The sequence below is a fragment of the Dermacentor silvarum genome, chromosome 10 (assembly GCF_013339745.2).
Source record: "Dermacentor silvarum isolate Dsil-2018 chromosome 10, BIME_Dsil_1.4, whole genome shotgun sequence".
Taxonomy (NCBI): Eukaryota; Metazoa; Arthropoda; class Arachnida; order Ixodida; family Ixodidae; genus Dermacentor; species Dermacentor silvarum.
The window spans coordinates 63001408-63073496 of record NC_051163.1 but is presented as its reverse complement, the minus strand read 5'-3'; the positions used below and the strand labels follow the sequence as shown (position 1 = coordinate 63073496).

At 44.7% G+C, this 72089-nt stretch overlaps 2 protein-coding genes and 2 non-coding genes across 5 annotated transcripts in view; 3 read left to right on the top strand and 1 right to left on the bottom strand.

The window, feature by feature from the left end:
- Positions 1 to 3931, top strand: part of LOC119465843 (uncharacterized) — a 20885-nt gene extending 16954 nt beyond the window's left edge. For both annotated transcript variants that reach the window (XM_049657648.1, XM_049657647.1), the window contains 2 exons: positions 1555 to 1713; positions 3655 to 3931. In XM_049657648.1, the coding sequence (XP_049513605.1) occupies positions 1555 to 1680 (126 nt within the window). In that variant the 3' untranslated portion in view covers positions 1681 to 1713; positions 3655 to 3931. The remainder of the gene's footprint in view (positions 1 to 1554; positions 1714 to 3654) is intronic.
- Positions 3932 to 24858: 20927 nt separating this feature from the next.
- LOC119465842 (uncharacterized) lies at positions 24859 to 52822 on the bottom strand. Its single transcript, XM_037726314.2, has 2 exons — positions 52546 to 52822; positions 24859 to 26963 (listed from the first exon to the last, which is right to left on the bottom strand). Exon 2 carries the CDS (start codon positions 26729 to 26731, stop codon positions 25241 to 25243), a length of 1491 nt encoding a protein of 496 aa, XP_037582242.1. The 5' UTR covers positions 26732 to 26963; positions 52546 to 52822; the 3' UTR covers positions 24859 to 25240.
- A 3268-nt stretch (positions 52823 to 56090) lies between these two features.
- On the top strand, positions 56091 to 56193 carry LOC119432051 (U6 spliceosomal RNA). The gene has a single exon (XR_005188124.1). It is a non-coding gene; the product is annotated as a U6 spliceosomal RNA (small nuclear RNA).
- A 1779-nt stretch (positions 56194 to 57972) lies between these two features.
- LOC119432050 (U6 spliceosomal RNA) lies at positions 57973 to 58075 on the top strand. The gene has a single exon (XR_005188123.1). It is a non-coding gene; the product is annotated as a U6 spliceosomal RNA (small nuclear RNA).
- Positions 58076 to 72089: the final 14014 nt, after the last annotated feature.

Sequence of the window (72089 nt, the reverse complement as noted above, 5' to 3'; positions counted from 1 at the left end):
TTTTGTACGTCAAATTGGTCATTGGCACACAGACTAAGTGCAAATTAAAATAAAGCACTCCTCTCTTGTTTATGCTCGTGAAGTTAAAATGAGAAAAATGCGTCCATACAAAAAATGAGAAAAATGAGTCCATACAAAAGAAGCGTTGTAATAGCAACATAACAAAGAGCCCACTTGCACTGAAGAAAAAAGTCTTGTGTTGCGGTTGTGCCACAAACAAGTGCACTGAGTTGTATTTGTGTAGCAAACAATACCAAATGCAATGTGCTTTCTTCTTCTGGGCGGAGAGTGTCGACATCGTGAGTCGGCACAACTCTCACGTGACGATGATTTGACTATTAAATTAGCATGGCGAGCCCATCTGCATACAGAAAAAGTGAGCCTGATTCTATTATTTATTTACAACATGGAACAGGCATGTCACCCAGCATTTAAGCTTCACAAGCCAGTTTTCAGATTTATTCATGATTTCGTTTATCACACTTGGCGAATACGCTGCTTTCTAGGCGTGATTGCTGGCTTCGACAATATTGATGAGCGGACAGATAAAAGGCAAGTGAATAAGCTGCACCGCGTACTCCAATGGGACTATAGCTTTCCAAGTAAATTATCACGATTCGGGTTATCGAATGTTTTGCTGTATGCAATCGATAAATATACACACCTCACTGTTAGTCGATTGTGACCGAACATACAGGGTTACAAAGATTGTATTAGGGTCTGTCTGCCGTGTAGTAATGCTTTTGAAGTTTGGTGTTTATTCTGGTAAAATGCATGTGCAAAGGTGGGTATAATACTGTACAGAAGAAACATTGTAGGGGGACCTACTTTAATATTCCTCCGGCGCTTTAAGTCCCATTGGTAAGCTCTGTAAAGCAAATGTAAGTTGGGGCCGACAGAAGGAAACTTACTATAGAATAAGTCTATAAACAGCGGCAAAGTGCATGTCTGCCTGTCGTTTCGATAATTGGACCTATCTTTATCAGACATGCGACACCTATCGAAACGTCGGCCAGCCTGTCTGAGGAACTTCACCCCGGTTTATAGAAAAAGTTATAAAAACAGGTGTAAAGTGCCTCGGACAGGCTGACCGACGTTTTGGCAGGTGGACTACTATAGGTACACCTATTGAAACCTGGGCCAGTTTATCTGAAGCACTTTACCCCTGTTTATGCAACCTTTATCCCCCTGCGTAATTCAAGTAAGGAAGTGCGCGTGAAGCGCATTCAACGTTTGCTTAATACTTGAACTATAGCGAGTTTGAAATCGCTTTGCGTGCCCTCAAATAATCTTGTCTCGGAATTGCCCCTTGTTAAGCCCCTGTGGATCACTTCAAGCCACCCTCCTGTGAACGTTTGCCTTGTTTGGTGCCTTTGCAGTCTTTTTTCGATCTGTCTAGTTTATGGCGTGAGTACTGGACAACACTTGCTTTTTTGTGTGTGGGGGGGGCTTCAGACTCCTCGGTCCGTCTTCTGCAGCTCAGACACTTGTAAAATCTTAACGCGTTGGACCAGCATTTTGACAATGCGTGTTTCGTTCTTTCCCGTGCCGCAGCGGCAAGCCTACCTGGCCTGCGCCGACGACCCGGGCATGCTCTGGCACTGCCTGCCGTCGCTGTCGTCAGCACCGACCTACGCCGGAAGCTCCACCTGGCTAACCTGGTGCTCGCGGCTGTGTTAGTGGCCTTCTGCTTGACACACACACAATTGTCACGTGAGTTGGCTCGAGGGCCTTTTCGACCACCCGAGGTGCTTGAACATTGTCAAATTCTACCATCTTCTCGAGTTCCCTCGCGTTTCCGTTTCGAACCAGTCAAAGCGGGCGTATTATCAGTCTTCTGAGCCAATGGGAGCTCTCAAGATGGCGGATTTCACAAGTTGGCGGAATCTTGAGTGTCCAGCACAACTCGTAAGCGTAAAGAAACAATTCCGTATGGCATTTTACCATAGCGCTATCGCTACCGCTTACTGCAGCTGCACGTGCGCTGTAGGTGGCGCATGTGCAGCTGGTATGTAAGCAACATGCAGCTCGTGCAGGCGCACGTGCAGCTGGTGTATAGGCAACGGTAGCTCGATATCTGAAGTACTCTCATTTCATGTTTCAAGTAGTACGCCAGTCCTATGGTCAACGCTACTGCCTCCTTTATTTTTGTATCTCTGCCCGTCTAACGTAGTTCATGGAAATTGGTTGTCAGATCCGCATTATTTGCGCGTGAATAGTACTGAAAACAACACTACCGGAAAGCGCACGAAAAGCTTCAGTAAGAAAAAATATATAGATGGCTTGCACTGACGTCATTGTAACCGCCATGATGGTGCACCGACACGATGATAAGCTGGGTCCGTAACGTCACGTGAAAGCTTTCAATAAGATGGACTGAAGTGCTCGTAGTCGCCATGTTGGTGCCCCAAAACGGTGATAAGGTGGGTGCGTGACGTCACGTGAAAGCTATCAATATGCATATCCAACGCACATTTTGGAATCCATGGAAAGCGAAGCTGTCGCGAAAGCGGTTAATTAAATGCTATAAAAGCTCGATGCGATGCGCGCACTTCTCCTTATTGCAATCCTATTCAACGTGTAATCTCGTGCAACGTTTACGCACCGCACAGTTCGCAATATCAATGTCATGCAATGTTTGTTTAGGGCGACCATAAGCTACGCCCAGATGCATCAGTTAACGCCAATGGACGCGGCGACTGCGACGCATTTATGTGGCGAGGACGATCGTAAGCGATGTTTGTCGAGAAAAGAACGGTGAGGAGAGCTGTGTGCAGGGAGAAGAACGACGGCAAAAGGCAGTGGTAAGGTTGACTATTAAATGTGTAAGCATTTCTATGCCTGCCCAACGAGGGAACCCGCCCGTCTGTCACGCAAGACGAATCGCTATGAAGAGTATAATGTATAAAATTTATGTAGAATCTCCTCGGAGTTATCCGAATGATGCGTAAGCATTTGGTAGTAACGACGTGGTGTTGAGTGCTCACAATGAACACTGCTGGTGATCCTAGCACTGCTCAGTGGCCGCGGTCGCCTTGGCGTCATTACGTGAACTGAACAGGCTAGCAATCCACTGCATGGTGGCGGCGCCATGCAGGTGCGCTGATGACGGTCCGATACGAAGCCACGGCTACTCCAGTTCTGGCTTACTAAAGGTGTGCCTAATGCGTGCCTGATTGCACACGTCACGTGGTCAGACAAGCTCGTGCCACTGTTCCGCGAAGTTGCCGCGAAGTCAGCGCTGCTTGTAAACGTTAATGCTGCTTAGATCGTACGCGTAACACGCATAGAATAAAGCGCGAGCACTTAAAAGAATATAAATGTAATTTTAAACAATACGTGTGGTGTACTTAGCAGCCGACTTGCGCATACACAGTAATCTGCGGTCACGTGATGGGTCATCAACGCTAGTGCCAAAGTTTCACCGCAGAGCGTCGCGACATACCGTTTTTCGCTTTTCTTTGCGACTTTCCGTGCCGATTTAAAATTACTGTTACTATTTAAGCCACAAGCAGCATGTTCGAGTATGTCACCATAAATCATGGTCTTTTCACTTCCACTAAAATCTCGTGACACGTTTCTGGTGGCACGTTGTCGCCTTTTGAGTGATTTCCGCGGTCTTCAGTGCTCATTCTAATGTGGCCATGCAGGCAGGCAGCCTCGTTGAGGACGCGGTACGATGGATCGACTCTCGTCATAAGTGACTGTGGTTCTTGCGGCATAGGTATTCATTCTTCATGGCCCCACTACATCATCACATGGTGAGGGTTCGTATTTGCACAAACGCGCGATTCCTGCCAACGTTTCAGAGGCATCTGTGGCGAATGTCGAGCGTTGCAAATCCGTGATACTAGATTTGAAAGAGGCGCTTATTTTCTGGTGCCAGGTACATGAAATTTTAAAACAAAACTGGATGTACATTGCCTTCGTACAGTTTGACGAAGAAAAAAACAAGCGCGAACGAGGTCGCATACCACCAGGTCGCAAAGTTAGTTCTTGAATGTTAGACATCGTCATACACGTATTCAAGGGTGACCCGTAAGTTTCCGTGAGCAGAACATACGAAAAGGTTATTTCCAATCGCAACTGCCCACAGCATCCATCGTGTCACGGATACTCTGCCTCGTCTTAGTGTGTCGATTGCAGCAAGCAGATTTTTAAGGTCATATACCGTGCACGTGTCACCTGATTAACATTGCGCGCACGGGCAGAAATTAGGAAGAAAGAAGTTTAACGAGGAATATTTAAACCGCTGTACCTTCTGACGGGAATTTCCCAAACGAGGTTCCCATAGGCATTCTCTCCTTATTTCTTAAGGATTACAAAGTATCACGTGGTGCTGGTGATACCCAAGCGAACACCAAGTGACGAGTGACGAATTCAATGAAAGAAACTGTGTTAGCCATTGAAAAAAAGAAAAATCGGACGGGCAACCCAAACGAAAACCTGAAGTACCATATTACATAGGATTCTTTATTTTTCCTTCCTTTTTTCCTTTGTCAATAGTTCGCACGAAGCCATGCCTCCGTTATGGCTAGTGTAGGTCACTTGTTTCGATGAGTGATAAGGAATGATGGAATCAAACAATCCTCTAATTGGTGCCCCGAGACAGCAATTCGCGACTCCTTCGCTACCTAGCGACCACGCCGAGAACCAGCCGATCCAGGTTCAGGCTTGAAGTGAAACAGGATCTCCTATCACGGCATGACCCTGAATGCATCATAATTGTAAAATCGTCGTGATGCCTCGGCACACAAGCACTAAACAGAAAAAAACATGTCGAAATAATTTAGCTGCGTGCCATTATGCCTGTCATCACTGTGGAAAGACGGTGATGTATCATTTCATCGTTTCCCGAAAGAAGCAGATGGCATGTATCGTAGCGCGACATGTATAATAAACGTGCGCATTGGGCAAAAGTGACTGACACTATGTTGGTTTGTTCCGAACATTTCACTCGGGACTTCGTCTTTCTTCCTGGTTACCAATGTTGTCTTTATATATTTTAAATGTCATGCGGGCGTTTCAAATCGCGGAGTTGACTTTCGTTTAGGCAGACGCGTTAGTAAATGAGTGACGTACGCTTAAGATTCATTTGGTTTTGTTAGTTTCGTTTTCTGCCCCAGCTTTAGTGTTACCAGCTTTAAGCAGCAGGGATATTCTCGTTAATCTACTTTTGTCCCGCAAGCATGGTAGCAGGATTGATAACTAGCTCGGATGATCTGAAGTTGATGATGACACATGTTATATGGCGTGAGGTAACATGTCGTTTTGATAGCATGCTCTAGTTTAGCGCTGTAAGCAGAAGATGCTGTGTTTTTTCTCATTCGTCGCGGTGACTTCTCAGTTCATTTGCTCGCAATAAATTTAAAAGCAAGTGAAAACAGCGCTCGTTCAAGCTCTGGAGCATTCGAACTGCGCACAGCGCTGCTAGTTTGCTTTCCGGCACTGTGCTTGCAGCCAAATTCCATTGCAAACGGTTTAATTCGTTTGAGTCATGCATTTACATTAATACGACCGATTTTTACTCAAAAGAAAACTTTCGCTAAATTTTGGAAACCTGTTTGAAGAAACGCCACTTGATTGGGCCGATTGGTTGTTCACTTCTCACGTTTCACCGGGGTTTTCGTTTGTCTGCTGTGTTCCCAAGCCCGGGCTCTACCTCAAACACTGCGTACTGCGAGCTCGTACAAGTGCCAGTCGTATGACGTAAACGACCTTAATTATTCCAAGGATCAGCTAACTAAAGGGAAAGATGCACTCCAACTCGGAAACTAAACTTTTTTTGTTACGATACACACTGACCAGGTAACTTTGCAGTATTTAGCTTCGTTCTATCACTGCCCAATGTGCGTATTTAGCTCCTGAAAGCACGACAGGCGTTACTGCCAATATATATATATCGGGGGAGGCTGTGATTTACTGCAACCCGAGTCGCAGTGCGGAGTTGTTTATATGAAGGCCAGAAACAGGCAAGTATCGTACCTGTAGCAGTGTAGCAACGCCGCGAGCAATAATAGCTTGCACCTTGCGGAGAGGCCTCCTACGCACAAACACATTCCTTCCTTGACCTCCGGCTCGCTTGAAAGTAACTGTCTTTAGTGCAACTATTTCCGTGGTTCCGTCGCTGAAATCCTTGACACCGCTCAAATTATTGTGGCCAGCAGCAATGACCTTTTCGGCTTCGACGAAACACGTAGACAGTCGCTTCCAGCGACTTTATCGGGCTGACATTTCCTGGCTTCGCCCCTTGTTTAATTAAAATTATAGGCGACAGTTATACGTATCTTGTCCATATGGTAAATTCACATTTCCTGTTGTATATTTTTTTCATTTCTAGGTGGGCATCGCGACCTCACCGTAGTGCCATCAAACCCTCAACAAGCGCGATGCGTGTGTACTGCTCCGGTTAGGTACCACACAAGCTCTGGCCCTTCGAATCGAGTACATGAAGTGCTGATGGCTGCTGATAGAATCCGACAAACTGGGTGACTGCATAACTCAATAGTTCATCTTATTCATCTTAGAGCTGGAAGGTTCACGAGCGACTAAAAGCATGTCCATAAGCTTTATTAAAGATTTTTTAAAAAATATTCTATCCGCAGTATTCTGCGCAAGCGGACGACTCTCAAGGTAATCCAGAAACTCATGTTTGTCAAAATTGGCAACGAACAGCAGCTGGTCAGAGTTCTAGGCGCCTTGAAGGAGAACCGCTCCTTGAAATCGTTCATCATGTATGCAGAATTATTGACACCGGAGATAGCGACGTCCCTGTCAGATTTGCTGGTTGTCAACGGCACCCTGAACGAGGTCTCCGTCTGCGAATATTGGGCAATCACCGCCGACATTGTGGCAACTATCCTGCGAGGCCTGATAAAAAAACTACACCTTGACGCACCTCATGGTTTCCTGGGACCCTGACGATGACGTCGAGGGTGTCCTCGACATGGCAGAGCTCGTGAAGAGGAACGTTCGTCCCCACGAGAAAGCGGCCGAGTTCGTCAGCGCAGGGAGCCACCGCGAGGGCGACGTTGAAGGAGCGGACGCGCTGAAGAAAGTGCGTTGTAGCGCGAACCTGGTCGAAAGGGTGCAGAGGCTCACTGGAAAGACGAGCGATGCTTCGACGGATCTGATACACGCAGTCTTGACTCGTTTGTCTGCGTAAGGGGCGGTTTCTTGCGAAGCCCGAGTGTTTTAGCCGATCGATTGTCCATCGTTATACACGTGTGTGTGCTTGGCAGGTATACAGCTCAATATAGCTTATATCTGCGGTGATTGAACGAAGGCCAGCGTAATCAGCGTGACCATGGCATGAAGATCGTTTGGTTCCTAATGTGCTGATACTTCCCATTGTTTTAATAAAGGTGACATGAGCCGTGTTGGTTTGAAGCACTTACGTCTACTTGCGATTTTTTTTTTTACTCGCACACTTGACTCTTTGAGCTTTGTCGGATTCAAATATACGATATGCTGTAGTAGTTATTCGGGTAATTCAGCCATTGACACGTACCGCTCTATTTTTTTATTTTTTACAGCGTCGTTTAGACCTGCTGTTTAGATTCAAAGCCACGTCGATCTCAACACTGCGCGGGTGTATAACGCTTCATTTTCTTACTAAGTATTTAGTCCCTTTTCCTTGTCAATGTAATTAAAAATTGCTTAACGTCAAATTTCGGCGTCAGCTCGATAGTGAAATCTGCGCGGTTGCATGCTATACAGCACGGAGCAGGGAAATACATAGCCTTCGGCGCACGTTGATGTTTGCGCCAACCTCTGTCTGCTTCGAGTCGCTTTTCTGGAAAGAGTGATGTTTATGTTTGTCAGGTGTTAAAGGAATCCTGACGCTCGAGCTCGCTATGACTTCTGTTGTGCTGCTACATCGGGACACACGAGAAGCAGCGTACTTGACGACCCGAGCGAACCGTAGCGAGCACCTAAAGCCCCGATGTTCTCGTACGTTTGTGCCATGGCATTTGTGTCGTGACGACATGACACATATACTTCCTGGCAAAGGAAACCTAAACTTCGTCGAATTTTGGGGTGCTGAAAGTCTTCCCAGTGCGTCTTATAGGGATTGGAAACCCGGGACCTCCAATTTAACGCATTAAAAATGTCGCAGTATCACCCGAAAGCAAATAAGTAGACAGCTACACAAAGTAAGGATAGCAGTTTTATCGGTCGTATAAACTTGTTAACGTTCGCTTACTAAATTAGCAAGCATGGTGTCACGCGCGCACAAGCAAACATGAACACATCTCACTCGGTGACCGCGGAAGCTCACTGTCAAAATGCTGGAGTGAGGAAGCGCGGCGGCAGCAGCGAGCGAATTGACCTTCGTGCTGCCTCTCGCTTCAACGCGAACTAAGCGGCAAAAACGCAGCGCACACGAAGCTATCGTCACTCGGCGCACTCTGTCCCCGTCGCAGATCACTTTCAAGATGGGGCCCGCGCGCGGCCGCGCCATACGCAGCAGCCGCCACAGTAGAACGCCCCTTCCCTTCCCCAGTGCCTTGCGCGCGACGGAAGACGTTGCGCTTCCTCCCCGCTTTCCTCCCCTGCGCGCTCGAGATTGGGTCCGCCATCGTCGTCTCGCCCTCGCACGCCTTTCATTCGCACATGCAGCATACGGAACGCGGCGACGATGTTATCGCCCTTGGACTATATACGGAACCTCACGGCGACGGCAGAAATGCGCCGGAAGTGCCCATATAATTGCTATCGCAATAAAATGAAAAGTTCGAAATTTCGCGTCAGTACTACGAAAGTATACAAGGACCCTGGTACTACTTAGAGACCGCTTCTCGCGGATAGATAGCCAGAGTTAGCTTCCACGTCGCGACAAGGTGCGGCGCGACAGCAGCGACGTAGCCACAATGACGCTCCACCGTCACAACCACCGTCACGGGCACCGCAACGACGATGCACACGGGCGAGTGGTGACGCATGAGTGATAGGCACGTGTTTTATATGGAAGGACAACTTCCGAACTATAGCCACGTACATGTAATGATTATCGTGTTGCGCGGTGTATTTTAGTCCTTGTTCATTTATATTGGAGCAAGCATTCAATTTTTTGTTCAGTGTGGTGATACTTTGCTAATCAAGAGAGTGTTCAGCTGTGTGTTCAGCTGTGGTTCCATATCGATTGCTAAGACGACTTTAACAGCGAAAGCTTTAATGCATTGACGTCATTTCATTTGCTATTGCTTGCTTATTTCGGTTAATTAATTAAATAACTACTAATTAGTCGTAATCCCCTTTAGATATTTTCGTACTTGCTGTTACAGAGTTTTGAATTGATCCTAATTAGTATGTACTACTCCTTGGAACTCCTAATTAGTCTTAATTTGGCATTACCAGTCCTATCACGGAGTCTTGAATTGATGTTAAGTAGCTTATGTTACTGTTCACGACCCTAAATTAATTACCTTTAATTATTCGTAATTACTCTCAGTTACATAGTAATTCACTTTGGCACGCTTTAATAAAGGTGTCGTATAATGTCTGTGTATCGGTTTTGTTAATTGCCCTAACTACTTTTAATTAGTCTATTTGACTCTTGAATTACCCTTAATTACTTTCAACCACTTGGTAATTAATGCACTTTTACATGCTTTATTTAACGGTAGTGGTGTAGTACGCCGCTTTCTGATTTTTGCTACCGCAAGCGTTGTCGACGATGGTCACATTCCGCGACTAATGAGCCAGTTAAGCCTATCGCTTTATAAGGCGCCGATGCCCATTAACGCCCACGCACGAGCGCTTATGCTCCATCGCATGCACACGCGCGCACCCAGCGTTTTAGAGACCGCATCCGCACAGCCCTCCTGTGACAACGCTAAAAGGCACCCAACACTATTCTTTTGGAGCAAGGCAACGCTTATTTAGATGCACTGGGGAGCGAGGCGAGCTTGCTAGGGAGACCGCGCATGCGCAGGCCCTGGCACTACTTTTTCACGGGTGCGCTCCGCCTACGAGCGGCCACCGGTCCGGCGTTCCTGTATCGTGCTAGCGTGTCTGTTAAAGTCTGTGTTTCGTGTAGCAAGCTCCCGTCTGCCGTGTCATTATTAAAGGATCCTGGGCCCAACGGGAAACACCGGCAAGTTAGTAAGTTTGTCGTTGTCGTTTCCCATCACAATCTGGCGAGCTTGCCAGGTCAAAGATCCTGGGACCATGGCCTACGGATTCTTACATGCGAAAAGCCACAAAAGCTCTTCTGCACTTCTTGAAGGTGACTGGACTGTATGAGCGCTTGTGACAGTGGACCTTCCTCTGCGACTGATTCTGTGAATGACTGACTCTTTATTATTTTTTCTCGCTCCTTATCCATTCCCTTTCCCTCTCCCCAAGCGCAGGGTAGCCAACCGGGTACGTCCTTGGTTAACCTCCCTACCTTTCCCTTCTCGTTTCTCTCTCTCCTCGCGAAAATTTCTCCCGCACGCTCCCACTTAAGTTAAAACGTTCGCGCTCATGAACAAGGAGGAAGGTAAGACTGAGAGATAATGACGTCAGGCAGCTATCATAGGCAAGCCAACCTCCTCTGACGCCGCTGTTCGCATTTTTCGAGGCCTGTGTGCGCGTTGAGAAACAGGCATTCCAAGGTTGCCGGACGTTTCAAGGCATTGCTTTTTTTAGTGGTGGCTTTTATAGGAGGGGGAGACATCCTCGTCACGGTCCGCCCTCGCCACCCTCTTTACTTTCCCTCATACTCTCCGCACGCTTGGGCTTGCCTATCAAGTGGTGAGGGCTTCTTGCCCATGAGCCTTTGCTTTAGACGTAAATGTTATGACTAAGCTTCAAACTCGTGGCGCGACACTCCCTCCTAGTATGTTTTCCTTCATCCGTGCATGCTCATGAAGCAGAAGCCTGCGGGCACGAAGCTTCCTACGTGCCCGCAGGCTTCCTACTAAAAGGAAATTTGTCGATGCGCTCGTTCGGTTGCCATGGGGATGAGTGGTAGTATGTGGACCGGTATAATCTTCGTGCTCGCTGCTTCAGATGTTCTCGTGTTACTTTTTACGACTTTGTATATTTTGAAGCTATCATACGTTTCTAAGCGCAAGAACCCGATGAGTTTCTGCACACGCATAATCACTGCGAAATTATGACGCAATTATATTGTTCGAAGGAAGGAAGGAAAATAAGAGGTGAAAGGCAGAGAGGTTAACCAGGTTAAGTGTCCGGTTGGCTACTCTGCACAGGGGGATGGGGTAAGGGCAGAAAAGATTAGAAAACAAGAGATTAAAAAGAAAAAAAAAACGAAAAAAAAACACATCAGTCCACACATTCTATAGTTTTTTATTAAGTCCTGTTTCTTTTAAAAAGCGTACTAGCGCTTTTAAAACAGTTCGTTCCGACGTTGGCTGGGTCCAGAGACCAAGAATTCTGGCTTCCGTACGGGGACGGCTGTCTACCTTGTCGAGCGTGGTGCTGAGGACTTTCCTTTGTGCACTAAAACGACGACAATCACACAGAAGATGCTTTCGTTTCTTTGCACCCGCAAGTTTCACAATCTGGACTTGTGGCCATTCCGATAAAGTAGGAGTACGCGTTGGTAAAAGCTACTCCAAGTCTTAAGCGACAAATGAGTTACCTCCCGTCGTTGTAAGCCATGTGGAAGGCGGAGCTTCAGATTAGGATCCAGGGAACAGAGGCGCTGGTTTTTAAAGTCCGTTGAATTCCAGCGGGCTAACGTAAGCTCGCGAGCAAGCGCACGGAGCTTTCCTGCTGCGTCTGTTCTGGACACAGGGGATAGCGACGCAATCGGCACTGGTATGTGAAGATCGAGCGGCTGCGTCTGCTTGCTCGTTTCTAAAGATACCGCAGTGACTTGGCAGCCATTGAAAGACGATGTCATGTCCTTTGTCAACTGCCTGATGGTAAATTTCGCGTGTGTCCGCGACAAGTCGTTCGTGGGGTCCACGGCGTAGTGCAGAGAGCAAAGCCTGGAGGGCGCCCTTGGAATCGCAGAAGATAGACCATTTCTGGGGCGGTACCTGATCAATAAATTTCATTGCTGCACACAGAGCTGTAAGATATTGCTCGAAATGATCACTTTGGCAAGGCACAAAGCCGTTTGAAGCCATAAGAGCGAAGTTTAGACTGATGTGCGTACTACGCTCCATTTTCATGCTGGCTTAACCTCCATACGTATACAGGTCCCCTAGACACTGCACGGTGGCCAAGTACCCTGTAATAATTTCCGCATTTACGAAACCCCGTGCCTGCGGGAGTTGATTTTGATGGAGTTGACTATTTTGCGGGAGTTGATGGCACAGCCAGACGAGAGTTAACGCGGTCGACTTAGCGCGAACGAGACAGACCTTGTCAGATACAAGTGAGAGGACTATAAACAAAGTGTGATGAAACTCTAAAGCCCATAATAAATCATGAAAGTTGCATTAAATGATGACCACCAGTGAACCCTGGTCGTCATTATAATATGTGAAGACTCTGGCAGAGCTAAACGCTGCATATGGAAATTTTTGCGCTCCTTCACGAGTTGCACTAAGCTGACGGGCAGTGACACTGTGATGTATGCCTGCCAAGAGTTGGCAATAGCGGCTACCACATTCCCCTGTCGTGTGAAAACGTATATACGGACCAAACCAGCCGTTTTCTGAATGTAGCCTTCGAAAAACTTGTTCTGTTTTTGTTTTTTTTTAATGCAATGGGGCCAGAAATTCAGACGTAGCGATTCATGGTCATAAGTGCCGTTATTTTGGTGCCCGGTTGTCGCGGTACTGTGAGGCACAGGGATGATCACTTCACCAGAGAAGTTCCCAAGGTATTTCGCCATCGCGAATCTGTCACAGTATATACCAGTGCTGTCTCTGTCACTCTACAAAAGTCAATTTCTTTGGGTTATGGGCTGTGTCATGCCTTCTCGCTAACGACGTGTCTGCGACAACGTGGTTATAACATGGTCTCATGTAACGATGGTTGCCTTCAATAAACTTTTGATTGTGAGTGTGCATCTATGTCCGTTTCTTTCGTCCTCAAATTACACACAAAAATTCTTAATTCGTAAATTATAAAAAAATACAGAAAGTACACAGGTTAACTACAAAACCTGTTGATCGTATAAAGCGGACAAATATTATATATTGACAGAGTGCCTGGGCCGAAGACGTTACCTTTCACGTGAGTATTACCAAAGTCATATTTGCCAATCCTTGCTTCATTCGGAGTGGCACATGACAGTTTTGTCCGCTTCATATGTCCAAGTAGATGCAATTGACAGAATACACAATTTTTCATAATTGAAAACTTTGACATATAGTTACTTTATGGTATCCTTTTTTAAATTCTGATTTACGGCAACTTTGGCTGCAAAATTTATGGCCTAAATAATCTGCTAGCTACAGTTTCTAGATTTGATTATCTTTTAGGCAGCTAATTAACTTTATCAAATTGGGTTGTGGCGATGCCGAGTGAACCAATTTGGCCCCTGTATATCCCATTTATTAATGTAGAAGCTCCCGAGATAGTTCGGTTCCGACTAGACAGTTACGGATATATAAACCTTCACTGGACTCGGGTAAGGGATTCACCGAACGCTTTGTGCTCAAATTCAAAGTGACGCATTTACGCACCCCGTTCATACAACGAGCGGATGCAAACCAGTTTGTCGTGCACAAAGTTAATCAGTCCTGTGCCGTGATGCGTTGTTTCCCGTCTCTCGATCTCCGAGCGTGCTCCCAAATCAATGGAGTGTCGAGTGTGCAAGGGTATTTTGTTTTCTTGAATAAAGCACATGCGCGATAAAGGTCGCAGCGATGCACAAAAACACTTGAGATAAGCAGAGCCGCCATACGCATGAGTCACGCCGTCAAGCATCCGGCGTAGCAAGCATGCTTTTTTACGAGGCACATTGTACTTACTGTCTTGTTTTCGTCCCCATGGAAGGTCAGCCGCCGATGCATTCGTTGTGGTGAAAAGGTAAAATATTTGAACATGGATGGCTTCTGCCTGTTCAGTGTGACAGGCTTATAAAGCAGTTGTCGCACCCGGCACGCCCAATTATAGAGATTTTATATTGGATTCATGGGCGCCGCCGTATTGGACTGTTACACGAACAATTTCTACGTTTTATGAGAAGTGAAGTCACGTAACATGGTCGTGAAACGCTGAACGTATTTATATAACTATTTTCATGCTTGCGAATGGACTAGTAACGTACACTTCGCTGTTAAAGACAGAAAACAGCAGCATTATCAGCCCAAGATGGCGGCACCTAAACGCTTCCGTGAAATAGTCTATATCTTGCGAGGAAAAAGGAAAAAAACTTGAAATAGCAATAAATCTACGATGACTCAGCAAAGGCCCCCGCCCGGGGCCTTTATTCTAGAGCTTGAAAATATTTTATTATAGACAGATGTCTGCTGCTGTCCTGAGTTCAGTCTTGACGTTGGCATTTCTCCATCTCGTTGGCAGTCGTGCATTGTCGGCTTCTTGGTCGGTGGCTGCGGATGTAGTGGTCGTGTTAGTTCTAGTGTTCTCTAGTTTCTACAAAATATGAAGTAATGAAATTCCTGCTGCTCCCGCACTTACTGTTTGTCTTGTTCAGTGTTTAAGTGCACTGGACAGTAGCAATAAATAAGTTTAGCCTGCTAAAGTATTTTCCGCGGTACTCTGTTTCCATTCCAATATTTTCAAATAGGGCCGAACTTCCGTTTGTTAAGTTTTGCAGCGTAAGTTTTAGTGTCGCTATGTCAATGTGGCGTCACGAAGCTCTAAGTAACTTCTCATATTTAAACTGTTTTGGCGAAGGAAAGAAGTTTTCGAGGCTTGTCAGGCCGGCAATAAAGTTATTAAAACAATAACGTTATTACCAACCAATTGTCAGGTTGGATTATTTACTTCCATTACAATGCAACGTAGAATTTCTTGACCGATAAGCAATTAACTAAAGCCGAGTCGACGCTGTGAGAATCCGTGACGTCCAGGCGAGCTGGGGAGGGAACTTCAGGATCGCTAAATGTGTCGTTTTTGTGTATTTTGTGTTTTTATTTTTTGCGTGTGTCCAAGGGGTTGGAGTGCATGCGGCAGGCATTACCATTTCTAGGCATAAGGTTGTGGTCAGCTGGCGCAAGGCAGGAGTAATTGGAAATTGCTGGGAGTGGCGTTCGTCCTGTAGTGGACATAAATATTATTCCAGAATAGTGTTTGCCAGAGCTCGCTTGTTGCACATAGCAGAAATGGTTTCTAGCAGAACGTACTGACACGAACAGGAAAGGACGACGACACACGCTGGACTAGCCACTGAATGTTTATTATTGGTTTCCCACACTTTTTGTAGCACGAGATAGCCAATGCTTCTGTTTTCTTTTGTCATGCCGATTATCCGTCTCTTAAGGTGAAAGATCGTTTTCGCGCAAGAAGCCCTTTTCTTTGTCCGTTAGTAGTATCGATGGTGCACTGATGCATGATTTCCCGCTTCTGTCAATGGTCATGGCTTCTAAAATTTCGCGCGTCAGCTTGTCTTTACTTTTTTTCCCCCCCTAAAACCTTGATGTCGTGAAATTGTACGGTGCAATGACAATGGCGATGATGAAAAGCGAGATGCCCAGCAGAGATTCCTTTCAAAGATCCTGCATGCTAGCTTGTCCTCTTATTCAAACACCTGCTGGAAACCATTCGTGCTATATTATCATTTAGCTACCTTCGCAGGTGTTCTTGCGTTGTCGTCTGTTGTCAGGGTGACCTCCGGCCGAACCTTCATCCACGATGCAACCGTTTGTTTGTAAGCAAGTGTTTTTACCGTGACGTAACACGTACGTTCTCTCGTCCTGTACATACGACATGGCGTGTGGATACACATTTAGAGAAGCTTTACGAAGCATTCTTTTTCTCTTACCAGGCACTTTGCGGTAGCTATAGGTGGGTAGATATAGCAGGTAGGGGATCTTGTCTGATCTTGTTCAGATCCTCTTCGATAAAAAAAATACATGTCCAGTGGTGCGATTTGAACCAGGGTTTTCCGGTGCAACAATCCAGTGTTCTACGTATTAGGCCACAGACAACATACATGGCACGAGTCAAAACGTTACCGCCCTGCTTCCCATGTACAAAGCTAGCACCTGGGGACGATTTGCGCATGCGTCACATCACATAGTAACAATTTGCTTCATTCGTGCGTGAATGCGCCAGATCCCCCATCCCCTTCGTCTTTCCCTGGTGGCAGCTAGCACTTTCAGACGATATGAGACATCACACAGCCTCCGGTATCGGCCAAGGTAGTTACGTTGTAAAGTTTCATCGCATATTTACAACAAATCATTCCCTATTGCATCGTCGTTGTTGACCTACGCGGACATTTTGCGTCATCTGGTCATACTTTCGGAACCCCAGACGCGCTAGATAGCCATTTATGTGCAAAATGCTTGGATAACATTAAATCCCACAGTGTTTAGGGTCTGCAAATTTTCTTCCCCCTCTCTCGTCCTAAGGATGTGTTGTGTCTGATCTTTTAATTGTAGCACCCTTCCTCTTTTTTTTTCTTCTTTTTGTAACGGACTTGCTGTTCACCCAGAAGCTTCCAATGCTATTGCCCGCACACTCCGCAGCTCTGGACTAATAACTAAAGCTTGACGAAACGCGCCAAATTTCGTTTCACTGAAATCACGTCCCGTTGTGAACGAGGCACGCAGTTTCGCGGGACGAACTCGCATGAGAGACATGCAGAATTGCTGCCACTTAAAGTGACCTTGCTTGATTGCAGAAAACGTACAGTTTTTGTCAAAGTCTCGAAGCCATTTCGGGAGTGACAGCTCGGGCCCAGATGCAGAGCTCGTGTACGTGTAGCACTCCCATGGTGCTTCAATGCTCTGGCGAGTGAGCGGAATCACCCCTTTCGGCACCGATGGTTATATGTACAGGCTGCATGTTTGTCAGCAATGAGGTACAGAGAGACAAGAAATAACGGTGTTGGGAACTAAAGTCGACATGAAAGAAGACAAGGTGCACGTACATGGTATATACGTATTTATATGTAATGAAATTGAGGCATAAAAGTTGATGCAATGTTGCATAATTGTGATACTTTTGCATTATTTACATTATTTTCTTCGTTCCATTGTCAGACCTGACTTTTTTTTTCCGGACCCTCGATTTCTTTTATTCATGTTGAGGTTTTCCATTTGCTTTTTTTTAACGCGTATGTACATCGGCATGGTCTTCCTTGGAGTCAGGTATGGTCAGGTATTAGGTATAGTCGGGTATCTTTGTATTATTTTTTGCTTGTAATGCATGAGGCTATTTGGGCCGATGCCTGAGATGTTGCAGTCTATGGGGCAATGTGATTGTTTTTCACTACATTTGGCGCTAATTACGCCCGTACGGTCAAGTTTGCCTACTCTGCGACTAATCCTCGCTTTTGTCTCCCTGAGACCTGCTTTTTCACACCTTTTGCGACTCGCTTCGATGCTCTGGAAGCGCGAAATGCTGTTTTTTTTTGACCAAGAAGCCAGATAAGTACCGAGATCGCATGTACGCCAAACCCGCCTGCAGTCGCCAAAGAAGATCTTGCCTTCAAAATGGCAAAGGACTGCGACCCTCCGCTGTTCGCCGCGTTGAATTTTGATCTCTGTTAAGCAACTTTTCAAAAATTGGCAACGTGTGTTAGCCTTGCCTTGAGAGAAAATTCAGGAAAGTAGCTTTCACTGATTTTTCGTTTATTTTTTGCCTGAACCAAATACGATAGCAGCGTCGCCGCGTATTTATGACGCCATGCTTTGTTGCTTGTTTATGCAGACCAGACTTATACGTACGTAACGAATTACATGTAAATAACCACTTAAATTAAGTTTCATTTTTTTTATCCTTTTGTAAACTAATGATTACTTTGTTCACTCAGTAACGCTCACTGTAATTCAATGGTTTTTTAGAGCGCAGCTCTTAAGGGCCCGTTCCTGCGGCCAACTGCGGCGTTAGCGTCACTTAATTGTAACCGAGCGAACGAGCAAAGGGAAAGAAGAGAGGGAACGCTGCGCGCACCAGGGGATGAAAAAAAAGCGGCGAGAGCGAAGAGGCGCGAGGAAGAAAGCGGAGAGGAGGGTGCAGCGGAACCATGAGGCGGAAAGCGGAGGAGGGTATGGCGAAAGCGTGAGAAAAGAATGTCACAGTTTCGCCCTAAGGGCGAAGCAATGAATGCGATAGCAACACAGCAATGTCATACGAAGTAAGGTGAGCGGCCTTAGTAGCAATATGAATTGTAGTAAACATGAGCTGATTAAGTAAGCAGGTGTGCTGTGGCGTAAGTAGACCGACATGAAGAGAGACTCGATGACCACGAGAAGGCGCGTGTGAAACGGTGGTGTTGATGAGAAGCGCTTACCGTGGGCAGCGCGTGCGAAGGGACACACCTGTAGTGCTGCACTGCCGATCTGGGCAGCATTGCATGTGTAGCGTGCGTTGGAAAATGTGGCCCGACTATTACTAACTGAATGAACAAGCGTGGTGTGAGCGCGCACAAACAAACATGAATAGATCACACTGAATGACTGCAGTCAACGACTGTCAAAACGCTGGCAGCGAGCGTATTTACGTGCGGTCTTAGCTTAGCGGCGAATGCAGGGAGCATAAAGGTCAGAGCCGTGTGGAGATAAGAGTCGGTGCGGTCGAACGAACGACGAGCGCGGTCGTTGGCAGCGTCGAAGTGCGCCCCCCCCCCCCCCCCCCCCGCTCCCTCCGGCGCTGGCTTCCCGCTTCCTTGCTTGCGCGTGGGATAAGAGACTGTGCCGACGAGCGACGAGCGCGGTTGTTGGCAGAGAAGTGCCCCCCCCCCCTCTGCTCCCTCCGGCGCTGGCTTTCCGCTTCCTTGCTTGCGCGTGGGAGATTGAGTGCGTTCGCTCTCCGAGATAGCGCGCGTCCCCGCACGCTTCCGCTGGGGCATACGTCGCGCGGCGAAGATTTTATCTATACGGAACCTCACGGCGACGGCGACGGCGACGACGACGGCGACGCCGACGGCAGAAATCCGGTTGAAGTGTCCATATAATTGCTATCGCAATAAAAAAAGCGTAGTGCGACGGCGATCGCTACGACGTGGCGCCTGAGTAGCGCGCGTCGTCTGGGAGGTCCGTCAGCGGCGGCTGCTGTGAATCGCGCCCATGCGTCACCCACGCGCTGGCCCCACACGATCTCCAGATAAGCGAGGCAGTCGCGCCACACCTCGCTCCGTTTGCTGTGTGCCGCACGAGTCTGATTGTCCGCGCAAGCCAATATATTGCGAAATGAAAACACGTATACACGTATAGAGCTGCGCTCTAATTTCGCAATAGGGGGTATCGTAATCGTCGGTGTTTTTTTTTAGTAACCAATTATTTGTAATCAGTTACTTTATTGACCAGAAAAGCTCTAACAGCCGGCGACGCTACGTTGAGAACCTTAATTTGGGGAACACTACAATAAAACTCTTGAGATCGTGCATTGAGGCAGCCTCGTAGATGCGCATGTTCAGACACGCGAACCCGCGGGAGCTCAGTATTCGTTTCCTCATTGAACCGGTGCTGGTATTTCTCGCTAGCGATCGAACACCGCTGAGGACGTTAATGGCAGGAAATCACGTACGGCCAATTTTCCAGCTTTTCATTTTTTCATTGGCCCAACTCGGAGCTTCTCCAAGTCCCAGCAACGATGAAGAGCTGTGGTTTATAGGGGACCCAGATGCGCACTAAGAGCGCAATCTTGTGCTCAAGATATGTATATGTTACAACACCGCCCTACACCCCAGTGCTCACATCGAGCGAACTGGCTAACCTAGCTTCCTGTCTTCACCTCTATTTTTCCACCTCGAGCGAGTTTTTAGTGCGGCTGCTGATGTCTTAAGCACAAAAACGAGGGACGATGACCGAGGAAATATCTTAAAACCAATTCTTACTGCAGATAATTCAGCAGTGCATGGAGGGCTGCAGAGGACTCACTGAAAGTGCCAGGCCGGCTCGTTTTGTTTACTATATCTATGCAATGCTAATAAAAGTTCGGAGGAAAGTAACAAAGAAGTAATCGATTACTTTTGAGTAATTGCTATATTACTTTTATGAGACAGTAATTGGTAACTGTAGTCAATTACATTTTTAATAAAGTAATTGTAATTGTAATCGGTCACTCTTTTCTGTAACGTGTACAAGTTCTATGCAGAAAATTCGTAGCACGATAACTGGTGCGTGGTCAGAGACGTGATTAGGGTAATGCCGATGTCAAAAGCAACCCAATCTAATTAAAGGGGAACGAGAGGGGAGGAACGAGGTAGACGAATTAAAATTGGGTGGGCCCTTAGTAAAGCCATATAGGCGCCACCATTGAGACGTTAGCAAGCCCGACAAGAATGAGCATCATTAAATTTGAGTAAATAGTAAATTCAAAAGTTTCAACCTCTACGGGAATGTTGAAGTTGAACTTCTATAGTTGAAGTTGGCTCTACAGTTGAAGCTCAACAGTTGAAATCGACACGTTTCAATGCTTTTCGACTCTTAGACTTGGGCCACGCGTTGTCTGAACTTGCAATTGATGCAAAAGATGCAAAGCTTACGTCTTCACCGAAATGTCGTCTCATTAGCTTCAAGCTCCAGAAAGCCCAAGCGCTGGTGAGGTTAGCGCTATATCCGCGGTGTCGCCTCAACGTTCCCCGTACCTTGCATACTACACACCTTCTGGGTCAGCAGCACGGTGTAAGATATATACTCTTTCGGTGGGGACACTTCTCGGCTAGCTTGCGAGACGCACCAGATAAAGTAGCAAGGGCGCGCGTCTATCGGCCCAGTGACCGCAGCGGATACCTATCGGCGGAACGACGCAACTTCAGTTAGAGCGCAGGCGAGAGTTTGCACGGACAAGGAATCCTCTTGGGAGTCTCCGCTGCTTAGCTCAAGCCGGCAGGAACAGCTACGGCTGATCCAGCGGGTTCGCGAAGTCGCTCATGGCAATGGACCATGGACTGAATGAAGGCCCCACTCATTGAGGAATGTTTTCCGACTTTTGTTTTCCAAATAAATGTTTATTCTGTCTCTCTTGCGAGCTCAATACCTCCTTCGTCGCCCCCCAACTGAGATCTCGGAGGCTCATGTTTGCTTCGGTGCGAGTCGCGTGGCTCTCGCTAAATGCCTCAGCGATGTTACCGGTGTTGACAACTAAAATTTGTGGAATTAGGAGCGAGGGTAGGGCACTGGTAAAAATAACTGATAAAGAAAAATATGTAGTTGTACAACAGAACCTTTTTACGAAAACTAGACTCCTTCGTCTAAAAAATTTCCCCAAGGTCACCGGGATTTTTCTCTTACAATCTGTACAATCACCGGGAGTTTTTTCAGACCCTTTCGCTTGCGTAATTCCCGGGGAATTAGTTCAGTTTTGGACAGAGAAAAAAAAAAAGGCGAAATCTTGCACTAGGCCGCGCAAAGCTCAAGACAGCGAAGCTGGGCGAAATGTTGTAATGCCACGTTGTAATGCCGACAACGCGTTCCAGCAGACCCGCTCTGTGAATGCGTCTCTCCCTCTCTCTCATTTTCTTTATCTCTCTCCCAAGCATAGCACGCAAAACCTCTTCTTCACCTCGCAGAGCATTGGCACAAGTGCGTGCGAACAGTAGGTGCTACTGTCCACAGTAGGTGCTACTGTGGACGAAGACGACGACGCTCGAACGCAATCATATGGTTCGCATAAATGCACGTTTTGCAAGCGTGGGTGTTTGGGGTTCCCACTGCCTCATATGCAAGCAGCTTGAGACAATAGACCATGTTTTTTCTTCATTGCTGGGAAGGGGTATATTTTTGGGATGTGCTACAAAAAACCATTAAAAACGAATTACCGCTCGACTCTCACGGGATCAGGTACCTGCCAACAGATAATGAGGATGGTTTTCCGTGTGACCAGATTATGCTGATGGGCCTCCACAGTATATGGCGCTGCCAAATGGCTGGCTATTTTTGTGACCCAGACGCAAGACCAGCAAGCATGTATTTCCGCGAAAGCGTACACAGGTTTCTGGAGACACTGAAAGCGTAAACAGATGTTCCTGAGTGGCTGTCAAGGCCTTTGGTGGTGCTCAGGGAATATTAAAATGATATCGCCTGGCCGCCGTGGCAATTTGGCCACTTGAGCGATCTGGCGCACTATCTATTGTTGTGTGTTCATTTGTTGCACTGTGTCGAAGCCCGGTAATAAGAAAAAAAAGTATAGCCTAGCGGTTACGACGCTCGCCTTGGGACAGTTGGTACGCGGGTTCGAATTCCGCCTCGACAAGAAAGCTTATTTTCTTTTATTTATTTCTTCATTGCTGATGATGATAGTTTCTTGATACCAACCACAAATTACAGCTGGCTTAAACAGCTTCGCTGTTAAAATTCCGGTGATTATACAGCTTTTAGTATGGATATCGAAGACTTGTATTACTCTTTGCCGCATGACGGGTTGTTTAATTCCGTAAATTAGTGCATTCAAGAACAAGAGTAGGTTTTTGTAGACAGATGCGGCGTTTCCACGGGTGCTTTTCTAGAAAGTATTTCAATGTATTTAAAGTAGACGTTGGTTGTGTGGAGAGATGGCGTGTTTCTGCAGAAATCAGGAATTTGTATTAGTTTAACGGTTGCCTCTATTAATGATATTTACCTGAGCAATTTTGACAGCTGCTTAGGGAAGGCCTTGGGCGATTGTGTTGTTAAGCTATTTCGTTACGCTGATGATTACTTGATTTTCTGCAATAGGGATGAATTTGATTCCGTTGCTACCTCAGTAAGTGAGCAACTTAAACTTAATCGAGGAGGATTAAAGTTCACAAATGAATTGCCTCTGAGACGCGTAATACAGTTTCTGGACATTTCCTTGGTCTTCGAATAAAATCACGTGTGTTGGCAGTACTCCCCTAGATCTTCGATGCCATTGTTAAACTTTCAATCCCAGAATTCTAAAGTAGTAAAAAACGGGATAGCCATTTCGTGCCTTAAGTCTTCTTTCCCCAGATCGTGCATGCACAAAATGAGCGCCAGTTTTAACGCACGGGTCCGGCGCCTATATTAGAAGCAGGCTATCCTAGTGTGGCAGTGGCCACGGTAGCTGAACGCCTAAAGTAGTCGATTTCGCGGGGGACGGACGTGATTACAGAAAGCAGTAATAGCAAGAAAAGAGTCGTGACTATTCTTTACATTCATTCAGTATCGTACAGGCTTAAGAAAGTTGCAAGTAGATATGGTGTTAATGTCTTTACTGCTCCCAATACGATAGGTAAGATATGCGCTGCCGTGCAGCAAAAAAAAGGAGCACGTGAAAGGCAAAAAGAACAGATATTTGTCCAGTGAAGCACATCAAAAACAATTTTACTGAATGCCGTATGGGTGTGGTTTATAATGTTCCCTTTAGCTGTGGCCATTTCTACGTAGGGCAAACAGGGCGGTGTATCAATCAGAGGCTAAAGGTACATAAAAGGTCGTTACTCGTGGATCGCCTTCTAATCTTTCCTTACTTTGCCAAGACTACCAATATTGTAACTGCACGCCCGAGTTGGATGAATGCGCGATATTGTACAGGCATAAGAATGAAGGTACGCGTCTAATGGTCGAGGCTTGGCATATCATTAATGCTGGAAGTGCGTGCGTGAGTCAGCCTTCGATTACCTTACATAAGCAAGAGATCAAATGCCTTGAGAGTTATCTCTCACCTAGACCGGCACGTGTACCGGATTGACACGTGGTGCTCCCATTCCAGAGCATGCGCAGATGAGTTTTGTGTCCTTTTTTTTTTTCGCCTCAGTGCTTCCTTCATTTGATAATCGGCGTTCGTGTTGTCCACTTCTCTCTTCTTGTGTCCATGTCTGCACGCTTTACCTTTTTGCATTATGAATTTTTACTGTCTGCTGGGGCAACAATATAACCAGCCCTGCAGCCTTCGCCCTGCAGTGGACATAAACTGGTGATGATGATGGTGATGGTGCCAGCCTCAGTAGATTTCCTCCGGCAGCACCACCGCTACACGTGGCAGACTAGTCATCGAATCTACGAGTTTGCAGGCGGTGGTTACGCGTTGTTTTATCAGTGTTACTTAATCGGTTTTATTACAATGTGTTTGTTGTTTTTGGCCGAATAAACGTAAACTTGAATTCTTTGATACAGCAAGCAAATTACAAGCAGGGATCAATACGAAATAGTGCGACCAACGCATGGATGACACTCGCAAGCCCCTGGGCCCTAGCACAGAGCTGTCTGCAACACCTCCGATCGGAGCAGACGACTCGGTGGTAGACTTGTGAGCGTTGACGGTGACTATTTCGCGATGATCAATCATTTCCAATTTTGCTTACATAAAGTAACAGTGACTAAAATACTAAGAAAAAATATATCAACGCTACTCTCCCGTGCCGGGTATCGAACTCAACGTCACCCGCCGGGGTGGCTCAGTCAGCTAAGGCGTTGCGCTGCTGAGCACGAGATCGCGGGATCGAATCCCGGCCGCGGCGGTCGCATTTCGATGGAGGCGAAATGCAAAAAAAGCCTGTGTGCTTGCGTTGTAGTGCACGTTAAAGAACCGCAGCTGGTCAAAATTAATCCGGAGCCCTCCACTACGGCTTGCCTCATAATCAGAACTGGTTTTGGCACGTAAAACCCCAGAAAGAAGAACGGACTGCAAGCGCATCAATGGAATTCAACGGCAGCCGAAGGTCTGAACCACTTAAGTTCTAGTGCTACGTTTTTGTGACTGAATTACTCTCGTACAATCCACAGCGTTACACTCGACGAAACGGAGTACACAGCAGTGCATAATAATAAAAGGCATGTCCTTCAGCAAAACAATAGCAATTAGCATTTATTTGGAATCCCACAAATTCAAAACTGCGAATTATCTGAAAAATAAAAAAAACTCATACACGTCTCGGGCCGCGGCACGGCTCATGTAACATTTATTCAAATCAAAACGGAGGTATCGCCGCTAACGGAACTAAAAGCTTGTGACTCCATCATCACGCTGACTACGCCGATCATCTTCCGATGACCGAAGCTAAGCTGTTTGGGCTACCTGTCAGTTCTTGGGAAGGACCACCTGGGAACTTGAAGTGCTGACTGCCCTTGTTCTGTCGTGGAATACTCGAAGTGTCCGCATTAAGCGAATCAGCAGTCCGGTGTCCGCGGCAAGAAGTTTACCTTATTTCACAGTTCCCAGAGATGCGCCAGTCAAAAATCAAGCACACACACGTGTATAACGATAGAAAAGCGATGGGGTAAAACACTCGGGCTTCCCAACAAGCCGCCCCTTACGCAGACAACCGAGCCAATACTTCGTGTATCAGCTCCATAGAAGCGTCGCTCGTCTTTCCAGTGAGCCTCTGCACCCTTTCGACCAGGTTCGCGCTACAACGCACTTTCTTCAGCGCGTCCGCTCCTTCAACGTTGCCCACGCGGTGGCCATCTGCGCTCACGAACTCGGCCGCTTTCTCGTGGAGACGAACGTTCCTCTTCACGAGCTCTGCCATCTCGAGGACACCCTCGACGTCATCGTCGGGGTCCCAGGAAACCATGAGGTGCGTCAAGGTGTAGTTTTTTCTCAGGCCTCGCAGGATAGTTGCCACGATGTCGGCGGTGATTCCCCAATACTCGCAGACGGAGACCTCGTTCAGGGTGTCGTTGACAGCCAGCAAATCGGACAGGGACACCGCTATCTCTGGCGTCAACAATTCCGCATACATGGCGAATGAGGTGACGGAACGGTTCTCTTTCAAGGCGTCCAGAACTTTGACCAGCTGCTGTTCGTTGCCCGGTTTGACGTGCATACGGTTATCGATTGCCTTGAGAGTCGTCGTCCGCTTTGCGACCGAGGCGATGCCATCCGCGAGTTCCTCGAATGTGTCGCCATCGCTCGGGTAGAAGTGGAGCATACGAATCGTAGTGTCCGTGGCCACGGCGTCGAAGAACTCGCGGAGAACGTCCCGGTCCGCCGAAGCGGTGAGGCTGACGGAGAGCTCTGGCCAACATGCTTTTTTACGGATAAGCCTCGTAAGCAGCGGCAGAAGTTGCCCTGTCCACACTATGCGAAGCCTCTTGAAGACGTCCTCATAGAGGTCCTCCTCCAGCAAAGCCGACACCTTTTCTGCTTCCACGAAACACGCATCGAAAAGGTCCACCAGCTCCAGCGTCGAGTTGACTGCCAACATCTTCGCGAATGCGATCACGGTCTCGGAGGACAACTGCAGCTGCGCCAAAGTAAACCTCTCGAGCGTGTTGTTTACCGTTAGCGCTTCTATGAGCGCTGCGGCACCCTCGTCGCCACCGCAGGAGTACCAAAGGCTGAATTCCCTCAGTGTATTGTTCTCTCGGAGATAGTTTGCAATGTCCTTCGCGAATGTGGCCCTTATGTTCTCGCAGTGCAACTCCAATGAATGGAGGCTGCCAAACACACCGGAAAGGTTGACGCTGAAATCTTCCTCTCCGCATTCAATGTTAAACAACTGAAGTTCTTCGAGCGAAGAGCACCCTTCGAGGTCGCCAAATGCGGTCCTGAACGCACTCAGCGAGATTTCCCATATACAAAGCTTCTTCACGGGTGGACCCGTCATCAACATGCGCCGAAGGACGCCAGCATCCTGCTCTGAACACTCGCGATATTCGAGTGCGGACCCACGGTGCGAACATTCCCTCCTGCAGCATACGGGGTTGCTGGACTCATCGTTGTGTTCCAGCCCTTTCTTAAAGAAGTCGTTGACTTCAGCGTCTTGGCAATGAGTCTCGCTTTTCATTTCCTCGGACATTTTCGCAACGGCACAACACTTTAGGAAGAAGAGTTTTTTAAGCCTATCAGCACCCTTTTCCTCACCCGTGAAGGTGCCGACAGAGGGGGCGGCTTGTTTTAAAACTTATCACTGAAGGGAAGCGGTTTCAACCGGTTCCAGTGTTGTGGTGATGAAGCTGAACGATGAAGTTATGCAGTCCCCCGGTTTATCAGAATTTCTTGCTGGTGCTGTTATGAAATCTTTGTGAAACCTAGAAAGAAAAAGTAAATGCAAACGTGAGTCTTTAACCACAGAAACAAGCTAACAATAATCGCTGCATAGGATTAACATGCAACTGCGAAGGACGAAAGTATGTCGTCAACCACGCGAATTTTCTTATTCAGTGTGTTTAATGTACCGTTGCATTGCTGAAGTTCCTTTTCTTGCATTCCTTTTTTTTAACAAGCCCAGGCTACACTTATGGCGTTATGCAGCTGAACACGAGGTCACGATTCTATTACCAGTCTCATTGGCCTCGTTACGAAGGAGAGCGCAGCTATAGAGATGCTGTCTCTATAACTGTCTCAGAGAGATGATGTTTGCCTCCCTGGAGAGAGGGCGAAATGCAGACACTCGTTCACCGAACTCTCTATAATACATCGTATAATCATGGGCGGGCACTTTGTACCCGCGTCCCCGCTACAGTGTACAACGACCGCTCTCATTTGCGCTAGCTCGCCTTGATCGCAGGCCATCATTAGACACAAACTAAGAAATGAAAGGCAGAGAGGTTAACCATATTGGCCTCCGGTTTGGCTACTGTGCATTGGCGGATGAGGAAAGGGCAGAAAGGATTATGAGAAAATATGTGAAGATAATATATCCGTACAAACACAAGGAAGGCAACTGACAAGGACTATGGTTTGGCGCAAACCACTTGGGAATGCTGACCTCATAAGCCGCAGCAGCAGAAAATGACGAAAGTACAGTCGCGGTTTTTACACGGAAACAGAGAAATCCTTTTTCTCGGCAACCGTTGCACCGAATTTGGTGAGATTCAATGCATCTAAAACAAGAAGTTTAAGTTTAGTGACTGTAGGAAGCGGAATCTTGATTTATGCCGTCAATTCATTAGTAAAAATAATTCTTTTATTGTTTCTAGAAAACACGGCACATTCATCAGGCTTGCCAAGGCCACATTGGGCTTGACTGGCAGAGCGTAAGACAACATACAACCTGTTACAAGAAAATAGCAATAGATAAAAAAGCAAAAAAATAAAATAAGGGCGGATATCCACATATATACACCGATACGCACATTAAACGCATCACTGTAATATACATGTACAAGTTCCCGCATATTTAGCTATATCGCGCGAGGGTCCATCACGCGTTATTTTCGCGTTTTAAGCGGCGATAATCGGCGAGACCGGCAGAAATACTCTCAAGTGCACTATACAAGCACTCTCCTGTGCAAGAGTCGTCTCATGCGATGTTCCCTTCAGGACGACCTACGACCATATTATAGTGTTCTCGCGCGATATAGCTAAAAATCCGGGAGGCTGTACATATACAGGGTGTCCCACGTGACTTAATATTGCACCAAACTTTAAAAAGTATGCAAAAGCCACGTAGTTGTGCAGAACCAAGGTAATGTTTTTTTTTTGCCGTCGCTTGGAGATACTATTTTTTTTGCATTCCGCCTAATTACATAATTAGTCTTATAAATCAACTTCTCAAATATAATTAAGATGAAAAGTGTCAATGAGAAAATTGTAGAGCAGCATGAAAAACACCCGATCCAGCTTTCTGTTGCTCAATACGGGATACGTAAAAGTTTCTCCGAGCGTGAAAGAAGTCCGCGAATGCACGCAAAATTGCCGCGCGACTGGCCGCTCCAGGCACGCACACCACAGCGGCGAGGCTCCGAGCAAGCGCAGCTGCGACGCCTCTCCGCAGCGGATCACGTGGCGTGACGTCACACCTGCCACAATTGTGCTCCGGCGGCTCAAGGCCAGTGCGACGCGATGAATGACCTTGCGAGACATGGCGTAGTAGAGCTTTCGCTCTAAAATACATATACGTATGTACCGATCGTGACCGTAGCCCCCGTCCATTTTACAGCAAAGCTGCCTATGGCTAGGATCCGGGATTCTGCGGCGTCCGCGTGGAAAAACTCACCCCTAAAAAGTGAGAGTGAAAGAGCCAACAACAAAAGCAAATGCATATCGCCGCTCGCGTCGGAGCTCCGTTTAACGGCCACCTGTGTCTAAAACGATGTGTCTCTGTGAATGTATGACGTAGTGCGTGACGTAGTGTGCGCCTGAAAAGGCGACCAAGGGGAAAGGGTTGGCGTACCTCGGGGCAACCGCGCGAACGCGCTCGTGCCACTGCTCATGCGTTCGTCATCTTTCACAGCTGGCTCCGTTGTCGCCCATCATTCCAGCCTATAATTTCACTTCAATTCTGTCATGGGGAGGCCGCGTTTATGGGGGTATGAGCCATTGCTTATGGGGGGATATATGTCTTACGTGAGGGACCGATTTAATAACAGAGGTGATACGCGAATGTGTGTGCGCACTTATCGTCACGATGACCACCGATCAGGACAATAAAAATGCTCGTACCTTTGTTCAAAATTTTCACCTCCGTGTCGTGCGCTAAACAGCTTCGCTGGTCATATATCTTCACAAAGTGGAATGGCTCATATTTTTTTTTTAATATTCTTTACCGCAATACATAGCGTAGGCTTAGCCGCGTAACATAAATGTGCTCCGGCGAAGTTGTCATTAGGGAGGAAAATTGTGCAAACGCGAGACCCTTGCCTACTAATCGATGTAGTATCAGGTGGTGAAAGTGTGTTTACAAACCTTAATTGTGATATTACCGTCTATTAAAAATCAAGCAAATAATTTCTTTTCCTGGCCTGTCTTAGGGCGACATTGAATTTAGTTCGCCCCATTGACGCGCACTCCGTGTATGCGGCCGTCTCGGAGCCTGGTACACGTTTCTTACAAACGTATCCAGCTGCAGCACGATGGCAACAGCTTCGCTGTCCTGAGGGTAAGCCCGGTTGGTTTTATGCTCTTAGTGCTTGTACTGACGTCATGTGCGCTCTGTAAACTTAAACCGGCTGATAAAGGAGCAGCGATATTGATTTAGAAAATGGGGAAGAGGGTGGAGGGTAAGATGCGGGTCGGATTGTTCAGCTGATGGTCTTTCCATCAAACGCGGGCGGCAATTTAAAATTGAGAAACACAGTTGCCCAAACGGCCTTGCATTTTCACCACAATACACAAGTTGCGTCATTGCACGGCATCTCGGTATTTCCACTGTTTGTATACTTTACCGCGGGACGCAACTTGTGCACGGTGCTTTAGCGCAAAGCAAATGCGCACAGCAGTGAAGCAAATCAAGGCACCCCCGTCGTTATGTAACGCGTGCATGTGTACACATTGATTTTTTACATTTCAGTTATATTTACAGTAGCACAATATGCAGCGCCCTTTCATCTCATCTGATATTTATTAACTGAGTTTATTGTTTTTCGTTTTAGGGAGTGTGTCATGAGTAGCAACCAATTTTATTTTTTCTGTATGAAATTTCACAATTCTGGCTACTTTTTGCCAGGGTGTCGAACCGAAAAATTTTCAGGTTCGGTTCGGGTTCAGATTCAGACATCTGCATATTTTTCGGTTCGGTTCAGGTTCAGCTCCGGAGCATGAATATAACGGTTCGAACCGGTTCATATAGGTTTATAGCGATTTGAAATTAGGGAGAACGAAAAGTTATAGAAAACGCCGTTTCTCTGCCTCGCTTGCGAATTAATTTGCGCGAATGAGTTCATTAATTTCGACTCTTACGTGACGGTACTTTGACTATTACCCGACACTGTGAGCACAGGCGCGCAGGCACCCTTCCGATTTGTTTCCGAATGCCACAATGCCGATTGCGTTGAAAACACATTTAATTCCATTGTACCTTAAGCTGCCGTACGTCCGTGTGTACCTCGACCGTTGAGGTTGTGGGACCAGTGAGGGACTAATCTATTAGGATTTGGTATCGACACAGGCCTGTGTGACAGGCGTTGCTCACAAGGATGGTCTGTTCTGTATAGCCCGTAACCTAACTTACGACGCACCCATGCAAGTTATGTTATTTCAGAGGCTTGAAACTTAGATGCTATTACTGTTTTTTCATGTTTGAATTAACGTGCGTATTACGTTACCAGCTTTTGCAGTGCGCTCGAACTTCGTTACGACGAAACGGGATATAACGAAATTACGGTATAGCGAAGGAAGTTAAATTCCTCCTGAAATACCCTTAGAAAATCAAGCACTTAAAATGTCGTTTTAACGAAGTGAAATTGTCATGCCATTAAATATAACGAACTAGATTCTTCTCCGAAAGCGAAAAAAAAAAATACCCGACCGTTGTGCGCCGAGTACATCGCTTTCCGCGGGGTTCGACCCTCGTTCGCACAGCAGTTCAAAACTCCCCGCCTCCCCGCGTGGAATACGCCATCCAGTAACACTGGTCTTTCTCACCACCGCACGTAGCTGCACACCTACACACAAGCAACCGCTCATTATCGCACTTCTCCACTGACCTCTCGACTCTCTTGCGCGTGCCTGGCTGTGCGAGCCGCGCCACGCTGCGCGGCTATGCGCGGCGATGCGAACGATTAGTGCATCCACTTCTCTCTTTCTCTACGGTGCGCCGCGCAGGCAGCGTCCACTGAGCCTGGCCTCAGAGATCTTCCCGGCGCAATCTCAGTAGTCACGCCCAGGCCGTGCATTCACTTCCGCCTCCCTGCGACGCGCCCGGCGGGCTGGCAGCTGGATGTGACCTCCGAGATCGAAACAATCTCGGAAGCCACAAGTCGGCCGAGCCAAGCCGGTACGGCGAAGTTTGCTTGCTTTCTCGATCACACAGCGGGGCGCTGTGTTGTGTGCCACGTGCTCCTCGACCGCGAGGAGAAGTGAAACGCGAGCGCGATAGACCATCACAATTGAACAAAAGGCAGCTATCTAAAAGCTGTCTGTGCTAAGCGGCAAGTTTCACACGCCGTGTATTCTTTTGTTTTATTCAAATTTTGTCACATGCGTGGCCGTGTAGCAGTCCCACGGGCCGCAAAACCGTCTTCTTATTTTCATGTCCATACATTGCAGCAAATAGCAATAACGGATATAACGAAATAATTTCGGCTCCTCCTCCAGCTTCATTAATTATAACAAGGTTCGAGTGTTAGCTGTATAGCTGATAAGAGATAAATTATTTTATGGGCATGCTGCACTTCCACCAAGCTTGGTTGCGCAAAATTTGACATGTAATTAGTGTCAGAACTAAGAGGTGAAGTTACTTGAGTCTTGCCTATAGCGGTGGAAGTATTTTGCCGACTACGGGAAGCTCTGAGCCTTTGCCAACGTTTTGCCTCTGATGTGCCCTAGTAGAGGGTCCAAGCAGTATTGCCAAAAATTTTTAAAGCATGTCGATAAATTGAGACAAATATGTCACTAAATTTTGCTGCAAATTAGCCAAGATTTAAATGGACACATGTTATCCGATCTGCACGAAAAGCCACTCGGTCCACATTATCCCTGAAAATTTCCTAGTTCTTGGTGCTCCTGAAAGGAGAATAAATTCTGTGACACGCACTTGATCATATGTTAACATTGGTGATGACAATAACATGACATATATACAGGTCAAGTACTGCGCTTCTGCCCCTTTATATATATGAAAGCTCCATGCAATATTGATTTGTCCAAAAGCAGTGAGTTCAAACTAGCGTGAACGTGCCCAGCCGCTATAATATCTATGCCTTTCTTGTGCCGATCTCTCTTAATGTTCACTTACTGCATTCTAAATTTTGCCATAGCATTTATTGCAATAGGTTTTAGAAAACTTCTTTAGTGCCCTGCTTGAAAACGCTCACCAATTGAACATATTTAGTGAATGTGCTAAACCCACAGAGTTAAGACCCATTCAAATCTGTTTTGTAAGGCATTCAAAAGAAAAGTCACAGTTTTGCCCGAAAGGCAAAGCGTTGCTTGCGATAGCAAATTAGTAGACAGCTATACGAAGTAAGGATAGTAGCTTTATCAGCCATATAAAATTGTAAACATTCACTTAATACTAAATTAACAAGCACACGCTCTGCTAATGTGGAACACATGTTTCATTTACCAGCATGAACAGTCAATGCCAAATAGCTCGGAACAAAGGTACCATGGTTGTATGCATTAAATTAAGTCCTGAACATAGAGTAATCTGATCTGACAAAAATCTGTAGAAATCTCTGAAACCAAGAAAAATGCACCAGTGTTGTCTCTAGTATGCCTGCTTTGATAAATAGGTATTTTACTATTTAAATAAGCAAGTCACAAATCAGTGCAGCCTTTTGCACATATAAAATGTCACAGTGGCTGTCAGAATTGATGTGCACGAAAAGATCCAGTAGTAAGTGCATGTGTGAGCAAGGACATAAGGTTATTTTAACTGCTGTTTTCACTCTTACGTAACAATGGACAAGCAGCACTTGAATGGAGCTTGTGTGCATGCAAATGGCTGCTGGGAAAATACACTTTGTCCTAATAAACTGTTAACAACCTATTGTATATTTCTTAAATGACTAATTAGTCATAGCAACATAAACTCTCTAATATGCCAATATTTGTAAATCTGACAAAAAACTATAAAGTGCTGTCTTACACTCATACAATGGCCTTCTGATTCCTTCATTCTACCGTGGGTTGTTACTATAAAGCATGACAGGCTGAGGCATGTTCATACTGCTTAAGCCAGCTTCCTTCTGTACAGCGGCAGGATAAGCACATAAACAAGACCACCTGCATGCTATAATGTTCTTAAAGCCTTGGAGTGTATTTTTCCACAGACATGTTTCCAGTTTCTGTGATAATTTCCTTCACACCATGGGCAGCCTTGTCATACATTTGCATGCTGCATTGCAGCACAACTCTCCCACCAGCACTCACACACTTGAACTTGTGACTGTTGACAATCAATACCATTAAATTAACACTTGTCTACTTAGAATGATACCTCTAACGTTCAGATTGCAGTGTGCAGAATCTCTTGCACTATAAAGGTGTGAAATTTCAAAGAGAAACTTAGTGGTATCTCAGTATTAGCAATTATAAAATTTATTTCACTGCTTTAGTGACTGCTTTAAAGGCTCCGACACCTGTTCACTAAAGGTGTTTGAATAACAAACTTTTTAGTTTAATGTTATATGAAAAATCGACAAAAGCTACATGCAAAAAGCAAATTGAATACATAATATTTTAAATATCTTATAAAAATGAAATATAAAGTTTCCAATAAATTCATTAGCCAACAAAATCAAGCCCTATTTGTGTTGATATTTGTGTTGCGCTGAAAACTCGATGTTATGTCATCAGAACAGCATGCAAATCAAAAACAAAGAAAAAGTGATTGTATCTGGCGTACTAAAGCAACAATAGTGAAACAAAATAACAGTACATCACTAGACGCATATAGTAAAGCATATACTGTTTCTTGAATGAGCCAAGTCCAAATTCTACAGCACTGCACACAGTTTTAAGTAACCCGAACATGCTGAGATTGGTCAAATAATGAACTGCTTTGCCTAAATTGAAACACATTCATGGGCTCCCTAAGGCAAAGCATGCTTATTTAATGACTGAAGAAAATATTGTCCATGAGTAATTTGAGACACCGTGCGGCTAGTGCTGGCGTTTTCCTGCAGCTGTGTATTGTACTGTATGGCATGACTAGGTACACGTTGATAATTCAGGGTGCCGCTTGCAGACAAAGACATAGGAAAGAAAACGTTGACTTTGAGTGTTGGTGTCAAAATAAGTTTTTCTTCGTCCTTAAGTCAAGCTTAGTTTCAGCCACAAACCCTTGACAATTACACTGAGTGGCCCAGTTATCATGCGCCAAATTTTAAAAAACACGGTTCATTATAAGTGGATAAGATTAAGTGCATGTTGTTTAAAGTAGCATTGAGAAACAGTCAGTGATTTTTTAGTCCCTGACGGCCATTTATTTTTTGGGTGTTCTAATTGTCAAGATGTCAATTAGGCAGTAATCAGTATGAGATATTTCCAGTAAGATACACATTGCGTGTTGACTTTTGTGACAAATAGAGGTAACCTGTGAAATATGAAGTGCACCATTGACTGTGCACCTGCACGCATGGAATAGCAGTGCCATTAAAGTCTCAGGGGGAAAGCAAGCTGTTCATCTTCAGAGCACCATTCAGGGCACCGCAGTTCATTGATCTGGATATGCAACAGTCAGTGGAAAGGACACACGTGCTGTTAATACCACTGCTCAGCCCAGTAAAACAGCTTGCTTCAGTAAAATAGCTTCCCATTGAAATTCTTTGATGGTGCATTATCCTGTACGCAGTGGTGCAGTCACTTGTTAAGTTTCATATTTTGTGGGGGTTCTCTGATTGCCCGTAAAAGTAAACAGGAGACGTATATCTTGCTGGAAACACTTCATCTTTACGTATCTTACATTGCTCTCCAAACCCCGCATTGACACCTTCACAACTAAAACAACTACAAAGTTAGCTAATTGCTTTTATTTGCCAACTGAACATCAGTGACTAAACGTTTATTGGTCATTTCTTAACAATGACCAAAAAACATACTTGCTCTTGTTCATGTAAAATAATCAGTGTTCTTTTTCATCTTGGTGCATTATGGTTGGGGCTCGCTGTATTTACAGTATTGCATATGTAATTTCTCAGAAAGCCTAATCTAAATTTATGTGCAGCGAATCTGTACACCTGGGTAGTTTTCACACTGAAATCGTTGGTGGCCTTCCTGAAGGCACACGTTTACAGTCTCTATTGAGCCCAAGCTGTCGCCTGGTGATCCTTGTGGGCTGTACACTTCTTTGCGTTCGGGGCTTGGTAGCCCTGCACACAGCTGCACTCATCGTCATCACGACCTCTGTGAGTGTCTCCTAATCCGTGACCTTTTCAAGCTGCTTGGAGAGTTTTGCTGCATGCTTCTGGCACGTGAGGTCATCACTGGCCAGAATTTACAGCCGCTGGAATGGCATTGTCAAGCTATGGAAATAATTTGGCTCCTGAAATGACAAAGAACAAGTGTGTTATTAGAGCCCGAACCTCAGTTTAAAGAGTGAAATACACTGAATGCCTACATGCAGTTGTTCCATTAAGAGGAAGAGTACTTTAATACCAAATGTATAGAAGTAAAACACAAGAATGTGGCACTCCCAAATACATTGCTATTTATTTATTTATTTATTTATTTATTTATTTATTTATTTATTTATTTATTTAAGTACCCTAAAGGCCCGTTAGGGCATTACATAGGGGGGGATGGAAAAGGTCAAATGGACGTGCACTGTGTAGAATATAAATAATATGGCAAGCTATGAGGTACAGTAAAATTATCAAAACGTGGAACAGATACAAAGAAACGAAAACAACAACGAAAACGATGTTTATACAATATCTGGTAGCGTAAAAAAAACGCAAGAGAACTGAAAACGCGAAGAGGACTACAGATACAGATAAGATGTTTCGCAAGTACATATCAGATGAAACGGAAAAAATTATACAATACTAAGCACATAAAAGCATGTTCAAGTAAATATTCAAGCGTAATACGTGGGTTATGACAGGTTGACACACTCTAAGAAGGTTAGTAGTGCTGCGTGAAATGATGATGATTCCGTAAGCGAGACAATGTTTGAAGGGAGTGAGTTCCATTTGGCAATAGATAAAACTAGAGGGGAATTTTGATAAAGATTAGTCCTGGCAAATATAGGTTTTACTTTATGAATATGGTCTGTGCGCGTCGATATGTGAGCAGCGGGAAGAATATGAGCTCGGGCAAATAGGATGTTGCTGTGGAAAAGACTATGGAAGAACGACAACCGTGTTAATTTCCTGCATATGTCAAGAGAAGAGAGATTTAGTGATTTCTTTAAGGCTGACACACTTTGATAGCGAGAGTATGAAGACGAGATGAACCGTGCAGCTTTATTTTGAACTGATTTAAGTAGGTTCGTGAGATTTGAATGATGGGGGAGCCAAATTATGGACGCATATTCTAAAGAGGGCCTGATAAGAGAACTGTATGCGCGAAGCCTGGTATCTGTGTTCGCAAGGTGTAAGTGCCGTTTTAGGTAACCAAGTTTTTTACATGATTTTGTGGTAATGTGTTCAATGTGGGTATTCCAGCTTAGATTGGAAGTAAGCAAGACACCCAAGTATTTGATTGAAGATGCTGTGTCAATAGTAATACCACGTATTTTATACTGGACAGAGGTAACTCGAGTAAAAGGAGAAAATTTTACGTGTTTAGTTTTTGCTATGTTGATTTCCATCTGCCATATGTCACACCATTCGGTAAGTTTTGTTAAATCAGACTGCAGAACAGTGATGTCGGCCGGGCAGTTTATTTCATTATACAAGATGGAGTCATCTGCAAACAGACGTATTTGTGAAGTAACAATAGTTGCGATGTCATTTATGTAAATTAAAAATAGTAGCAGACCAAGAACAGATCCTTGAAGAAATCCCGAAGCCACGTGAGTGCGGTTAGAAAAACAGTTGTTCAAAGAGTTTACTTGAAATCGATTGGTTAGGAATTCCTCAATCCATCGCGTCGTGTTAGAGTCAAGCTGTAGGTTCCGAACTTTCAGTTTTAGACGATTATGAGGCATCCGGTCAAAAGCTTTAGAAAAGTCAATGAAAATGGTGTCTGCGCAAACCAATTTGTGTAAAGAAATGTGAATATCGGTTATAAGTTCGTATAGCTGCGTCTGACATGAGCGATTTGACGAAAGCCGTGTTGGTTATTGAGCAGCAGACTATTTTCGTTAAGATAGGCTATAATGTGAGTGTACAGGATGTGTTCCAGTAATTTGCAACAAATTGATGCCAGTGATATAGGCCTGTAATTATTAGGATCTGTTGTGTCACCAGATTTAAATACCGATATTACTAATGCTGATTTCCAATCTTGCGGCAGGCATCTGGTATCTAAGGATTGCTGAAAAATTTGAGATAACAAGACAGAAGAGTAGTGCGACATTAATTTTAGAAGCTTAGCACTTATACCGTCAAAACCTGGGCCGGTTTTATGAGGAAGCCTGTCAATTGCACGAGAGACACGATGTTCGGATACCAAGATGGAAGAAAAAGCGAATTGAATGGATGGTTGTTCAAGTATGTGAGTATTATGAAGCGGCAGTTCGTTAGTGAAAGCTGCTGAGAAGCATTTGCTAAATTGCTCTGCGCTATCTCTCGAGTCAAGCATGGCTCCGTTTTCGGAAATTAGTAAGGGAGCAGGGCTATTTGGTTTTGGGTTAACTATTTGCCAAAACTTTTTCGGGTCAGTTTTAATCATATTGGGAAGGGTGCAATTAAAAAATTTGTCTTTAGCTTCGAGAATTGCAGTTTCTGTATGGCGCACTATGGCTTTGTAATTTTGCCAGTCTTTTGGAGTATTTGTTCGGGTAGCTTTTCTGAATGCTCTTTTTTTCTTGTTTATGCATTTCTTAACTTCGCGGTTAAACCACGGATCACTCTGCCTTGAGCTGATCGTTATCTTTGGCACACAAATAGTTTCAACTTCTTTTAGTTTATCGCGGAATAAGCACCAGTTGTCATTTACCGATCTGTTTTGAAAAGTGTTTGCAAAGTCGGCTGTAAATGAGGCTAACATAGCAATCATTCTTCCAGTGTCAGCGCGTGTGTAGTTGAGAATGCATTTGTTTACTTTATTTTGCTCGACAGCTTTCAACGCAAAGGAAGCTTGCACCACCCTATGATCACTTATTGGTTCTAGTACATGCGTCGCAGCAAGATCTGGATGATTTGTTAACAGAATGTCTAGTACGTGGTCACCTTGTGTCGGTTCGTGCACGAGCTGAGTTAACTGATGATAATGCAAGGTTTGTAGAAAATGAAGACATTCCGATCTGTTGCTGTTTGTTTTCAAGGTCGACGTTGACCACTCGATACCTGGATAATTAAAGTCACCCCCTAATATCAATATGCATTTTGGGAACTGGGATATAATCTGTTGTACAGCATCATTGAAAAAATGAACAAATTCCGAACGGCTATCTGGTGGACGATAGCATGCACCAATAACACATTGCGCATGCCCAATGCGTGCAGAGACGCAGACTATTTCAAGTGGAGAGTCGACTTTCACGAGACATGGTTGATATACCTTTTTAATGACTATAATGACTCCGCCTCCTCTAGAGCCTTCCCTGTCCGTTCGAAAGATTAAAAAGGATGGGTCAAGTTCAAGTTCGCTGCTTGTGATGTCATTGGAAAGCCACGTTTCCGTACCTATTACTATATCTGTGGTGCAAGAATGCATAAGTGTTTTTAGTGCATCAATTTTGTAATAAAGGCTGCGGAAGTTTGCCAAGAGCAACGAGAATTCATGTGCGGACGTAAACTTACGCTTTTCAGCTTGTTTGGGTCAAGTACTGGGAAGTTTGTTCCTTGCAACAACCTGAACCACTTTATTAGAAGCAGTGTCATACCGGTAAACAGAGCCTTTGAAGTACAGAGAGGTAAAATGAATAGAAAAACGTTCGTTTTCTTCGCGATGCTAGATGCTAGATACGCGATGCTAGATTATTATACTCAATAAAAAAGTTCCACCACATGTCTCATTCACCGATTGAGCTGCTGGCGATGCTCGACTTGAATGGCGAGGGCTTTCCAGTTCTGGTGGAGGCACTGGGTTGGTGCCAGTAGAAGCATCTAAAGGCATGCCAGCTTGCTGAACACTATGGCTGTGGAAGGTGCCAAAAAAATTGTTGGGACATTCTTTTTCAAATGCCAGCCAGCCTAGTTCACAGCATCCTCCTTTGCTCAGCAATGAGGCATTAGCGAATGTCGCACCAACCAACTTGAAAATAAGCGCCTGGTGTTTGCAGAATGCACCTTGTTGTGCGGAACGGCACATGCACAATCCGATTTGGGCAAATACATTATGAGTTTTCTTTTTTTGGTGCAACTTGAGACCCTGTAACGTTCGTTGCCAATATGTATGACAAGCTGCTGTGCTTCTGGCAATTTCATTAGTGGGCTGTCATAAGAAAGCCTACGGTCAGCCACTCGGTGGGTTGCATGCTGCCATATCTTGTCTTGGAAGTATTTCTCCAAGACAACGGCCACAAATTTGACAAGAGCAACAACATTGAATGCCCTTGTCCAGTGCAAAGCAATGTCTTTCAAGACCCAGATTGACACCTCTGAGTAACTATTTGTATCATGTCCCCTTGTCTTTGTGCTTAGCCAGAAGAGAAGCACCGATGTCTTTTCATTATCAAGAATCATCTCTACATAGGCCACATAATCAGCCATGTTCTTAGCAGTAGAGCTCCTCCTTGGCCACTGCCAACAGCTCTGATGTGTCAGTTCGAAATCCCAAACATCAACATACACTACAATCACATTGTATGCTGGTCATTTACTCAAAAATTATGTACTACAGATTCTATTTTGGTAGCAGACTTTTACTTCTTCAATATTAACAAAGAAATACTTAAAATATATGAATTATTTTAGAAGGTTACAGAGTACTACATGCAATTGAAACTTTAAAGATCCAGCTTATCAAGGAAGCTTTATTTACAATAGTTTGGTCACAGTGGAAATACTTCATCCGTAGGACATCTGAATCATGTCCCAATGTCTGGGCACCGTTTCTGAAATAGGACATCTGCCTGACATCCATTTTCAAATATCTTACTAAGGATGCTCCTAGAATAATGGGCATACAAGGTCTGTTAGAAAAGTATCCGACCTTTGGCTGAAGAAGAAAAAACTGGCATAACTGGAGCGTTGGAAACCTAATCACCCTCAAAGTAGTCTCCTTGGAACTCCACACACTTTTCTCAGCGGTGCTGCCATTGTTGGAAGCATTCTGAGAAGGCCCTCTTTCAGAATGGAGTTTAGCTCAGCTGTCGTTGCAGCCATAATGTCCTCTCTTGTCTGAAATCGCGCTCCTTTCAATGGCCTCTTGATTTTGGGAAACAGCCAGAAGTCACAGGGGGCCAAATCAGGAGAGTAAGAAGCCTGTTGAACTACAGGAGTCTGGTATTTTGCCAAAAAAGTCTGAATCAAGTGCGAGGAATGTGCAGGAGCATTGTCGTGATGGATGCGCCAATTTCCTGTTGACCACAACTCCGGTCTCTTGCGCCGCACAGCATCACGTAGGCGACGGAGGACATACCTGTAGTACTCTTTGGCGATGGTTTGACCATGTGGTGCGCACTCGTGGTGTACCACACCGCGGGAGTCAAAGAAAGCAGTTAGCATCACTTTGACGTTGCTGCACACTTGGCGGGCCTTCCTTGGTCTTGGTGACGTGGAATGCTTCCACTGTGATGACTGGGATTTGGTTTCCGGGCTGTACTCGTACACCCAAGACTCGTCACCAGTGATTATGGTGTTCATGGTCACTGTTTGTGAAATCCAGCATGGCCTGTGAGGCTTCAACACGAAGTTGCTTTTGCTCCACTGTGAGCAGCTTCAGCACGAATTTCGCCGCAACTCTCTTCATGGCCAAATCTTCGGTCATAATGTGCAGAAAAAGTGCTGATGCCCACCTTTTCTGCAATTTCTCGGATAGTCACCTGACGGTCTCGCATCACCACAGCGTTCACTTCGACAATGACCTGGTCATTTCGGCATGTTGATGGCCGACCGGAGCGTGGCTCGCTCTTCACCGATGTGCGGCCAACTTTAAACCGGTTGTACCACTCCTTAATCTGTGTGCTGCTCATAACAGCGTCACCAAAAGCTGTCTGAATCTTCCGAATCATTTCCACTTGGCTGTCGCCCAATTTCTGGCAAAATTTGATGTAGTAGCGCTGCTCCAGTCGCTCCGTCATTTTCCTTGTAATAAAATAACTGACGAGAGCACTGCGCACTACCTCACTCAAACGCTGCATCCCAGCTACTGACGCTATCGGTAGGCGGGAAAAAATTCACGCATGCGCACGAAAGTTTAAGGTCGGCTGATGCAAGCGCACTTGTTTCATATCCATCAGGTGTTCGGAAAAAAAATTAAGGTTGGATACTTTTCTAACAGACCTCGTATTTAGCATATACCCCACCATGCACGTCCCAGAAATACTGCACGTGGATCTTTTCCGGCTTACACGTGATTAGACTGTCCTGTAACAAGCTTTGTCGTCGAGTTTCTTTGTAAATAATTATGTTTACTCGTAGCTTCTGGCTACCATGTCTGCGGCTCGTGTGTATGTTGTACCTTGCGAGTTTTCTGATGAGCCACTTATGCGCCTGGCAGAAGGCCTAGAAGAATGAGAAGTCTACTGCATTTCCCCACACGTGTGCATGTGTAACATGAGTAAACAATGTATCTGTTCCTAACACATGGGTGCTCTGCCTGTTGATGACGACAAAATCTTTGATGATGACAAAAAGCAGTCTGTGTGTCAGTGTAGAAGACTTTGAAGCTGTTCCTGTTTACTCAAGGGAAGACATGAATTTATGTCAAAAGCTCGTACAGGAACTAGGGCCATCAAGGTAGATGCGACAGAATCCGAGAGGACAAACATGTTGCTGGCTTCCCCGATTTCCACAATGTAAACAATCGTTGTGCCCTTGTTGAGGCGTTTGTACTCCTAGCTGAAGTTTATAAGCATCACTTCTGCTTTTCCTCCATGCAGTCAAGCAGTTCCTCTTGCGACGCAAATTTCACAGTCGAGCAGTAGATGTTGGTTGCTCTCAACGATACCGTCTACATCTGCAGATGTTTCGGTGCTTACAGAAACGATGATGCAGGAGCGAGGCGGGATCCTGACCTCATCTTCGAGCATGTTAAGGCACGGCAACTTAGACTCCCATTAGGCGGCATCACTTGGTTTGTGCGTTATGGTCTTTAGCGTTATCGACTTAGATCGATAATGCTGTAATCCTCCGCAGAGCAATAAAAAGCTCTTTCGTTTTCATTTTCCTTCTTTCCCCCACACGTCTCTAAGCAGGATGGATTCTTTTGCAAGGCGCCAACATATACCTGAAGTTCGATGTTGCATAAGATCTTGTTGCTGATGTGTGAAACATAATTGGTGTTTGTGATTGCGTCATATGTCAACATTTTATTTGACACCCTAAAAGGCAGGTACAGGAGATGGTTGTGTTTCTTGGTGTTCCCGCAAAAAAAAAGGTGTTCTTTGCCAGACATTTTCTGGGAAATGCCCCTGTAGTCCACGCATTGCCGTTTCTCAACCTGTCCACACGCCGCTGTTCAACATACTACACGAGTCACGAGAAAGAGGGCATGCGCAACGCAAGCAACAAGAGAGGAGCACGCATGCCGCCGTAGATACAACACAGTGGCACAGCGATGCAACCACAAAAAGGATATTTTTGACAACGGGGGACGCTCTCAACAAGGTGCAGTTGTGCCGCCTGGTCGAGGTTGTGGAGACTAGAGCACCTTTCGAAGATTAATCAGTTACAACTCGCCAAGTTTGCCACTTGTTTTAGTTAACGAGACGTAATGATTTGTTTATTGTACATGTTGTTTGTCGTTATGTCATGCAAATATGTATACCAGATGTGCTTCTGCGTGCACTTTATATCCCACTTCCTGTAACAGCCTATGCAAGGCTGACTGTATTTGTCAAATCAAAAAAATTATCATGATTACATGTAAAGCAATAATATGTAGAATATCATCTTAATGCCTAATTAATCAAAACTAACCCCAGGAAGTCTGTGCCTCACGTCAATGCACACATTTACAGCAATTTGCAGGTAAACTTCAACCTAATATACAGTCTAATATTGCTTGTGCCGGTAATCAGATTTATGTCAGCATCTAACCTCTTACTCAAATTAACTGTCTGCTGAAAAGTGTATCTTAATATATTTCAGCTTTCGCAACTTACCTTCTGGTAAACTGCTAAGAGTTGCTTTCCTTGATCTGGGCTGACACCGTGCTTGTCCAATGTCAACCAATGCCATTCTGATTGAGCCAAGTGAAAATGGCACAGTAGCTGCCTCACTTAAGGCCACATTTCTCTCAGTGCTGCCTTTTGTGCTGCACTGTTGTTGGTCATGACAGCACCCGGCTTCTGAAACAATCAAAATGAAAACACTGAAGTCAGAGCCTTGAAATTGTGCTTGACAGGGGTGGAAGTCTGGCTTTGTTGGTGTCACATTTTTCTATGTTTACAGTAAAACACCAAACAGATGGACAGAAAAGATGCAGTTAATGCTTCTGTCATTTTCTCGTCCACCCCTGTTCATGCACTGTAAACCTGTGATATCAAAATATTCACTTGTAGTAGCAGCATGTGGCTATGGCCTGTACATCTTAAGAGGTGTGGAAATATTTAAACTTTCAAATGAATTATATATCATCCTATTTGATTCAGTTCTCGAATAGTCACTACGTATTCACAAATTCTAATTTTTTTAAATAGCGTTTGAAAAATTGAGAACTGTGCGCGATCAAGCATGAAACTCAAGCAAAAGTGCAATAACTTTCATCCCAGCCATGGAAGAAATAAAAATAAATGCTACTAGCAGAGCGCATTGCATTGTTCTGCCAGTCAGACTTTTCCTCCTAAACTGCATTATTTGCATCCAAATTTTGTCCACACATGGGCACTGAGCATTGTTTATGAATATTCACGAAATTATGGATTTACCATTTTTCCTATGTTGAATTTCTTCTTTATTAATTTTTAAACTGTTTTGCTGTTTACTGTATGAATACACTATATTTTATAAATTCCAATTTTTATGGATTTGCTACATAAACTCATACAGGAATGGAGATGTATGCAAATGACGGATTGTACTATGCAGTAATGGTTGAGAACGTGCACAACACTAAAGGCATATCTCAAGAAAGCACTTTTTCTTTTCTCTACAACACTGCGATGTACAAAATGAAACCAACATGGCTGCCATATTAACGTCGGGTAGATAACCTGTGAAGTTACCTTTTAACACATGACAAGCAGCTACCACGCATTGTAGCTGTTTGTCTGTATATCCAGAGGCTGCTATAAAGGTAAATAAAAATAAAAGTGACATCCTGTAGACACTAAGTTGATATGTGAACAATCAAATGCACATCGCAAGCCTCTTCACCTCTCATTTCAACAATACCATTTGCAATACCAATTAATATTGCTACACAATTTCCACACCATTGTTTCAAAATGTGCGCTAATGTGGCCGAGCACAATTGAACAATTAATATAATGTATGTGCTCCGAAGCTGCCAATCAAAAAGTTAACAAGCTTGATATTTAGTTTTTGATCACTGAATGACTTGAAGCCTGCAGCTGTACATGAAGTGTTGCTAGAAGCGTGGACTGGATGCTTACATCACGACCTCCAAAGCAGAGTGGACGAGCACTCTTGAAGAGCTGAAAGGCATCTGCACGGCCCTCAGTTGTTCGGGTGTTGTGAATCATAACACCAATTGGTACAGCACCAGCAGCCATAGCAGTCAGCATCACAGTCGCAGTGCTGCCGGTTCTGTCGCAGGATATGGTTGAATCTATGAAGACAGTCTGGGACGATGATTCAAGCAGTTGAGCACGTTGCATTATCGCAGTCACCACGAGAACTGCCCAAGAATCAGAGTCTTCTCCGTTGCAGATTTGCACATCAACACCTGCATAAGAATGTCAACATTACTATGGCATAGCCTCCCAAAGAGTTGCAGAGCTTGCATATTCAGTATACCTAATTTGGTGTGCACTTTCTTATAGCAATTGTGGTTTGCTACATTTTAGATATTCTAACATTTAAAGGTGCTAAACATAGGAGAGCAGGCACAGCACAGTATCTAGTAAATCTCTAGACAACAGAATTTTCTTATGAAGTGGGCCTAGCCAGGTGACGTTGAGTTTCCTCGCATCTATTGTGGACCAAATAAAGTTGTTTCACTCACTCACTCACGAGTTCATATTTTTCTAAAGTAAACACAGTATTTGTAATTAACAAAAGTCATGACAAGTAACCGCAGCAACAGTGACATCTAAAACGGATGTCACTGTCGCTTCTTACTTTTTTAGGCAGCATCACACTTTATACACCTTTACTTACTTTTTTAGGCAGCATCACACTTTATACATCTTTACTTACTTTTTTAGGCAACATCACACTTTATACACCTTTATGGTGATTAATTTTGATTTGAATAGAAATGGATCCCAGTGAACACGTTTAGAAATTTAATAAAGTAAATGAATTCTTTCATTAATGGGCCCTAAGAAATCAACTGGATTGACAGCTTTTCGACATGTTAAAGCATTGTTGAAATTTTTCGACGAATAACACCATGGACCGTATGAAATGACTAGATTTTATTTATTTGTCTGACTTGACATTTGTCGGCAAATTGGAATGTCGGGAAAAATAAAACTTTGACGGGAGGTATCATTGAAACTAGTCTCCCATGCTCCCTAGCCCTTCCCTATTATCAAACGACAAAATTTGCAGTCTGGTTTACTCTGCAACATAACTTTTAAATGACAGCCGCTGTGAAGACACAGAAGCTTCTGTTGGGTTGCAGAATTTTTCAATCGGATGTCTACGCTGTTTTAACAAAGTCTCAAACATTGGCACATGCATAGGAGTGCACGTATTTTTCATGACAGTGTTATCAAGTACAACTTCATTTTTTCCCCCTGTGGGCTTGTTTTATCCATCAGCGTTTCAAGAGCATGTGTACAACTATTGCGAGCAATCTTTCCTGTAGTATGGAGTTTCGACTCACACAAAAGCATGGAGTCGATTTTGGGCCAGCCTTTAGAAGAAATTTTACTTGCAGTCAGGTCTCTCATTTGAAACACTGCCTGTGCAAATACCCTTATTCATTACAATACAATATTGTGCAACACTGTACATTCCTCTACAGCACTGTACATGCCATTTGATGACTGCAGCACCAGCTCTAGTTGCACAACTAGACCACCTTGCGCAGAGAAAAATTGATCGCACACGGCTGCGCGTGTGCTCGGGCTACGGACGTGGTTGACTGTGGAACAGGATCCTGTAAACTCCGCTTGCGAATTGTGTGAATATTTTAGTCTTGAGTTTCCAGGCACAAGTTCGCCCACAATAAACCAGTTTGCTTAGTGTGCTTCAATATGATCAGGCTTGTGCTGCTCCCCTACCTGACAAACATTTGCTTTGAGAGCCTAAAGAATGCAGTAAAAAGTATACGGGTGCTTGCTGTGTTCAGCAAGAACATATGTTCCTTGAACCATAAGCACTCATTTGTTTTTACACTTGCGGAGTGGAGCCACGGCTTTCTTGCATAGCATGGGCATTACTATAGCTTACACTTGCACCAGCAAATCATATTTTGTTTGCATGATGCACATTTTTTTCACTCTCAGTACTTCGTCATTTAACTCCAGCCTATAGTGATGCTGTACTGCAGAGATACGAAGCAGCATTAAAATATTACCAATGGCCTTTTTTGTGGCAAGCGATTTACAGTAAATACACAAGTAGAAACAACCAGTTTACAGCCCAGTTCATCGGTGTGCCTAGTTTTCTTTTCCCTGTTTTAGTTAATGTCGAAGTTTTATAAGCAGTTGTCATTTCTAATACATAATGTTGTCAGTGTTTCCTTTCGTGCTCTACAAGACAAGTTCTTGCTTTGCCCTTTTGCATAAAAATTTTATTTAAGTTCACTCGTGTTTTATTTATTTTTTTACCCACACAACTGTGTAATGACTCTAACTTATAATGTGGCATGAACTAAAAGTAACCAGATAATGCGAGTTCAGCTAGTGTTTGGCCAACCATTTCTTTTAAAGCACATAAGCTGCTTCAAATACAGTTAGTTTTTTTCTGAAAATAAGTTTTCCACAAACAGATGGCTATGCACACATTGATTGCAAGATTACTTAGATTGCCGTATAATACCTTTCTTACAGCCAACAGTTACGCTTTTGAGTAGCTGCCACATTTGACCATGTTTCAGGAAGCTGCTTTGGAAGACTGGATGTAACTAACATTGTCGCCTGTCCACATTCCTGCTTTCTGGAACACTGAGCCTCCGCTTTAAATTAAATGATGCTAATATCTGCTTCAAATCGTCCACCTAGCCAGGCAGTTCAGATTATCACGCCATCTACAAGATCAGGTTATAGAAAATGTTCCATGCATACTCCAATAGAACGCATAAATGGGGAGAAAAATGAGATCTCAATGTCATGCAGGCTGCAGATATGGCCTTTGTGAGCCTCATTAGGCTATAGCAGTGCGAACTAAAACATATACACAAAGAAAGAGACACAAAATGTCCCTGTGTGTCCCTGTTTGTGTAAATGTTTTAGTTCACACTGCTATAACATCATGATGCAAATACAACTAGCCCAATCTTTCAGCTTAGTTTGTGAGCCCCTTGTTTGAGATTACTGATGCACGCTTCCAATGAGCTTTCAAAAGATACTTACCTTGTTCCAAATACTGAGAAACTTTTTCCCGCAAATTTGTGAATGGCTCAATGACTGTACCATGGTGCTCTTAGTGCCACTTTTGATAAAGGTTGTACACAGTCCTTGCCTTCGGATTAGAAGCACCACTGATCAACTGCACACGGTGCTCAGGACACTCAACAGCCAGACGACCTTCATGAAGGTGCATGGCCTCTTCCAGTGTCGAGCCCTCGGAAAAATGCCCATAGAAATATCCATGTTTCATCATTGCAGCGCACAAGCCGCAAGGCATCAGCCCTCTCAACAGTCAACAGAACGATTGTGCAGCTGAGCCAACCTGATGATACCACACACTGGTATCATCACGCCGAACATATTTGTCATTTTGCTGTGTATTACTGCATGTTTACTTTTTTTTTATTTTGACGTCAATCATGGCAGTGCAACCAGTCGACTTCTTTTGACCGTGAAGGTGACAACACCATGTCTTGTGGCACACCATTCTGTGAAAAAAAATTGTATTCGAAATAAATACAAGATACATTAGGTAAGAACACAGCGTCACTACTAGCTGCCAGAGTACATTGCATAGGCTTCACCGCGTAGCACTGATGTATTGCGGCAAAAGCTAACTTTAGGGAGCCGAATTAAATTCATGCTACGCGCTTGCCCCACACGTGGCAGTGGCCAAAGAACGCGCAAGTTTTTTGTGGGAGGGTTTCCAAGACATGAGCGAGATCTCATGGCAGGTTAGTAGCTTTGATTGCAGGCTCTTCCGATTGCAGTGGCCAGCTGAAATCAATCTAGCTATAATTACCTTGCCCTTTTCCGATTAATCACCGTGTGACTGCGGATGACGTGAGGCAAGAGGGAAAGGGGTTGTTGACGCTTATATATTATGCATGTGTACTTTTAGAGCGCTCAACTAATTTTATTGTCAAGAATTGTGGTGTGTCATCGGTTGATTTTCACCTGCTGACAATCATGCAAGTGTGACGAAGCGCTACAGCTTTTGGCGGACGACTATATATCGTAGTGATTCGCCATGCCACACAGAGGCGCAAGGCGAGGGAGTCGCCCCCCCCTCCCCCCAGCAACTATATGCGTGCTTCATGTAAGCTCGTGGAGTGCGCTAACTCTATCATCATCAGCCGATCTTTAAATCCACTGCAGGTCCGAAGGCGCTCTCCAATTACCCCCGTCTTACGCTAGCATGCATGATTCCAACTTGCGCCTGCACATGTCCTAATTTCATCACCCCACTTATTTTCTGCTGTCCTCAGCTGCACGACCATCATTACCATCTAAAAAGCCTTAAAAACAAAAATAACAGGAAGAAGGCCCATCGACATCTGACGAGCGGGCTGATATTGACGATTCTGCAGGGCATCCACGAGAACTAGGGGCGTAGCCAGAAATTTCTTTCGGGGGGGGGGGGGGTTCACCGGCCCGACCGGGGGGGGCGGACAAGCTTCTGCTTTCCTTTAGGTCACGTGATCGATACTAAATGCCGGTAGTTTAAGCACACTCTATACATGTATATCAAAGACATGGGACCCCCCCCCTTCCCGTGTGCGTGTGCTTGTGAAGAAATTAAGTAAAACGTAAAGTAAGCTCAGTAAATACAGTAAGTACGACAGGTACAGTGGGCGTTTGGAGCAACGGTCTCTCATCGCGCCACTGAATGGACCAGTCTTCGAAAACGCATCATTGAGATGACCCGTGTGATCGGAGAAGACATCATTAATTGTTAATTTCCGTTAAGCGTAGATGGCGTCGTCCTCGTCGGGGCGAAGTGCGTTTCACAAGTCAAGGACGGCTATACGCGTGAAAATGCACGTGTGACCAGGCTATACCTACTCCCACAGCAATAGCTTGTTCGCTGCGTTTTTGCGCTAGAAAACTTAAATACGCGCAAAAACGCGTAAGGCTTTTTTTTTTTTTTTCGAAGCTTTCGTAGCCCTGCTCCCTCATACGAGAAAGTTGCATTTCCTGCGGCAAGTGCATGAGCTGCTGTGTCTTCCGCTGTGTGCGAGCGTGCAGCCGTCATTTGCCTTTACGTCAACAGATTCAGAATTGTACAGAATATTTCATCGCACAGCATAGATATGGCATGTGTACGCATTTTAAGTAGTGCGTGCAACTCATTTCTGCTTCACTTACGCCGGTACAAACAGAAAGCGGCTTTGTACCTCACAGAATCTCGACTGATTGGTGTACTATAGTGATGCAGGAATGAACTCCAGTATTGTTCAGTACATAGTGCACATAATCAATTTCTCAGGACGCATGAACTCCGACGAGAACTGTCAGCGCCTGCAACAAGAGTTTACTTACACTGTACTGCGCACAGCAGTAATTCATGCTTGTCGGCTGTCTGTTTCGTGCATTCTATTGCGAGTCGGTGGAATTTCACTGCTGTCATCAAGCCCTACGTGTGTACATTGCTGGTTTGGGATTCCACAACTGAAACAGCAACTACCAGCCTTCCGTAACTGCGGGTTTGTGATTCAACAACACGACAGTAATTACCAGCCTTCCGTAGGGGCGCAATCGCAAACAAGAGACGTTTCTCGCGCAGACTAGATCCTGCGCGAGCGCAGCCTAACCGGCACCTGAAGGGAAGCGGCAGAAATGTATACCGGATATTTCGACCACCTGGGGTCTTTAACGTGCACCTAAATCTAAGTAAACGGGCCTCGAGCGTTTTCGCCATCATCTAAAATGCGGCTGCCGCATTTTTGTTGCTTCATTTGTTGCACATTTGTTGCTTCAGAATGCGGCCCGCCACATTCTCGCCCAAAACTTCACAGAGTGTCAAAGCCTTGACAAACACCGTGACAGTTTTTTCCATATGCAGACATGATTCGCTGTAAATTACCAACCAAACGGAAGCGCCCAGGAATGAAATTGTGATAGTAGCACCGGTTTCATGAATTATGTCAGCGCGAAGCGATGAAAACAAAGGGCGGGTAAGTGGGGAGGTGTTGCGGAAAAAAATGACCCCCCCCCCCCCCCCTGGCTACGCCACTGACGAGAACTACACAAATACGAAATAACTTCAAAACGACATCATGCATGCCAAACAGGGAGGAATGTTCGCGCAGAGAGTCGGGAAAATCGCACTTACTTCTGGGACTTCTCGTCTTAGGAGACGCTGTAGAGGCACCACTGAGTAAAAGAGTCGCAGCGCGGTAGCGCTTCACCGGCTACTCTCCAGCAGATTCCTCACTGGTAATGTCCATTCGCAACACAGTGACTTGGCCCGATGACGCTGAAACGTACGTCCTTAAAGCACCGCCAACCGAAGCCGCGGGAACGCATTTCTTCGGACGCATGCACCACGTGGGGCTGAAGTCATGCTTGGAACTAGAACCGTTTCTCAGGATGTATCCCAAGAGAGTTGAAAACAGGCTAGCTTGACGACGCTTATTAAGCCAAGTGCAACTCGCACAACCGTGCGAAAACAACGCGGGAGCGTGCTCTATATGTAAACGCTCCGCGCCTGAAAACGAAACAACGAAACCACGTTTTTCACTATGCGCCAACACACAAGATTCAAGAACCGCGCCAAGGGCGCGAAGATCTTTGTTTCTTTTTCCTGTGTGCGTGTGTGTGCGTGTGTGTGCGTGCGTGCGCATTTGTATGCGGACACTTCTTCTTTCTTTCTTTCTCTCTCTCTCTCTCTCTCCCTCCTTGATGGCGCTGTGAAAACCCCTTTATCTAAGTCATAGAGTCAATATACTGCTAGCTTTAACCAGCCACACACACACACACACACGATTCACAAGAATGCTTCAGGATTGCTTTGAATTTATTACTGTGCGACTTATCTGCAGCGTTTGCTTTTCTTTTTTTCTCTCTCTGGAGCTTTGGCAATACGGAATACGTCAAGCAATGCAGCGACACCGTAATGCTCAATACACATTTCTTTTGATAGATTTCTACTACTTCTGCTAAATTAAATGAGTGGGTACTGAAAAGAAAGATAGCTCTTCTGTGGCGCCAGGTTTTGGGAAGCACTGAAAGGAGGAGCAGAAATCTTCCAACAGTCAGTGAGCTCTACTATGTTCATTTTATTGACAAAGTTACACGGCCATGCGAAACCTGGCGAAACAATCACTTTTGAGGTCTCAACGCCAAGAAAACGTCCTTGTTCCACCCAATATTATTCGAGACTCTGACGAGTTGTTCTGACAAACATCAACGAAAACACAGCATGCTTGAATCATTCCTATGCTACAAGTAAAATGCGTGGGGAAAAACGTGGTCTGCAGCAGACGACACGAGGGAAAATATAATCATAAGTAGCGAGTGACTGCAATCAATGTTGGCGAAACACGTCCACAAAGCATGCAATAACGATCAGTGTTACATACGAAAGTCTCCAAATGAGATGAGCTGTTCACCAGCAGCGGAACCGCGGATCGCTGAAGCCACTGCGCAGCAGCTCTGTGTGTCGATATATTTCGCACACAGTAATCGTCGTCAGGTAAATAGAACGGAAGTCACCTTTACGCGGCACTGACGAGCTACCTCACTTAGCCGGTTTCATATGATTGCACTGTCAGATGAATTTCAAGCCGATAATACAGTGAACAATACACTGGCGATAAGAGAGTTGCAAGCGAGGGCGTAACTTTTCGTGCGAAGGGCGTACGAGGTGGATCGGTGCGGCACGATGAAAGCGCCAGCACGCCGCCGTGGAGAAAGTGGCGCTACCATAGCTTACGTCAAAGAATCGGCGTTTCTGGTTTTGGTTTTGAATAAGCGATTTAGCGACTACGATGGTTTCGTAGTACCACACTTTTAAAATTGTTTGCACCCTTTGAGGCTTATCTTGTCCCACAAGGATAATCGTCACCTGCCTTGCTTGAGTTTCCTTCCTTGAAAACTCGTCGCTCGCAGCTTTCCAGTCGAGAATGCTATGCCATACTGATAACGGTTATGCCGTTATGGTTATGGTTATGGTTCTTTTTTTTTTTTTTTTTAGCGGTTATGCCCATGGAGGAAGGAAAATTTTCCCATCCTCCATGGTTATGCCGTTCGTTACTTGGAAGTACCGGGCTCGCAGCGTTAAAGAAAGGGAATGCGGTCGAGACAGATGACAATTATCGTTGTGCGACAAGATAAGACACAAAGGGTACAAACTTTTTTAAGAGTATACTTAGACCATGGTGGAAGGGGAAAAAGTCGCATTTTCGCCAGAACTGCGTAGCACCATTGCCATAGCAAATTTTTATCGCATTGCGAGAGGAAAAACTACGAAGTAGTTTTATCGACCATATAAATTCGTAAACATTCGCTTACTAACAAAATGAACAAGCTTGGTGTCACGCGCGCGCACAAGCAAACATGAACTGAACATGAAAATGCAAATTGGGTGTGCCGTGTAGTGTACAAACAGTATCGAGTGCAATGAATATTAACATGTGCATCCAATGGACAAACCTGCGCAAAAACCGAGCGCAGAAAAGTACGAAAGAACGCGCGGACACCGGCGCGTGTGGAAGAACTTGCGGCATGGTAATACCGTCATTGATAAATTTTTTAGGAATGCTCAGCCAAGACGACCACAATGCGTTCATCATCCCGATTATGACTCGAGGTGCAATTCGAGTGCCGACACGAATACACTTATCATGTTTAGTTCTACTGGAGTGACGTCCGGAGGGCACCAAGTATAGTCAGATTTTGTTAAGTTTATCAGGTCATGGTAAATAAGATGAATTGAACTTCGAGCAGGTCAACTTCTGCATGCATGCATACCAACAGCAAGTGTTGGTATGCATGCTGTAGGGTGCGAGTCGCAGTTACGCTGTCGTACCTTGAATACTTTTTGTAATATAAACCGGAGCGCACTGCTTTGAATCTTTTCGATTGCCAAGTTTAAATATTGTTGATGGGGGTTCCATCCTATGCTGCTGTATTCTAATAGCGGCCTAACCATAGTATTATAAGCAGTTAATTTCACCGAGGTGGGGGCGGTCGCTATAGTTTTCTTCGCGAAAATCTGAGTTTGAACGCGTGTGCGCAAACGTTATTGATGTACAGGGTGTCCCAGCGATCACGCAGGACGATAAAAAAAAAAAGAGAGAGAGAGAGAGAGAGAGAGGAGCGGCGTTACGCGAAGCAAACCTAGCGCGTATTGTTTTCGGTATAGTGTAGTAGCCGCCAGTAATTTATTCGTTACTGAGATTTAATCAGCTCATTGTGATTAATTATCTAACTCGAGAAGTATTGTTCTAATTGTCAAAGTGTCAATGAGAAAATTGTAGAGCACCATGAAAACCCCCAGATACAGCTTTCTGTTGCTCAGTACGTACTACATAAAAGTGTTTTTTCGAGCGCGAAAGAAGCCCGCGAATACACGCAAAGTGCCTCGAGGGACCAGTCGCGCGGCAATAATTAAGCACAATGAGCTGATTAAATCTCAGTAACGAATAAATTACTGGCGGCTACTCCACTGTACTGGAAACAATACGCACAAGGTTTGCTTCGATCGCGTAACGCCGTTCCTTTTTTTTTTTTTTTTAAATCGTGCAGCGTCCAAAAAGTTATTTCCAGCCTGTACTGGTATATGCGAACAACATTGTGATGTGCGGTTTTACTGGCTACTTTTAAAGGCTGCTCGGATATTTAGCGTTTTCTGAGATGCCGTGGTCCGTAAACTTTATTGGTCGAGTCGATAATACAGTACATCCCATTTCAACGATCTTGCAATTGTGACACCTACGCGTACATATTTGACTGAGTCAACTCGTTCCAAAGAAGTATTAATCAATTTATGTGTGAAATTTAAGGGCTCTTTCTTATGTGTTGTAGTCCTACACATAGTTTTCTGTGTGTTAATTTGCGTGCCCCATTTTTTGCACCAGGTAACAATGTTTTCTAGAGACTAGTTAAGCTTTGTCTGTTCAGGTGTGTAAATGAGGCAGTCGTCCGCAGAAAGCCTTATTGTAACCCTTGGTTCCATACATGTCTAGACGTTAATATATCGAAGAAATAGAGTTGGCCCCAGAACCGATCCCCGGGGCACACGGAAAGTAACATCAAGATGGTCTGATTCAGCATTAATTACGCTAACAAACAGGGACCGATTCGAGAGGTATTGATTCGAGAGGTATATTGATTCGAGTTTGAAGATTAGTAAAGTTAGTAAAGTGTGTAGAACGCGGTCAAAAGCTTTCAAAAAGTCTATAAAAATTACGCCAGTCTTGAATCGATTATTGCAGCAAAGTCGTGTATAATTTCTCAAAGTTGAGTAACAGCTGAAAGCTCTAGCCTGAAGCCGTGTTGTCTGAAGTATAATAGGTTATTTTCTTCCAGATAAGTTTCGATAGCCATATGTTCCATTAGTTTTCAACATGTGCTCAAGGTTTACACCCTATTCCAGAAGTAACATGGAGCAATGGAAAAACTCGGAAAAGATGGCGCGCAGTATACTATCGCATAATCATGTGAACACGGGCTTCATGCTCTCAACACTTGAGGCGTGACTACGCTGGACGTGACGCCGTGACATTTGTTATATAATGCCCACTGTTCCCATTGCCGCTTCAAATACCACGCTAGTGGGTTTTACTTCTTGTTCTGGCACCACGCTTTGAATTTACGCGGCTTTTGTATTAACTGAAGCGATACCCACGAGAGGGCGGCACAAGCGGAAGCGCCGAAATGGGACGCCGTCGCGGTTCGCTCTTTGCAGATGTAAATCATATCGCATAAGAATTGTGTTCCTGAAATTAAATTGTCGTTTGCATAACAGGTCATTGCTAATATCCCTAACACCTGTAACACATTACATCGTGTGTGAATTCTTAGCCGGTGTGGCCTCAAATCTTATGATATTACATAACTCTCACCGTTGCTTCGGTAGGGCCGAATTCATGGCTATATATAGTTGAACGAAGGACTGGTTGGTGTACTTCCAAAGTACATATACTAAAATTGGAACGATACAGAGAAGATTAGCATGGCCCCTGCGCAAGGATGACACGCAAAATCGTGAAGCGTTCCACATTTTTTCGTGCTTTCCAGCACTGAAATAAAACATTTAACCGGATTTTTTCTTTGCGCGTGAACCGCTCACATTTTTTTTCCTACTTTCCAGATTGAAAGAAAATAATTACTGTTAGGAAAACTGATTTTTTTCATTGCACGAATCTCTGGCAGCACCATTATGTTTCCGAATGTCTCGCACGCAAAGCTCGAAAATATAACAACCAATGAATCTACGGCGAGATCATTTTTAAGTTTTATGGAATTTTAAAAAATCGCCGCTGGCTGGTAGCATAAACATTGTCCTTGAGCTGTATTATTTGAAGAGGCGGACATTACTTCCACGAGAAATCTAAACACACATTGATCGAACTGAACGAAAATTCACCAATTATTAGCTTCTTAATTAATTACATTACGGCACATATTAAAATTTGCGAATTGTGACCGGTGAGGTTGCAAGACGTACGTATCCACTTGAAATGAATTTCCAGGATTGCACCAGTTTCCAGATATTATTTAGGAAACTGTAGGACGAAATACATGGGCGTTCCAGTTACTTATGTGCTTCAATGCATAAAAAAGCGTTTTGTGGAAAAAGTAAGTAGGACAACAGTGCATTTTTACGGCGACTTTGACGGCGCATATCTAGAAACTGGTGTCATTCTGGGAATTCGGTCCAAGTGGATACTCCTTGTAAGCTCACCACCGACAATTTGTAAATTGCAGTATGTGCCATAAAGTAATTAGGAAGTTAATTTTTATTAATTAGTTTATGTGTCTCATTTTTCGTGCTAGTAATGTCCGCCTCTCGGAATAATCCACCTCAAGGACTATAATTATGCTATATCTGCAATATAGCCAATTTATAAAAGTTCCGTAAAACTTAAAAATGATCACCTGAATAAAGGGATGCAATCAATCAAAAAGCACAACCCAAATCACCTGAGAGTAGAGAACTGCAATGATCGAGCTGTTTTTAATTGAAGGCGTACTGATATCATTTGCAAACATATGGTTCTCCATTTTCGTTCGGGGTGCAAGAGAGCACATCTCCCACACTCCACGGTGTTTGGGGACTGAGGGGGGGTTTCAGATGCGTGTTTGCACTTGTGTTACTCCAATGCCCCATTTCTTTAAAATAAGAACAAACATCGCTGTATGCGTTGTTCGAGAAGTTATGGTTATACATGTGATGTAATTTTACAACGCCACAGGACCACAGTCGAGACTTTGAGAACCGCTGTAACAAAATTACTTTGGATTGCATTCTACCGTGGGTGGTGATCCACGATCCCAACCATGGGGACCACAATTTTTTTTTGTTCCTTGATCCTGAACATGCATGTTGAAAAATGATTAAATAACGTCCGAAAATTCTATGAAAATATTAATTGATAACATTTGCTCCATGAACAATTCACAAGTTGCAATGCCGCCCATTCCAATCCGAAAACAGCTCGTAGGACATGGGCATTTTACTGCCTTTCAATTTACGCGGCATGTGTGTTAACTGATGCAATGCCCACTAGATGGCGGCACAAGCAGAGACGCCGTAGTGGGACGCCGTCGCGGTTCGCTCTTTGCAGATGTAAATCATATCGTATAAGAATCGTACTCCTTGAAGTAAATAGTCGTTAGCATAACAGGTCATTGCTAAGATGCCTAATACCTGTAAATCAATACAGCATGTGTGAATTTTTAACCGTCGTGGCCTCAAATCTTACGATATTACAGAGCTCTCACCGCTGCTTCGGTAGGGCCGAATTCGTGGCTATATATAGTTGAACGAAGGACTGGTTGGTGTACTTCCAAAGTACATATACTAAAATTGGAACGATACAGAGAAGATTAGCATGGCCCCTGCGCAAGGATGACACGCAAAATCGTGAAGCGTTCCACATTTTTTTCTTCTTTTCAGCTTGAAACAAAATTATTACTTTTAGGAAACTTCTATTTTTTAAAGCTTCTGTATGCTCTTTGCACGAAGCTCTGGCAGCACAATCATGTTTCAGAATGTCTCATTCTGCAATACAAACATAAGCGCACGAAAACCTCAAGAAATAAATCACAACTAATGAATATATAGTGTCATCTGCCTGAATAGAAGGATTCAGTCAATCAATACAACCCAAAGCACCTGAGAATAGAGAACTGTAATGATCGAGCTGTTTTAATAAAATGCGCACTGACATATTACTTGCAAGCATGATTTTCCATTTACTATTATCGTTGGGGGCGAGGGTTGGGGGCAGAATGAATTGTTCAGGTCTGTGTTTACACTTGTGTTTCTCCAATGTCATATTTCTTTAATATTAGGAGAAACATCGCCGTGTGCGAAGTTCGAGAAGTTATGCTTATACATGCGATGCAATTTTACAACGCCACAGGACCACAGTCGGATTTTGGGAACCGCTGTAACAAAATTACTTTGGATTTCGTTCTACCGTAGGTAGTGGTCGACGGCCCCAACCACGGTGCCCTCAATCTTTTCCCTAATCCTGACCGTGTATGTCGAAAAGTGATTAAATAGCGACCGAAAGTTTTGCTCGCGTTCGCAACGAACGCGCGCGGCGTTGGTGACTGTTGCCAGGGCCTCTGGGGGCGACTACCAGCCATCCTTCGAAAGTTAACTTCTTTCCAGATATTCTACTCGGCAGCTTTGTACTTTTGTGCTAAAACGCTGCACACTTCCCAATCATCGCCATGTTCTTTTAGTTTTGTGAACAGCAAATTTCTATGTTGTCGCGCGTGCATTGATTTGTCTTGTTCTTGCGCTCTTTTGTTATTTCCTTGTATTGGAAAACGTATTGTCACAGGTGATATCTCCTATTTTTCTACCCACTCCTGCCTATACGCGCAGAAGTCGGCAGTACCTTTCGTATAAATAAATAAATAAATAAATAAATAAATAAATAAATAAATAAATAAATAAATATCGCGAAACGAGTACACGTATAGAGCTGCGCTCAAATTTCGCATTAGGGAGTATCGTAATTGTGGGTGAATTTTTTTTTCTTTTTTTATAAGCATCTTCTAATCTCATGCGATGTTTTTGTTTACATCTACAAAGGTCACACAACCTTTATCTCGTACAATTTTTATGGCTACGCAGCCCGCCACTCGCAGCTAGGCTATGCCAAAATGAATTAATACACCAAATTGGGCGCGGACCCCTCAGGATTTAGTCTCTCAATGTGCATCGATGCACATCTGTTGTGAGACGTCTACGCAGCGATGTGAAAAGCATGAAAGAATGGCAGGTTCGTGCAAGTGACCACGTTATGTGCATCTTGGGCCTGGCACGTGCTCATTAGCATGTGCATCGCATGTGAAGTCAAGTTTATTTACAACATGCACAAAGTACAGTGTGCATGTTACAGTGTGCACTATACACATAGCAGTCCCGCGGCCTGCGCTGGCGTGTATTTTTGGTTTCGCATGCTCTAAGTGATATCATACTACACACAGTAATCTTAAAAATACATTTCTGCAACAAGAAGCGCCAATGACAGAAGAACCCTACGGGCGCGCCCGGAAAATTAAACGCGAGAGAGCCACTCAGCCACATGTGTTGAGGCCACAAACACAAGGTTAGAGTAGTTCCCTTTCGAACCTGGAAAAAATACGCAATAAAAGGATTTCGAATCCTTTATCATTCTTACAATGAAAATTGATAAATGCTAAAGGTGCAAAAAAGTTCGGTCAAATGCTCCCGTCGAGCGTTGATTCAACAGATTCTTATATCCTGACAAAGAACATTACGGAGAAGCAGCCCTCGAGATCCGGACCGAACCTCTACACTTCAGCGTCGGCAGCAGTATTTATAGGCCCGAAAAAAAGGACCGCTTCTATGGAAAAGCGTCTGCCTTTTGCAGAAAAGAAGTTATGATCTGGCAGCACTTTTATTAACAACTTAAAATTGTTGGCATTCTACTAACGTATTGCACATATCTGTTTATCAAAAATGATATGAAAGCACAGTATTTTGTAAATAAAAATGTTTTAACGATGGTCAAAGAGGCCTGTGCGCGTGAACTTTACAGTGTGTACATATATGTTCTTAGGGAACTGTAATATTGAGTTTCGTTTGAAACAAACGGGCAGATACTGAAAAAAAAAAGTTCGTGTTACGCTAATTCTTGTTATTATAGACACGTACTTCATGCGCATACGTAAATACAGCGGTAATCTCTGAGGAGACTTTCATACGACTTGCTACCTGCATTGCATCAACTGAGCACTTTACGTGACTTTACGTAACTAGATTTCGATGCTTGCGTTTGTACATTTCGCGATGCCTGCAATCGTTGGCTACTACTTCTCGAACCTTTCGATCTTAGGCTATTTAACATCGTGGCCTTCAGTGACGGCTCCAATCTCGGAAACCGATCCCGAAGGCCATGTGTTTCCGCTATGCATCGCTTGGTCTGGCAGCCCGCGGGTAGCCAGACGTGAGAAATTGAAGAGGACCACTTGTGGCGCCTGAAGTCCGCTGAAAGTAACTGGTGACGTCACAGCTGCCATGTTTTCAACGTCACACACAATTCTGTCACTCTGGCTCCGCCCGGCGCAGCATATTAAGTGTTCGTCAACACTATACTGAAATGCGAAATTCTCTGAACACAGCTAGCATAAAGACTAGGGGTGTGCGAATATTCAAATTTTTGGAATTACAAATCGAATAACTTAGATTCGATTCGAAGACCGAATCGAATATTCACTATTCGTAAATGTGAATAGTTTTTGAATACTCATCAAATATTTCGAAAAGTCAACGGCGCCCAATTAAAGATAAAATTAGAGCAACAGTACAGTAAAGTTTCACCCCCACCGCCATAGTTTAGACATTAAACGTAGTGGAGCACGCTACGTCGCGTGGGTAGCCATGATTTACAGGCATTCGCACTCTCTGAAGAGTCCTCAGTGCATGCGAGGAAACTGTTTGTTTGCTCCTAATGATCCATTTGTGCTTTTAATATGCAACGCTTCTTAACGTACTACGTAATGACAGAGGCTTGCTACCCTTAAGAATATTAGGATGTGAACATCGTTTTATATTATTGTCATAAAGGCTGTTAATTATTCGAAAACTATTCGAAAAAAAAACATTCGATATTGGATTCGATTCGTATTCGATTCGTCCTGAAAAATCATTATTCGCCCCCACACCCCTCCGATAAAGCGGCATCGACAACTGCTACGTCAAAACAATATTTGAAAGGTTTCCGAGAAAAGTGCAGTCTAGGCTATTTCGATGCATGAGTTTTATATTTTGGGTACGCAAACGGGGGTTCGTTTATCCAAACAGACCTTTGCGTTCAATCGTATACTCCGTTGGGTTTCTTCTGTGTGCATTTTTACGTTCTCTTGTAAGCCCGGCGATATGCGTCCCCTAACTTCTCGTGCGCAATATATATAAAACTCCAGAGACTTGTCCTTGCAAACGGCAAGTGGCGGCATTGGGTCTGTCGATGGTTCTACCGCTCCTGATCTTTTGCTGCGCCAAAACTATGGTATAATATCGGTCGTGCCGTCATTGATTATTAGGCAACTAGGAGGCTATGCATTCAATATTGTCACCCAGCTAGTACAGCTAAAATAGTTGACCAGTGACAGATTGGCAAAAAAACGTCTGCCTTTAGCAATGGCTGGTCCTCGGAGAGCGCGCACGGAACCACGAACTTCGTTGTTCTCGCCTCAAGGGGCCAGTGTCATCACGTGCCAACTTATTTCGCGTCAAAATTGTTTCTTTTTTTTTTCAAACCAAGCATAATATATTAGGCTTGGAACCAAGCCTAATATATTAGGCTAATATAGAACTTAGAAGTCATACCAAATTCGGTACGCAAAAAAGCTTGGAATCACTTGCAAATTGTAATTAGTTTATAAAAGTGAAACAGACCCAACTTAGCTCAGTAGATGCTTTAGAATTTGCATTTGCCAAATTCTACATTCTCTTTGACCGGTTAAAACAAATATATTTATGCCCAGTGGCTCCCAGAACAGGCGGGAACATGGTGGCCACCAGATTTGAATGTAGTGGTGCGCCACCACCTTCAAAAAAAAAAAAAAAAAAAAAAGCCCGCGACCCAATTAAACGTTAAATTTTCAAAAGTGGTTTACAAATATAGTATATTGGATTCGAGAAATTATTACTGAATTACAATTCTGAATATCTGAATATACTGAATATCTACAATTGCGCCACGTAGTCGCTACACCGTACGACACCACTACGAATTATGTCCGACAAGCTCACTATATCGGCGAGATGACTATATCCGCGGTGCGCCACCACCTTCAAAAACAGCCCACGACCCAATTCTAAGTTAAGTTTTCAAAACCCAATACGACGCTTTCACAAAAAAAAAAAAAAAAAAAAAAAAAAACTGAATATCGATCACCCTAAATACGCAGCCGTACAGCTTTGACAAAGCGTAATCTATTGGGCCTGTTATTCCAAATTTCTTTCGCCAAGCAACACATCCCCACACAATCACCTCCGCTTCCTCTTCCAACAAGTGGTTTACAAATATAGTATATTGGATTCGAAAAATCATTACTGAACAGACATACCTCAGGAGACAATTAATTAAGCGATGATCGACGCGTTTCATCTACAATTGCGCCACGTAGTCACTACACCATACGATACCACTACGAATTATGTCCTACTAGCTCACTATATCGGCGTAATAGAACAAGCGCTTAATTCAGGCAGAACTAGAGCTGGAACGGCCTAGACAAAATCACTCTTCCCGAAATTTATTTTCCAAACACAAACGATCCTAATTTTTTTCTTTTTTTCAATCATTATTGTCTTAATCTACGTCATTTCTCTTACTGTTGCCGTCATTGAAGTACGGATAGTTTTCATCGCAAAGCCCAATCGACCACCTGACTCTTCTACGTCATACCGGTCCGTAGTTATAAGTTAGCTGTTAAAAGAAAAATACTGAAAAGATGCTGAATTCCCGCATTTATTACTTTCTACGTAAACACAACTCCACCCAAATCAATTCGTCTTTACACTAGGGAAGAGTGCAGGCGTCCTTATAGAGTTATACAACCTCCGCCAGACGCCATATCATTGGAAATACAGAAACTTCACGCTCTACTAATCTAATTGGATTTTAAAGGCTCATTTGGTAGTGTTTGGCACCATGTCCTGTTACACTTTCTATGAACGCTCAATTGCCCCAAACACCTACACGAACTACGTAAACCCTTCGTCATCGATCGCAACCGTCATATACGAATCCAGTGCCAGTCCAAGTAACCGCTTCACCATCCGTAGGTATAGTTCACAGGGCTCACCTACAAGCCTTCTTCTCTGTAACCCTTGTAATCCATAGACTTTTAAACCCCGAACTTCCCGATGGCAGTCCTTTACAGAGACATACATGCAGACGACACTGTCGTCCTCATTTCCGCGTTCAACCGCGCGACACTTGAGCACAGTGCGCCGCAACCACTCGACATTATCTTCGGCTGGGTCCGTCGTACCACCAGCCCAAACACACGCACTCGCAACCGAATAGCATCATTAAATTGCACATGCATTAAACGTTAATAGCATCAATGCCGTAGCGAGCAACGCTGGCGACGGGCATAATCATAATTATGCAATGCACATTGAAAACGCCTTGCACATGGTTCGATGAAAACATCACGGTACCCCCAAGAAGTGCCCTATACTGACTCTCGTAACCTGCGACATGTTCGACGACTATGAGGGCATTGCCGAGGCAAACATTCCGTTGCTGCTTGGGCAACTGTGAATTGGGGAGGGCTCGTCGAGCCTCAGAAAAAACGCTCATTATATATAGTCCTGCCGACACACTTCAGCAATGAGTATCAGCACGCACCTGCCGTCTCAAAGTCTGTCCATTGGAAGCTAGTTCACATGAGTCGGCAAACGCTGACAAGCTGAACCGCAGTATAATACACGTTAACCCCGGCGTGTCACAACTACAGAAACAGCAACTATACTAAACCTCGTGAGTAACTTCTGTGGCTGCTTCTCTATACTGGATCTAAGTTTGTCATACTTGTGTTACGAAGCACCGTAATCTTACATACTGTTCAGGTAGGCCTTGTTCGCTAGCATCCATACCGCGTCTTGCCAACAAAAATAAAGGTGTCTGAGCGCCAGGTTAAAGGAATGATAAATGATTAACAAATTATAAATAAATGATAAATAAAAGCGGGAACATGTTCGTGAGCCAGCCATTATTTGCATGCCCTTCTGGACAATGAATTTGATCTCTTAGATATCTGACTGTCACGTTATCTTGATGCCGGTGTGTTTTGTTAGATAGTGAGGTGACTGCGTATAGTTACAGCGAGCATGAGTGACAAGCTTGACGATTCATTAAAACGCTTGTTTTAATGAATCGTTTCGTGTAGTTTCGTGTCGTTTTGTGTCTCCTCTTCGTCTTTGTTGTTTGCACTCTAGTAATTGAGGATAAATGATGACGTGTTTCGGCATTCGACAAGTCCGTGAGGGACACCTGTCATTTTTGTAAAAAAGAAAGACAACAGCCTACGCTTCTGTGTCTACGATACAGACGGCTATAAGGAGTCACCAAACGCGATGTTATCTTCTGCCGTGGATCGACCATGCCTTGGACCGTCTACGCCACGCCCACTTCTTTAACTCATTAAGTCGCCCGTCAGGTTAGGGACAGATCGAAGTAGACAAGCGCGACCGCGAGACAAACTGCATTTGTTACTCCTGTTCGACGGAGTATATGAATTCAACGTCCTTCGTTCAGCCGGTGTCCTGCACTTGCCATATTTCAGTGGATGATGGACACTGACTTCGCTGAACTGAAGCGCCTAACATGCTTAGTTTACTTAAACGACGTCGTCGTGCCCTCAAGAACGCTTGACGAACACCTACAACAGCTCAAGCAAGCACTCATTGCAACCCGCAATGCAATCAATACCTCATCATCAAACCTGAAAAATGTCACTCTGGCTTTCAGGGGCTAAATTTTCTAGGACACGAGTTCATCCTCCGGGACATTCGGCTAGCCCGTGTGAAGTAAACGGCCATCGCGGAATTCCCACGTTCTACAGATCCACAAGAAGGCTCTTCAGCGGTTAATAGGCCTCTGCGCTTACTACCGTCGTTTCGACGAAGGATTTTCGAGGATCGCGGAACCCCTAAAGAGACTTACAATTGCTAAGTGGTACCCTTCTAATGCACGGTTGAACAACAGCAATCCTTCACAGAAATGCGCCGGCAACTGCAAACGGACCCTACACTCGCTCATTTTCATGACTGACACCATCAACACACACAAACGCCAGCAGACGACAGTATGGTAGCCGACGCGAGCCGTAGTCTTGCAAAAGCAGAGGTTGACTACTCCACGACTGAAACGGAGTGTCTGGAAGTCGTTTGGGCCATCAGTAAGTTCCGATCGTACACCTTTATAGGCCATCTCGAGCAGTAAGCGACCGTCACGCACTCTGTTGACTTGCCAATGTTAGGGGACCCTTCAGGCCGTCTCACTAGTAGGAGCCCCAGCCTTCAAGAGTACGATGTCACTGTGGTCCATCGATACGGATAGAAGCATAGCGATGTTCACTGCCTCTCACGTGCGCCTATTACATGGACGCCATTTGACTTGGAGCAAGATTTGCCGTTTCCTATAGCCTCATCGACGCGGTCCAGATGGCTCATTACTAATGTTCGGGACAATGAACTGCTCCCTTTAATCAGATACCTTAGCCGACTTCGTTGTCGCATGACCAATGTCACAAAAGCTGCTTACTGTCTCCAGTACGACGTCTTCTTCACAATTAGAGAGAGAGAGAGAGAGAGAAATAACTTTATTTTGTCCAAAATGTGGTTAGAGGAGGGGCTAATGACTAGAAGCCTCCCCCGTCCCCCCTTTAGACGGCGGCCGGCAGCCCCTGAGCCGCGAACAACAGCCACGAAACGTTCCACGATCTCGTCGCAACCCACTACAATGTGCGAAGAAGTGCTGCGGGCATGTCATGACGACCCATGTGTCGGACAGTTAGGCTTCGCCAGGACGTTAGTGCGCACATATAAGCCAGAAATATTACTGGCCACAGCTATTCCCGTCCATTCAGCGCTGCGTAAGAAGCTGCCGTGACAGTCATACGCCACGTTGTGTTTCAAAGGAAACTCGTGCGCAGTCTATACTTATGATTCTGCGCTTTCTGGTCGGGCAGCTTCTACTCTTTCGCGAAACACCTCATATTAGACAGAGGCGAGAGCGCTGGGATCACGTGACCACGTGCCCGCGGTTTCTCGTGCAGTGCGTGATTTGTGTGAGTTTCTTAAAAGACACAAGAAGAAGTTTTCGAAGGCGGGCGACGAAGAGTGTGAGATACCGCCCACACATGCAGCCATGGTGTTGCAGTACGTCTGTCGTCTGTTCGTAACGGCATTAAGGTAACCGATTAGTTCGAATAGTAGTGTTTCCACAGCGCCCGAATCTCAAGTTCCTTCTGTATAGATGATAGCTGCACAGAATTAAGGTGGTCATCATTCTTGTAAGGGCACAAACTTTATTTCTAGAGTGCAGCGCTGGACACCTAGATGAGCTCAACTATCATCACGTCATCACTGAATACATTGCATGGATGGATAGAGGCGATGAGCGTCCCCTTTACCGTCCGCCACCAAGCTCTTTTTCTTATGTAACCTAAATTCTTACCCGTTTTAGTTTAACAAATAATAAGCAACTTGCAGTGCCTGTGCGGCAGAAAGCATTAATTGTTTCGCAGGCGTACTTCACAGGAAACAAGCGTATCTGGCACAGAGTATACAGGCGCTCGCGCTCCAATTTCTCGTGAGGCAAATCGGTGAACGTCGTTTATACGGAAGAGGCGCGGACGAGGCGAATCGCTGATGTGAGGTCACGTGACGCGACGTCCGGCCCAGCAAATCCGGATTCGGTCCTTCGTCTGGATGCACCATTACCTGCAGCTCGCTGTAGGGTGAGTGCATTCTAACGCACACAACAAGCAGCTGGACAAGCAGGGCGTTTGCTGTGCGAAGAAGTCTGACTTCTACCGACAGGCGCCACACCTAACTGCCAACGTTAGCTCCGCACGGGTGTCCGAGGGGAAGAAAAAGAACGTTACGGCTGTTTGTTGATAGTCCAGCACCTGTCCTGCGTCCTCCCTTTCCTGTGTGCTGCCATCTCCTTTGCGCTAATAAATTCCAATCAACAAAGTTTACACTCTATTAAAGAGGTGGCGTGGAGCTGAGGTAGAATACCCGGCCTCAAATCTGAGGGTCATAAGTTTGAATCCTACTCCAGTGCACTACATTTTCAGGCATGGAGTGGTGCCTGACACCGGCAAGAATATATATATATATATATATATATATATATATATATATATATATATTCTTGCCGAGATCTAGTGGGGCTATACTAGTTCAGGTGCAACCAAATTAGGAAGACCTACTAAACTTCACCAATGTCACTCCCTCACCAGAACAGGAATTGGCCTCCCTTGTGCAGTATTCGGCCACTACCTCCCTCATGACTCCGGCAATTAACTCACGGCCCTCAGTCCCCAGTGCCTGCGGAGCACCTGACCAAGGCGGCGGTCAGACCTGCTACGCGGCAGAGGGTGCTAAGAATCTCTAGGTCCGGACAGGCCGCCAATGGAAACTGAACCTGGCAACGTTCAACACGCGCACCCTCTCGAGTGAGGCCAGCTTAGCAGGATTATTTGAAGAATTATCAGACATTGCCTGAGATATTAATGGCCTAGCTTAGTGAGGTTAGAAGAACTGGTGAGGCTCACACAATGCTGACTAACGGCCACGTCCTCTGCTACAGAGGTCTTCCAGATAAGAGAGAATCCGGGGTAGGATTTCTAGTCCATAGCAACATAGCGGGCAACATTGATGAATTCTACAGCATTAATGAGAGGGTAGCAGTCGTCGTAATACAGCTTAATAGGAGGTAAAGAATGAAGGCAGTACAAGCCTACGCCATAACCTCAAGTCACGATGGTGAAGAAATGAACAGTTTTATGAAGATGTTGAATTGACAATGGGGAAGGTGCAAACTCAGTATACTGTAGTAATGGGCGATTTAATGCAAAAGTGGGGGAAAAGCAGGCTGGCGAGCAAGCAGTTGGCAACTACGGCATCGATTCTAGGAACACTAGAGGAGAGATGTCGGTAGAATTCACGTAAAGGAATAGGCTCCAAATAATGAATACCTTCTTGAGGAAGGGCAGCAACAGAAAGTGGACCTGGAAAAGTCCTAATGGAGAGACAATGAATGAAATAGATTTCATACTCTCTGCCGACCCCAGCATAGTGCAAGATGTAGAAGCGTTAAGTAGGGTAAAGTTCCGTGACCATAGGTTAGTGATCTCTTGGATTTCTCTCAATTTGAGGAGAGAAAGAATAAAATTAGTCAAAAAGAAACAGGCCATACCTAGACGTAGTAAGGGTAAAAGCAGACCAATCCAGGCTGGTGCTCACAAACAAATATGCAGCTTTATAATAGGAAGATGAAGACAACATAGAAGTAATGAATGAAACCGTAACTAAGCTGATCTCAGAAGAAGCAATTGAAGTGGGAGGTAAGGCACCAAGGCAACCAGTAGGTAAGCTCTACCAAGTAACAAAGGACCTCATAAAGAAACGGGAAAACATGAAAGTGTCAAACTCGAGAGATCAGATAGAATTCGCTGAAATGTCGAAACTGATGAACAAGAAGCAAGTAAGGGATATCCGAAATTATAACGTGGAAAAGATTAAGGAAACAGTAAAATATGGACGCAGCATGAAATCAGTGAGAAGAAAACTTGGCATAGGGCAAGGCAAGATGTATGCACTGAAAGATAAGCATGGTAATATCATCAGCAATTTCGATGACATAGTAAAAGCAGCGGAGAATTCTATACTGACCTGTACAGTGCCCAAAAACAGCCAAGCTACTTTCATTCGAAATAGTGATGAACCGGATACAGAGGCTCCTTCTATACCTAGCGATAAAGTTAGAAGGGCCTTGAAAGACATGACCAGGATAAAAGCTGCTAAAGAAGATGGAATAACAGTAGATTTAATCAAAGATTGAGGAGATATCATGCTTGAAAAGCTTGCGGTCCTTTATACGCAATGCCTCACAACTTCAAGTGTAACAGAGAGCTGGAAGAACGCCAACATTATACTAATCCATAAGAAGGGAGACGTTAAAGAATTGAATTATAGACCCATTAGCTTGTTTTCGGTATTGTATAAAATATTCAACAATTTCCAATAGAATCAGGGCAACACTTGACTTCAGCCAACCAAGAGAACAGGCTGACTTCAGGAAGGGATATTCTACGATGGATCATATACATGGCATCAATCAGGTAATCGAGAAATCTGCGGAGTACAATCAACCTCTATATATGGCTTTCATAGATTATGAAAAGGCATTTGATTCAGTAGAGATATCAGCAGTCATAGAGGCATTGCGTAGTCAATTGTACAGCAGACATACCTGAATATCTTAGCAAATATCTACAAGGATTCCACAGCTTCCTTGATTCTCCACAAGAAAAGTAGAAAGTTACCTGTCAAGAAAGGGGTCAGGCAAGGAGACACAATCTCTCCAATGCTATTCACTGCATGCTTAGAAGAACTATTCAAGCTCTTAGACTGGGAAGGCTTAGGAGTGAGGATCAACGGCGAATATCTCAGAAACCTTCGGTTTGCAGATGACATTGTCTATATTCAGCAACAGTGGAGACGAATTACAGAATATGATTGAAGACCCTAATCGAGAAAGTGTAAGGATTGGGTTAAAGATGAATATGCAGAAGACAAAGATAATGTTCAATAGCTTCGCAAGAGAACAAGCATTCAAGATCGCCAGTCAGCATCAAGAGTCTGTAAAGGAGTACGTTTATATAGGTCAACTAGTCACAGGGGACCTTGATCATGAGAAAGAAATCTATAGAAGAATAAAATTGGGTTGGAGTGCATACGGCAGGCATTGCCAAATCCTAACAAAAAAAAAAGTGTACAATCATTGCATTTTACCGGTGCTAACATATGGGGCTGAAACTTGGAGTTTACCAAAGAAGCTCGAGAACAAGTTAAGTGCCGTACAAAGAGCGATGGAACGAAAAATGTTGGGCCTAACGCTAAGATACAGGAAGAGAGCGGTGTGTATGAGAGAACAAACAGGGATAGCCTATATTGTAGTTGACATTAAGCGGAAGAAATGGAGCTGGGCAGGCCATATAATGGGTAGGATGTATAACCGGTGGACCATTAGAGTTACAGAATGGATACCAAGAGAAGTGAAGCGCAGTCGAAGACGGCAGAAAATTAGGTGAGGTGATGAAGTAGGATGTATAACCGGTGGACCATTAGAGTTACAGAATGGATACCAAGAGAAGTGAAGCGCAGTCGAAGATGGCAGAAAATTAGGTGAGGTGATGAAGTTAGGAAATTTGCAGGCGCAAGTTGGAATCAGCTAGCGCAAGACGGGGGAAATTGTAGATCACAGGGAGAGGCCTTCGTCCTGCAGTGGACATAAAATATAGGCTGATGATGAAAGAGGTAACATAGAGCAGTGGAAAAACTCGAAAAATGTGGCGCCCGGTATACTATCGCATAATCACGTGAACACGTGCTTCATGAAATGTTCAGGAAATGTTCAGATCTGTGTTTACACTTGTGTTTCTCCAATCCGTGCCCTCAACTCGGCGGAGGCAGAAGAGGCGGCCATTGCCCTCACTGCAACGGCGGGATTTACAACTATAATCAGCGATTCAAAGACCTCCATATCCGACTTTGCATGTGGAATCGTGGCCCCAGCCACGCTACGAATACCCCATCTCTTACTCTATCGCAAACAAGCAGATAGTGAAGAAGAACCCTTCCCAATTGAATTGATATAGGTCCCGGCTCACGCAGGGAACCCGGGGAACGAGGTGGCCCACCAGTGTGCTCGAGAATTCGTCAGCCGAGCGGTGGGTCCCATCTCTGACTCAGGGTACCTGGTAAGCGAGCCACTGACCACATTCCACAATATTGCCCAGCACTACCGCCTCGCAAGACGGACAAAACCCCCACCTCATCCCAAGCTCACCAAGGGATAAGAAGTCACCTGGCGCCGACTCTAAACGCACTCCTTTCACAACCCACAAATATATGCACACTTTTATCCTGGCTTGACAGAGCCACACTGCTCATTATGTGGGTCCAAAGCCTCTTTACATCATATTCTCTGGGACTGTAGGGAAGATCCTTTAAAATTAGAAGAAGCATCGCCGCATGCGAAGTTCGAGAAGTTATGGTTATACATGCGATGTAATTTCACAACGCCACAGGACCACATTCAGACTTTGGGAACGACTGTAAAAAAATTACTTTGGATTGCGTTCTACCGCGGGTAGTGATCGACGGCCCCAACCGCGGTGCCCTCAATTTTTTGCCTAATCCTGACCATGCATGTTGAAAAATGATTCAATAGCGTCCGAAAATTCAATGAAAATATTAACATTTGCTTCATCAACAATGCACAAGTTGCAATGGCGCCCATTCCAATGCGAAAACAGATCGTAGGACAACTGTTGTTATTGAGTCTCTAGAAAAAATAAAAAGCTCGCAGATCCCACGCCCTGTGGGAATCGATGTTATGCGAAGCAGTGTGTGGAGAGCCGGCCAAGTTAACGGAATGACTATGAGAGCACCAAGACGTAGGCGGCTCTTTCATGGCCTACATGCTCATGCCTATGACTTCTACCAACATATTTTAGTGTTACGTTCACTTAGTTGCACATCCGAACCCATTCCATTGGTTGTTGACTCTTAATATTTTTTCGCAGAGTCATAGTCATTTTTGCTCAATCATGCTCATGACTATAATTTCGACCATCATCATTGAGTGTTTCCTCCACTTGG

Bases quoted from the DNA above. Each gene is read 5' to 3' on its own strand.
- LOC119465842 (XM_037726314.2), bottom strand. From the start codon at position 26,731: ATGTCCGAGGAAATGAAAAGCGAGACTCATTGCCAAGACGCTGAAGTC.